The 69,749-nt window shown below is 53.5% G+C and overlaps 2 protein-coding genes and 1 non-coding gene across 7 annotated transcripts; all 3 read right to left on the bottom strand.

The window, feature by feature from the left end:
• Positions 1-9,802: 9,802 nt before the first annotated feature.
• NUAK2 (NUAK family kinase 2) lies at positions 9,803-23,417 on the bottom strand. Its single transcript, XM_062013500.1, has 7 exons — positions 23,201-23,417; positions 17,122-17,242; positions 15,070-15,221; positions 14,143-14,208; positions 12,947-13,066; positions 12,535-12,667; positions 9,803-11,845 (listed from the first exon to the last, which is right to left on the bottom strand). Exons 1-7 carry the CDS (start codon positions 23,390-23,392, stop codon positions 10,722-10,724), a joined length of 1,908 nt encoding a protein of 635 aa, XP_061869484.1. The 5' UTR covers positions 23,393-23,417; the 3' UTR covers positions 9,803-10,721.
• Positions 23,418-34,347: 10,930 nt separating this feature from the next.
• On the bottom strand, positions 34,348-48,445 carry KLHDC8A (kelch domain containing 8A). 5 transcript variants are annotated; one of them, XR_009820269.1, is made up of 9 exons: positions 47,634-47,855; positions 40,539-40,698; positions 40,160-40,226; positions 39,621-40,010; positions 37,570-37,734; positions 36,030-36,245; positions 35,619-35,720; positions 34,882-35,421; positions 34,348-34,689 (listed from the first exon to the last, which is right to left on the bottom strand). XR_009820269.1 is itself a non-coding variant. In XM_062013609.1 (8 exons), exons 4-8 carry the CDS (start codon positions 39,994-39,996, stop codon positions 35,228-35,230), a joined length of 1,053 nt encoding a protein of 350 aa, XP_061869593.1. In that variant the 5' UTR covers positions 39,997-40,010; positions 40,160-40,226; positions 40,539-40,698; positions 48,365-48,445; the 3' UTR covers positions 34,348-35,227. The 5 variants fall into 5 exon arrangements, 4 of the variants coding, with proteins under 4 accessions (XP_061869593.1, XP_061869590.1, XP_061869591.1 ...); XM_062013609.1 differs by lacking the exon at positions 47,634-47,855 and adding an exon at positions 48,365-48,445 and having other exon boundaries at positions 34,348-35,421; XM_062013606.1 differs by having other exon boundaries at positions 34,348-35,421.
• A 17,636-nt stretch (positions 48,446-66,081) lies between these two features.
• Positions 66,082-66,153, bottom strand: TRNAW-CCA (transfer RNA tryptophan (anticodon CCA)). The gene has a single exon. It is a non-coding gene; the product is annotated as a tRNA-Trp (tRNA).
• Between the last annotated feature and the right edge of the window lie 3,596 nt (positions 66,154-69,749).

The raw sequence follows: 69,749 nt of genomic DNA, 5'->3' as shown, positions 1-69,749 counted from the left end.
AGGAAGGTCAGCATGGGCAGTGTCAGAGGCCACCTGCCTGCACTGCACCAGGGATGTGGGTTTGGGAACCCTCCTGCTTTCCACACCAGACATATGTTGTGCTCTTGGCCATCACAGGCACTTTGGTGCCCCTGAAGGTTTACAGATCCCTCCCAGGGGGGAGGATCCAGCAGTGAACACCAGCAGCCCAGGGGCTGCAATCCTCCCTCTCCAGGGCTGGGAGGAGTGGGGCACCCATGCACATCATCTGCAGCCATCAGAGGCACCCTGCAGCAGCTCCTGGGGTGGGACAAGCCAATGCCTGTGGGTGCTGGCTGCTAGAAACATGCTGTCCCTCTGCTACAGGCTGTGCCAGGCTGTGGGGCAGCACAGGGGCTGCCAGCCCTGCAGCCTGAGCTCTCTGGGTGAACAAGCAGCACCTCCAGCATGTATAAACCTGGCAGCTCATGGTTCAGCTGCAGAGGCAAAGCCCCCAGGTTACCCCCTGAGCTGCAGAGAGCAGAGCCCTGGTGCATCTGGCTGCTGCTGGGCAATGCAATCATTTAATTGCACATTTAGAAAGAAATACTTGTCTGGGGTTGGGGGAAAGAGAGGCTTAGGGAAGAAAATGAAGAGGAATTTAATTAAGGGCAGTGCTGGGAATGTCTGTACCACAATAAAGATAAGGAGGATCAATTGCTTCTTCCTAGGATCAAAGCAAAGGGCTGGAGGGGGGAAGTGAGGCTGTCGGTGGCTACAAAGAGCAGGGGAGGGAGGGGAAATAAGGGAGAGAAAGGCACACAGGAGAAAGCAGGGGAAAGACAGGGAGATAAGATTAGAGAAATAGTTGATTGTGGAGCTCCCCAAAGGCTGCCCCAGACTCCAAGGTCAATGGGGAGAGGCAGAGGCTGGGGAGGGGGGGTGTTGTCTCTCTGCTGCCCACCTGGCAAAAGCCACCCAGAGGAGCAGGGGGAAGGGGCAGAACCTTCCCTCCCTTTCAGATCATCTTGTCTCAAAGGTTCAGACCTCACTGAGCACCCCATAGCTGAGACCATGGCTTGCTTGTGCTGATCCCATCACCCTCACAGGGCAGAGAAGGGCTGCTCATGTCCCATCAGCTTCCACCTTCGCTGTCCCACGTCAGGCACCAACCAGCCAAAGGCATTGGCTGAAGGCTCAGGGTCCTGTAACTGACCCCCAGACCTCCTGGAACATCTGTCCTCAGGAGCAGGGCAGGGATTGTCCCCTGTGCTGGGCCCTGGGGAGGCTGCAGCTCCAGGGCTGTGTCAGTGCTGGGCCCCTCACTCACTGCCACAGGGACACTGAGGGGCTGCAGCGTGGCCAGAGCCGGGCACAGAGCTGGGGAAGGGGCTGGAGCACAAGGGGAGGGGCTGAGGGAATGGGGGTGTTGAGCCTGGAGAAGAGGAGGCTGAGGGCAGCCAGCAGCACTCTCTGACACTCCCTGCCAGGAGGCTGCAGGGAGCTGGGGGTCGGGCTCTGCTCCCCAGCCATGAATGACAGGCCAAGAGGCAATGGGCTGCAGTTGGCCCAGGGGAGGTTGAAGTTGGAGCTGAGGCAAAACTGTTTCCCTGAGAGGGGTGTGAGGCCCTGTGCCAGGCTGCCCAGGGAGCTGGGGCAGTGCCCAGCCCTGGAGGGACCCCAAAGCCCTGGAGCTGAGGTGCTGAGGGGTCAGTGGTGCTGGGCAGGGTGAGGGCAGGGCTGGGGCTGCAGCAGCTTCAGGGGCTTCAACAACTGCAATGATTCTGTGATCAGGGGCTTCCTATATGTGCAAAGCAGCCCTAGGAGGCACAAAGCTGTTGTGGCTCCCAGGGTGATGTGGATGCCATCCCCTGGGCCCTGCAGGCTGTGGCACACCCAGGGGCTGTCTCCTTGCCAGGCTGCCAGCTCAGCCCTCCCTGCCAGAGCCGGCTCAACCGCTTCCTCCAGCTGCAGGATTGGCTTCTTGCTAAAGCAGGTGAGGCAAGAAAGGAGTTCCTTTTCTCTCTGGGGGTAGTGACTGAGGGGGTTGGGGCTCAGTGTAGCTGCAGGAAGTTCCCAGCTGGGATGCAAACCTGCTCCTGACATGGCAATGATGTCCCAAGCTATGCAAACACCATGGGCAAGGGACAGGACTCCTGGTAGGTCTTGTGGGAAGATGGGGATTGCCATGCCCGTTTTCCACCTCAAGAAGCTGGAGTCACACAGGTACTTGGGTGTCTAAAGATGCAAATGGACTGTCAGGACTGCCTTGGTTGGCTGAGCACCAGCCTCCTGAATCTGGGACCTGACAGATCCAGCTCTTTCAAGAAACCTGTCTGGGTGCTTCTTTGCATTCACAGGCAATCAGACAGGCTGGGAAAATCACCCTCCCCTGCAGCTCCCAGTCCTGCAGCTCCCTTCCCGTGTGAGACACAGGACAAGCTCCCTCCTGCCACTGGGCTGGGGGATGGAGGCTCCTGGATGATGCAGCAATGACTCTTGGCAGAGGTGTTTCAGAGCTGGGAGAGTGCTGGTGTTGGGGTGCAGCCTCACTCATGGCTTTCCCCTGGGTCAGAGGGCTGCTCCCCTGGGCACTGCAGAGATGCCATCGTGGTGACGTGGCTGTGAGAGATGTTACAAACCTCAGTGTCCCTCAGGGCCACCTGAGTCATGGTGCTGTCAGGGTTTCGCTCCACATGGGCCACCCCAGGGACCCACAGTGCCTGAGGGCTGACAGCCAGAGGCTTGTGCAACCCTGGGGTGCTCTGTGAGGGTTCCTGTGGCCAGGGAGCTGTGGCTTCACATCTCTGTGCTCTGCCTGCAAAGTGCCCAATCAGTTTGGTTGGAGAAGCTGCTGCAGTCCCAGCCCTGCCCTCACCCTGCCCAGCACCACTGACCCCTCAGCACCTCAGCTCCATGACTTTGGGGTCCCTCCAGGGCTGGGCACTGCCCCAGCTCCCTGGGCAGCCTGGCACAGGGGCTCACACCCCTCTCAGGGAAACAGTTCTGCCTCTGCTCCAGCCTCAACCTCCCCTGGGCCAACTGCAGCCCATTGCCTCTTGTCCTGTCATTCATTGCTGGGGAGCAGAGCCCGACCCCCAGCTCCCTGCAGCCTCCTGTCAGGGAGTGTCAGAGAGTGCTGCTGCCTGCCCTCAGCCTCCTCTTCTCCAGGCTCAGCACCCCCATTCCCTCAGCCCCTCCCCAGCCCCTTGTGCTCCAGCCCCTTCCCCAGCTCTGCTGCCAGGCTCTGGCCATGCTCCAGCCTCTCAGTATCTTCCTTAAGTGTTTGGGGTTTGTCTTTGACAAGTGTTTTGGGGTTTTATTGCCTCGTGGCAGCCATCCAGGTCCTCCCCAGGGGCTCAGCAGGAGGGATGCTCTGTGCTGGGTGGGATGCTCAGCCAAACCCTTGTCTAGTGAGAGCATTTGTGGGTCCCAAGATGCAACCATGGCTTCCCCATCCCATCAGCTCATGGCAGGCACGATGGGGCAGATGGTCCTGCAAATGACAGGCTGAACAGATGACTACACAGTCTCTGGGCTGCAAACTGTGCTCCAGCAGTGCTGGTAGAGCACAGAACCCTTTCCCCAAACCTCCCTGCTCTGTCCTGCTGCAGAAAGGACCCCAACCCTGCACACCTCAGGTCTGCAGGGATGTGCAGAGTCACCCTGCTCAGGGAAACCCCATGGGCTGTCTCCTCAGCCTGAGACAGCAGCACTGCAGCTTCAGGGGGCACTGGGGCTTTAAGGGTGCTTGCCAGTGCTCACTTATCTCCAGCAGGGTCTGGGATCTCCTTTTTGAAGGCTCAGGTGTGCTGCAGCCATTCCTCACGCTCCAGGGAAACAGGATCAAAGCTTCCAGGTGCCGCTTTCTCCCCTTTTTGGGCTGCTCCAGGCTGCAGCACAGTGCCATTGAAGATGGGAGGCCTTTCATGTGGGGATTTCTCTTCTTCAGATCTTCAAAGAAATCCAGGAATCAAACAGGTAATAGTGGAAGTGCCTGGAAAAGAAAATAACCCAACCCAACAAACCCCAACCAAAGCAACCAAAGCCCACTTTGAAAGCATCCCATGCAAAAGGAGCAGCTCAACTTTGTTGTGTTAATTGTTCTGGCACTCAAAAGTTATGACAAAATGTCTTGGAACTATTGTTGGCTCTCAGCCCACTGTGTGTCAGACACACACCAGCAAGTGCTCAGGCAGAAAACCTGAGGGGAGGAGGAGGAGGAAATCAAAGAAGCCATCAAGAGGAGATTTCTACAGGAGGGAAGGGCTGTGGGGTTTGGTCTGGGCCAGGGCAGCTGACAGAAGAACCTCAGAGCACCTGAATCATGGAATCACAGCATGGTGGGGGCTGGAAGGGACCTGCAGAGCTCATCCAGTGCAACCCCCCCTGCAGAAGCAGCTCCCACCTAGATCAGGTCACACAGCAATGTGTCCAGGGGAGTCTTGAAGAGCTCCAAGAAGGAGCCTCCACACCCTCCCTGGGCAGCCTGGGCCAGGGCTCGCTCACTCCAACACTGACACAGTTTGTCCTGATGTTCCAATGGAACTGTTTGTGTCGCAGCTCCATCCCATCACCCCTTGTCCTGTTGCTGCATACAACAAGTGCTGCCCCAACCTCCTGACATAGCCACCTGAAGCATCCACCCTCAAGCCCCCCAGAGCCCTGGGCATGTCAGGAACTGGTTGCTACTGAGAGCAGCCCATGGCTCAGCCCCCAGCTCCTTTCCTTACACCATTCATTGCCAGAGCCAGCTGCAGCTGCTTTCCCAACCATCATGTGCAGGTGGCTTTTGCTGCAAACGCTATCCCAGAGGCTTCCCTGGTACCCACAGCCCTGGGCAAGGCACATCTCTCCCTCTCCTTGCTGAGCCTGCTCTGCCTGTCCCGCTCCCAGCCCCAAAGCTGGGCTGTGCAGATGCAGGCTGGCAGCACAAGCCCAGGCAGGAGCGTGGCAGCGCTGAGTCAGAGCCGTGGCAGCTCCCCGGGGCTGGGGCTGGAGTGTGGGGGGGTGTTACAGGTCTGGGATGGAGTGGTGCAGTGTGGCTTGGGGTGCAAGTGACCCACTGAGCCAAAGCAATGTCCCCCCCACCCCAAAATCCCTGGAGATGCCCAGTTTTTGTGCCTGAAACTCCCCACAGCTGCTCTGTGGCAGCACCTGCAGCACCAGTCAGAGTGGTAGGGGTTGGAAGGGAGCTTTAAAGATCATCCAGGTTGGGCCACATGATCTCTAAAGGTCCCTTCCAAAGCCCATGGTGATGCACCAGTTGCCCCCAGTAAGGAGCCAGCACCCTCAGAATGACAGGAGGGGGTCCAGGCTGTTCCCCACAACCTGTGGGGATGCACCAGTTGCTCCCAGTAAGGAGCCAGCACCCCCAGAATGACAGGAGGGGGTCCAGGCTGTTCCCCAGCAGCCTGTGGGGATGCACCAGTTTCTCCCAGTAAGGAGCCAGCACCCCCAGAATGACAGGAGGGGGTCCAGGCTGTTTCCCAGCAGCCTGTGGGGATGCACCAGTTGCTCCCAGTAAGAAGCCAACACCTCAAGAATGACAAGAGGGGGTCCAGGCTGTTCCCCACAACCTGTGGGGATGCACCAGTTTCTCCCAGTAAGGAGCCAGCACCCCCAGAATGACAGGAGGGGGTCCAGGCTGTTCCCCACAACCTGTGGGGATGCACCAGTTGCTCCCAGTAAGGAGCCAGCACCCCCAGAATGACAGGAGGGGTCCAGGCTGTTCCCCAGCAGCCTGTGGGGATGCACCAGTTGCTCCCAGTAAGGAGCCAGCACCCCCAGAATGACAGGAGGGGGTCCAGGCTGTTCCCCAGCAGCCTGTGGGGATGCACCAGTTGCTCCCAGTAAGGAGCCAACACCCTCAGAATGACAGGAGGGGGTCCAGGCTGTTCCCCACAACCTGTGGGGATGCACCAGTTGCTCCCAGTAAGGAGCCAGCACCCCCAGAATGACAGGAGGGGGTCCAGGCTGTTCCCCAGCAGCCTGTGGGGATGCACCAGTTGCTCCCAGTAAGGAGCCAACACCCCCAGAATGACAGGAGGGGTCCAGGCTGTTCCCCAGCAGCCTGTGGGGATGCACCAGTTGCTCCCAGTAAGGAGCCAGCACCCCCAGAATGACAGGAGGGGTCCAGGCTGTCCCCAGAATCCAGGGTGCTTGCTGTGAGCTGCCTTCACCCCAACCCCCCTCCTTGGGCAGTGACCAGGAGCTTGCAGCAGTTGGTGTGAGTCCATGGAGCATCTCCAGACCCCTCCAGCGTGACCTCAGACGCCGGGACAGCTTCTTTTGGGGTGTTTCTGCCCGTTTCCCTCTCTCCTGAGCCACCCTGGCAGCAGCAGCAGCAGCAGCAGCAGCAGCACAGCTCTGCTCCCACACGCCGAGGCAGCCAAGAGCAGCAGCAGCTTGGCTGAAGTCACCCCCCAAAAATGCCATTTTCTCAGCAAAATGCTGCTGAGGTCATTTGCAGCCACACGGAGGGATGAGGGAGGGGGAGAGCGGCTCCCGGGAGGCTGGAGGCAAGGGGGAGGGTTGGTGCATCTTTGGGATGAAAGGGCTGAATAAAAGGGAGCCGTGAGAGGAACTGTGGCTGCCTGGAAAGGAGCTTGGGTCCCTTTCGAGGGGAGCCGGGGGGGGGATGCCAGTCGCTGTATGGGGGGAGCAGAGGCGCTGGAAATCAGGGCTGGGATGAAAGGAGCGTTGCCAAGGGCTGCTGGGGGAATGTCGGGAGTATGGACACACACACAGACACACAGAGACAGACACACAGACACACAGACACAGACAGACACACAGACACAGACACACAGACACACACAGACACACACACAGACACACACAGACACACATAGACACAGACAGACACAGACAGACACACAGACAGACACAGACACACACAGACAGACACAGACACACACAGACAGACACAGACACACACAGACACACAGACAGACACACACAGACACAGACACACACAGACAGACACACAGACAGACACACAGACACACAGACACACAGACAGACACACACAGACACAGACACACACAGACACAGACACACACAGACACACACACAGACAGACACACACACAGACAGACACAGACACACACAGACACACAGACACAGACAGACACACAGACACACAGACAGACACACAGACAGACACAGACACACACAGACACAGACACAGACACACACAGACACAGACACACACAGACACAGACACACACAGACAGACACACAGACACAGACACACAGACACAGACACACAGACACAGACACACAGACACACAGACACACAGACACACAGACAGACACACAGACAGACACACAGACAGACACAGACAGACACAGACACACACAGACACACACAGACAGACACACACACAGACACACACACAGACACACACACAGACACACAGACAGACACACAGACAGACACACAGACAGACACACAGACACAGACACACAGACACACAGACACAGACACACACACACAGACACACAGACACAGACACAGACACACAGACAGACACACAGACAGACACACAGACAGACACACAGACAGACACACAGACACAGACACATAGACACAGACACACACAGACACAGACACACACAGACACACACAGACACACACAGACACACACAGACACACAGACACACACACAGACACAGACACACACACAGACACAGACACACACACAGACAGGCACACAGACAGGCGCACACACACAGACACAGACACAGACACACAGACAGACACACAGACAGACACACAGACAGACACACAGACACAGACACACACACAGACAGGCACACAGACAGGCACACACACAGACACAGACACAGACACACAGACACAGACACACAGACACAGACACACAGACACACAGACAGACACACAGACAGACACACACAGACACACAGACAGACACACAGACAGACACACAGACACAGACACACAGACACAGACACACAGACACAGACACACACAGACACAGACACACACAGACACACACACAGACACAGACACACAGACAGACACACAGACACAGACACACAGACAGGCACACACACAGACACAGACACAGACACAGACACACAGACAGACACACAGACACAGACACACAGACAGGCACACACACAGACACAGACACAGACACAGACACACAGACAGACACACAGACACACAGACAGACACACAGACACAGACACACACACACAGACACACACACACAGACACAGCTGAGCTGAACAAAACCTCTCCCAAAGAGTGCCAAGAGGAGCTGAGAGCGGGCAGCACACAGCTGGTGCCCACACGGTGCCCACGGGAGCTGCAGAGGCTCAGCCCAGCTCTGAACTCAGCACACAAGAACATTTCCTTGCAAATCATTAATGAGACAGGGCTGGGGCACCCCAGGATGCTCCAGCAACCAACCCCACACACTCTATCCCCAAAGGAGCCTCTGGCCCTCTATGGCTGTTAAATCCTCATCCCAACCTGATGTCCAACCTTGGGATGCTCAGTGCCCTGGACCCACGGGTGCTACAGCCCCCAGGGCAGCCCCCAGCCCCCAGGGCAGCAGCACTTTGCCCTGGCCATGCTGGATGCCCTCGGAGCAGCTTTAAGCACTCGGGTGTTTCTTAATGGTGTGGGAAGCACGCAGGGAATGCACTGCAGGGGGGCAGAGCCCACAGGGCCCCCCATGGCTTTAGCTGCCTGGGCTGGGGGAGCATTCCTGGCAGGCAGTGCTGGGGCAGAGACCTGAAATGTCTCCCATGAACCCAACTGGAAAGAGGAAATCATTCCAGGGCTACAGAGAGCAATAAAAGTGGTTTGGGTGCAACAGCAGGAGAAGAGGGTAAAGGAAGGTGAGGGGGAAGTGCTGGAGAGGAGCCAGCCCCAAGGTGAGCACCAGGGCTCAGTCTCTCTTGGGTCTTCCTCCAGTGTGAGAGGAGATGGCAGCTCCTGCCACCCAGACATGATCCCCAAAAAGGCCCTGCAGAGCTCATCCAGCCCCAGCCCCTGCTCCAGCAGGTTCCCCTGGCTCAGGGCACAGGAACGTGTCCAGCTGGGGTTGGAAACCTCCTGAGCAGGAGCCTCCACACCCTCCCTGGGCAGCCTGGGCCAGGGCTCCCTCACCTCAGCACCAAAGGGGTTGGGACAGCAGGGGAGGGGGCAACGAGTCCATCACCTCCAGCAGCCCTCTGCTGAGCCTTCTTCTGCTTGTTCATGACCCTCTGGGTCAGGGGCATCACTGCACCAGTGCCATGGCAGCCCAGGAGCCAGCCCCCACACTGGGTCACACTCGGTGTATGGAAATGTGCCACACCACAAGACGTGTGTCCAGAGCCATCTCCTGCTCACCTGGAGTCCCAGCACCATGCACAGCACCATCCTGCCTGAAGCAGCACAGGAGGCACCAGCCTGGGACACAGCCCAAGGCAGCATCACCCCTTCCCTGCTCCCTGCCCTCTGCAGTCATGGAATCACACAATCATTTGGGTTGGAAAAGACATTTAGGATCATGGAGTCCCAGCTCTGCCCTCACCCAGCCCAGCACCACTAACCCCTGGCCCTCAGCACCTCAGCTCCAGGGCTCTGGGATCCCTCCAGGGCTGGGCACTCCCCCAGCTCCCTGGGCAGCCTGGCACAGGGGCTCACACCCCTCTCAGGGAAACAGTTCTGCCTCAGCTCCAACCTCACCCCCCCTGCAGCCCATTGCTTCTGGTCCTGTCACTTATTACTTGGGCACAGGGACTGACCCCCCCAGCTCACCACAAGCTCCCCTCAGGGAGCTGCAGAGTGACACAGCAATCAAGAGAAACAACTCAAATCTACCATTTGCTTTTAATTTAAAGGTTCTCTTAAGACCAGGTTGGAGGAAGGAGGGGAAGAACACACACCCACAGCCCCCTGGAGAAGGGACAGGGGCAGCCAACACATGGCAATAGTGCAACAGAGCAACAGCACAGGCCCCTCCACCCCTCCCTGGGGAAAACATCTTGGGAGGCCCTTCTGGAGCCAGCCACAGCCTGTGCTGCTCAACCCTTACATCAAGTCAGACAAAGGCAATAAATAAGTGGTGCCTCACTCAAGGCACTTCTTTTTTCTCCTCTTTTCAGTATATAAAAAAATAGATGTTGGCATGAGTGTGTTCTCAGGGGGTTTGGCCACATCCACTTGGGTTTCTCAGCATAGGAAAGGGAAGAACCAGGCTCTGGCCACTTTGGACCCTGGTGACAGCACATGCTGAGAGCTCAACCCACAGGCCAGGGGCAGCACCTTTCCCCCCTCCTCCCTCCCCCTAACCAGCACCCTGCTACATCTCCAGCTAGTTTGAGGTATATCACCTGCCCCATCCACTACCTTGTGCAGCCAAAACCAACAACAGTGCAACAGAAAACAAACCCACGTCCCCCACACCCCTTTGGGCCCTTTGCCCTGATGAGATGAGTCTGTTTGTGAGGGGAGGATGGCAGCAAGGACCTCCCCTTACCAGCCCCTCTGAGGGGGCTGAATCACTCAGGGCTTTGTCCATTCAATGTCCTGGGCTTTGGGGCATCCCCTCAGCCCTGCCCCACAGCCACCAAGGGCTTCTTGCCCACCTGCACCCACTCTGCTGCCCGAGGGGCACGGGGCTGCACAATGAATCCAGGGGACGTGGCTCAGCAGCACCAGCAGCCCCAGGGCAGGGGGTGCTCAGCCCCTTCCCCAGCACACAGCACACCCCAAGAAGCCGTGCCAGGAGGTGCCCTCAGCTCAGCTTCACCCCAATGGCAGCTGGGGGCTGGTAGCCCTGGCTGAGGCTGGCACAGGCTGCCAGGGACAGGCGGCTCTCTGCCAGGGGGCTGCGGCAGTGGGTCACAGTCCAGCGGCGCAGCCTTCGCCCTTCCTCCACCTCCTCCTCCTCTTCCAGCCTCAGGAGGCTGTCAGCAGAGACACAGCCCCTCATGCCCCCGCTGCCAGGGGGGGAAACACGGGGGGGCAGGTCCAGCTGGTCGAAGGACTCTGTGGAGAGGATGCTGTCCTCGCTGACGGCGCTGGACGGGCGGCCGCGGGGCGCCTGGGGCAGGGGCAGCTCAGCAAAAGCCCCAAAGCCCTGCCTGGGGGAGCTCCCTGGCTCAGTGCTGCTGGAGGAGTACTTGCCATTGTGCTTGAGGATGCCTTTCCTGCAGGCAGGGACACCCTGGGGGCCCTGCTCCGGGGAGGGGTTGTCAGCAAACACGCTCCCGTCGAGGTCCAAGCTCCCCTCATCCAGGACATCCCCAGACTCGCAGCACTCCAGGGACGAGTAATAGCCTGACTCCCTGGCCAAGGGCTTCTTCAGGATCCCCTTCTTGGGCACTGCCACGGGCAATGCTCCAGCAGCCACGCTGCAGGGCAGCATCCCTGAGGACAGCATGTGGGGGAGCCCTGCAGCAGACCCCTCGCCATCCTCCCCCCTGGCTTCTGCTGCCGGGGGACCGGGGCCGGGCACCTTCTGCTCACAGGAGTTTCTCTTCTTCAGGATGCCCTTGGGCCGCTTAAGGATGGATTTGGAGGGGTTGTCTGGAGCCAGGGTCACCTCCTGCAGCACGTGGGACACATCATTCTCCTTCTTGGACTTCTTGAGGGAGCGCTGCCTCTCCAGAGCCACGCTGGGCATGTGCTGCTTCAGGAAGCATCTCACCTTGGAGCTGTTCTCCAGGAGGGGCCGGGAGGAGCGGCGGAGCCACTCTGTCACCGTGCCCAGGCGGGACTCGCTCTCCCACAGCAGCTCCTGCTCCCCAACAGGCACCCTGTAGCCCCAGTTGACCCACCAGTGAGTGGCGATGTCCTCGATGGTAGCTCGGCGCTCGGGGTTCACCATCAGCATCCAGCGGATCAGCCCACAGGCATCTGGGGGAGAGGCCAGTCAGGCACTGCCAGGACGGCCAGGAGGGGGGATGCACAGGCAAAGGGGGGGTGCACAGGCAAGGGGGGGTGCACAGGCAAGGGGGGGGGATGCACAGGCAAGAGAGGGGGATGCACAGGCAAGAGAGGGGGATGATGCACAGTCAGCACAGGCAGGGTGAGGGGGATGCACAGGCAGGGTGAGGGGGATGCACAGGCAAGGGGGGGATGCACAGGCAGGAGTGGAGGGGAGATGCACAGGCAGGAGTGGAGGGGAGATGCACAGGCAAGGGGGGGATGCACAGGCAGGAGTGGAGGGGAGATGCACAGGCAGGAGGGGAGATGCACAGGCAAGGGGGGGATGCACAGGCAAGGGGGGGGATGCACAGGCAAGGGGGGGGGATGCACAGGCAAGGGGGGGGATGCACAGGCAAGGGGGGGATGCACAGGCAGAATTGGGGAGGTGGTGCAGAGTCAGCAGAGGCAGGAGTTTGGGGGAATGCACAGGCAGGGTGAGGGGGATGCACAGGCAGGAGTGGGGGATGCACAGGCAGGAGGTTGGGGATGCACAGGCAGGAGGTTGGGAGGGATGCACAGGCAGGAGGTGATTGGGATGCACAGGCAGGAGGTGATTGGGATGCACAGGCAGGAGGTGATTGGGATGCACAGGCAGGGGTGGGGGAGGATCTGCCTACCTGACAGCTTCGTGGGCTCCCGATAGTCCCCACTCGTGATCTGCTTGACCAGAGTCTTGTAGTCGTGGCCATCGAATGGCATCGTGCCATGGACCAGGATGTAGAGGAGAACACCCAGGGACCAGCTGTCCACCTGCCAGAGGGACAGATGAGCCTGGGGCAGGGAGCAGCACTGGGCTGCCCTGGCCCCTTCCCCACCTGTGTGTCAGGATCCCCCTGCCAGAGCCCAGGGCAGAACCAGCTGTGTCCCCCTGAACCCCACCATGCCCACCACGCAATGCCTGGTCACCCCAAACCACCCAGGCAGGGCTCTGCACACCCTGCTCTGCTGGGAAAACACCCAGCTCTCTCCTGAGCCCAAGTTTAAGGGCAGCAAGTCAATCCCTCAGCCAGGAGGGGAGGCAAAACCTACCTCTGGGCCCTTGTAGGGCCTCCCATTGATGATTTCAGGGGATGCATAGAGAGGGCTGCCACAGTATGTCTGCAGAAGTTTGTCCTGCTGGTAAACGTTGGAGAGGCCAAAGTCTGCAATCTAGAGAGAGATTTATAGCTGTTATCAAGCAGCAAAAGTTTCCCAGAGCAGGTGGAGCTGCACTGGCACCTGAAGCTCTCCAGCAGCTGCCACCTTGCCTGAAACCAGAGCTCCCTGGTCCTGGGTGCCCTCCAAGGCTGTTCCTGCCCTTCTCCCTGTCCCAGCAAGTCCTGCAGGTCTGTCCCTCCAGCCCCATCCCTGGGATGCAGAAAGGTGTGATTAAAGGGAGAGCTACTGGGCTCTCCTCCAGCTCATTCACAGCCCCAGGAGGCTGCTTCAGTCCCTGTCTGCTCCAGGTGGCACACAGGCATCCGTTAACCTCACCACACCACCTCTCAGTGAGCAGAAGGAACAGTCCCTGCTTGCAGGCTCCTAGTTGCTAAATTGCCCCTTACAGAGATAAGGCCCCACAGTCTGTTTGTCACTGACAGCAGCAGTTCCAGGAAAAGCCTTGCTTGGGGCCATCAGAGCCAGGCCCTGCCCCAGCCTGGCTGGCACCTCCTGCCACTTTCACTGGGACACTTCCTAATGCAGCCAGTTGTGCTCTGACCTCAGCATTCAGACTTTGCCCTCTTATCAGCAGCCAGATATAGGCTGTGGCTTTCCCAGGCAGCACTGAGGCTCTGCCTCTGCAGCCTCTCCCACTCTGCTGCCTGGCACAGAGAGCAGTGGCAGGCACTGGCACCCTCCTGACTCCACATCTCCTGGGCAAACAGCAGTGCAGGCTCATGCCAGCGGTCTCAAAGCTTGACAGATGCTTCCCAGGGCCATGGAGGGCCATGTGCCAAGGGGACCAGGGTGTTGTGACCACCTCCAGTCCATCTCCTTTGCTGGGTGACACCCAAAGCTTGGCCAGGCTCTGCCAGGCTCTCAAAGAATGGTCCCCAAATGGGAAGGGCCCTGCAGAGCTGCTCCAGCCCCAGCCCCTGCTACAGCAGGTCCCCCTGGCTCAGGGGGCACAGGAATGTGCACAGGTGGGGTTGGAAACCTCCTGAGAAGGAGCCTCCACACCCTTCCTGGGCAGCCTGGGCCAGGGCTCCCTCCCCTCAGCACCAAAGGAGTTTGTCATCTCTCACCTTGATGTTGCCATTTGCATCCAGAAGGATGTTCTCCAGCTTCAGGTCCCTGTGAACAATCCCATTCTGCAGGAGGGAAGGGAGAGGCTGGTTCAGTTGTGTGTTTGAGGAAGGGCAGGTGAGGCAGCACAGGGAGGTCACTGCTGTTCAGCAGCACACACACACAGCACCCAGCACCCAGCAGCCCTGGGTGTGGGCATGAGGACGGGCTGTCAGCCACGTCCCAGTTCCTCGTGCTATGAGCAGGGCAGCACCCAGACCAGGAGCCAGGCTGGGCTCCTGCACCCTCCTCAGCCATGTGCCAGGGAGCAGCTCCCAGTGAGGCACAGGATCTTCTTGCACAGCTAAGCAAGACCCCAGTTTGCTTTGTGCTCAGGAGGTGCCCTGCAGCCAAGGATACCCAGGACCAAGCTGTGACCAGACATGGCCTTAGAGCATCCCCCAGGGAGAACCCCAGGCCTGAGGGTCCTGCCAGGGCAGGAGCAGTTTGTTCCACAGCCCCAGAGCTTGACATCCTCTTCAGGGGACAAGACAGGTGACCCCAGGCTTGGTTTCAGCCCCCAGCATCCCGCTCTGGGCAGGTGGGATGGGAGCCAACAGCTCCCTGCTGGGGTCAGTCAACCCCAGATTGCAGCAGCAGAAAGCCAAAGGCAAAGACCTTCCAAAAGCTGCTTGGGCTCTGCACCTTTCAGCTAAAGAGCAGGATTAGCCCCTGTCCTGGGAAAGGCCAACAGCCACGAGCTCCCCTCACCTCCCAGCCCAGGCTCAGCTGGGTGCAGCCGCTTCAGCGGGGCGTTGGGCTGGGTGATCTCGACAGATCCCTTCCAACCTCCACCACTGGAGGATTCTACAATCCCCCACGGTCTACTGTGTCTGTGCCCACCCCCAGGGCTGGGCTCTGGCCCCAGGAAGGAGCTGCCAACCCACCTTGTGACAGTAGTAGACGGCAGACACGACCTGTCGGAAGAAGTGCCGCGCCTCCTGCTCCGGCAGCCGCTGCCGCTCGCTGATGTAGTCGTACAGATCCCCCTTGCTGGCATATTCCATCACTATGACAATCTTGCTGCTGCTCTCAAACACTGCAGGGAGATGGGAAAGCACAGAGAGTGAGGAGGGAGGCTTAAGCATCCCTCAGGCATCCCTGAGTCTCAGTCGATGGGCTGAGATCAATTGTGTGTGAGGTTTAAAAAGGGGCTGGAGCACGAGGGGCTGGGGAGGGGCTGAGGGAATGGGGTGCTGAGCCTGGAGAAGAGGAGGCTGAGGGGAGACAGCAGCACTCTCTGACACTCCCTGACAGGAGCTGGGGGTTGGAATGGGGGTGTTGAGCCTGGAGAAGAGGAGGTTGAGGGGAGACAGGAGCACTCTCTGACACTCCCTGACAGGAGGCTGCAGGGAGCTGGGGGTCGGGCTCTGCTCCCCAGCAATGAATGACAGGACAAGAGGCAATGGGCTGCAGTTGGCCCAGGGGAGGTTGAGGTTGGAGCTGAGGCAGAACTGTTTCCCTGAGAGGGGTGTGAGCCCCTGTGCCAGGCTGCCCAGGGAGCTGGGGCAGTGCCCAGCCCTGGAGGGACCCCAAAGGCGTGGGGCTGAGGTGCTGAGGGCTGTGGGTCAGTGCTGGGCTGGGCAGGGTGAGGGGAGGGCTGGGACTCCATGATCCTAAATGTCTTTTCCAACTGAAATGATGGTGTGATTCAGGGCTGAGGGATGTCTCACTAGCAAGTGCCTTCTCATGAGCAGGTGCTGCCCTGACTGACTAATGAGCTGCCCCCCCATTGCCTCTGCCCCATTCTGTTCCCAAGCAGAAGCTGTGGGGGTTTGTGCAGGTTCCTGCAGGTCAGGGAGGAATGGCCAGAGCTGCCACCCTCATCTCAGTGCCACCAAGGCTTCTGGCCAAGCAGCCCCTGCAGTCACAGAGCACAGGAGCAAGGGCTCTGCTGTGCCAGAAGGTGACTGAAGCACCTGGTTCTGTGCTACATCCCCAAGGGGAAAAGCAACTGAGCTACTGTGGCCTTTCTGCACATTCCCATTGCTCCCAACAAGGCTCCAGCTCCAGCCTTGGAACGTTTTCTTGCTGTTTGCAGGAAGCTACCTCAGTGGTTTTTAATTCCAAGCAGCCACAGTGAGTCAGCCCTTGCAAACAGCACCTGGGAACTGCCAATGCACTGGCTTTTGTTCTGAAAGGAGTATGCAAGGACTCTGGACACCTCACACAGGATTGCACAGGGGAGAGCAGGGGGCAGGACAGGTTTGCAGCTGAAGGACTCAGCTTTGAAGCAAAGACTGATGCAGCTGCTCTAAGTCTGATTATAGCTAGAACTTGGGGAATTCCCCCCTTGGTTGGTGTTGCCTTGACACCCTGTGAGCAAAGCCCAGCCCTGGCCATAAAGCCAAGCCCAGCAGCTCTCCCAGCACACTGTGGTTTGGTTTTCCTATGCCCCAGGGGAGGGAAGGAAGACTCCAGCACTGAGCTCCTGCCTCAGGCTGAGAGCAGAACCACAGAGATTGCCACTGCTCTAGCAGTTGCCATGGCTGGGATGAGTGTCCAGCACAACCAGAGCCACACACAGCCCTGGGCTCACAGGGGACCCTGGCCACCAGCTCACCCCTCACAGCACAGCCTCTCACCAAGCCTTCCAGCCACAAAAAGGGCCAGCTAAACTTTTGGAGCCATCTGCCTTCTCTGGGAGGGATGGGATGGGATGGGGTGGGATGGGGTGGGATGGGGTGGGGTGGGATGGGATGGGGTGGGGTGGGGTGGGGTGGGATGGGATGGGATGGGGTGGGAAGCAACTGTTTCTGGAGGAGCTGTTTCCCCTCTGTGCTGCTCTGCACACATCTGGGGAGGCAGCATCTGCTCTCCCTGTCAGCACCAAGTCACCAGCAGCAGCAAAGAGAGGAGAGCAGCCAGTGCTGAGGCCACAGCACACAGTGAGGCACCCAGGGATGCTGCTGGAGAGGGGAGGGGAGAGCAGGGCTCACCTTCATGGACAGCAATGATGTGGGGGTGGTTGAGGGAGGACATGATCTCGATCTCTCTCCGAATGTGGACAAGGTCCTGCTCATCCTTGATCTTGTCTTTCTGGATTGATTTGATAGCCACCTGCAGGTGAGCACATGCACAGAGGGTCACCTGGCTCTCAGGGCTTCCCAAAAGCTCACCTCACTTTTAGGAAGGTGTTTACAAGCCAGACATGGATGGCTCAAGCTTCTTCACCCAGGCCCTGCTGCATGTGAGAGCCCAACAGCCCCCCTGAAGCAACCCCCATAAACTGAACTTGATTCAATTAGGCTGTGATATTTTCCAAGCCCTGTTGCTGTGCACAAAGGAGAAGCTCCCCCCTAAAACCACCCCAAACACCCCTCCAAGGGAAAGCTGCTGCCTCCCCCAGGTAGCACAGCCCTGTTGCTCAGTTCCATGCCCTGGCTCACAGGAACTTTGTCCCTGGCTGCAGCAGCTGCTGGACCACAGCCAGGCAGAGGAATGTGACCTGCACACATGACTTGGAAGATAAAGACAACAACAACATCTCCTTGAGGTCATGGAATTGGGGGGGGGGGGGAGATTTAAAAGAGGGTTTGTTTTCCTCCCAAATACTGATTTGGAGGAGCTGGTTATGCAGAGGTAAGAGAAAGGCTGGTAGGAAAGAGCAGATCCCTCCAGCCAGCCAGGACACCCAGCACCCACCTTCCAGCCTTTCACTTGGGTTTTCAAGTTGCCCTCTACAAGGAAATTGAAAGAGGAGGGAGAAAGAAAAGTAAGTGCTGGAGAATAGATGCCCTCTAATCCCCTTTCAAAGGAGCTGGGGAGAGACAATGTGCTCCTAGGGTTGAATTTACAACTGAATCCAGCAGAATGCCTTTTTTTTCCCCCCTCTATGAGACAAGAATGCAGAACAGCACTAATCCCACACAGGGACCCCCACACCAGTCTCCCAGCAACGGGGACAGGGGCCATGGACACCCTCTGGCCCCAGCTGCCAGCACAGGGGATGCTGTGCAGGAATCCTCCTTGGCTGTTGGGTGTGTGGGATGGATGCTCAGCCTCGTGTCCCTCTGACTGAGGGGAGTCAGAAACCTCCCTCCTCGAGACCTGGCCCAGTAAACAGCCAAACACACCCATAGCAAGTGACCAGGCACTACCAGCAGTGAGATCTCAGCTGGCACATCAGGATCTTCATGGGAGAAGCATGTGCCAGTTCTAAGGGCATGTGGAGAGATGGTGGATGGAGTCCCTTTGGCCCCAGGACACATCTCTGCTGCCTCAGGGCCAGGCCAGGGGTTGGCTCCTGTGAGCATTGTGCCTGCACCAGGTCCCAAGGGCTGAAGGAACCAAGCAGAATGGACTCTGGCCAAGGCAAGTGCAATAATCCAGGCCCAAGTTTCTGTACAAAGCAATACTGAAATCACTTAATAACTTCTTGAAAGTCAGGTATTCCTTTCCCTGACCTCTGTGCTAGGCTGACAGGTTAAAGTTTAACAGTTCTCTGCTCCAGCCTCTGATTACCTGACCCCTGCAAGAACACAGGCAAAGCCTTTATGCAGCCAGTCAGCCTGCTCCTACCCTCCCAAATCCCTGTTGACTCATTCTATTCATCCCTCTGACTAAAGTTCCCCACATCCAGCCCCACAGCCTCAGCACTTTGGGGTGCCTGCAGCACATTTGCTTGCTGATAGAGATGCTCACATGCTTACACTGCTGAACTGGGGCTCAGGGCAAGATCCACTCTCCATAAAGAGACAAAGCAGCTCCAGGCTGCCAGGGTGGGGAGCCTGAGGAGATGCCACTGGCTGCATTCAGCAGAGCTCCTGAGGCAGTTAGTGACCTCCCAGGCAGAGCCACACTGCAGCAGGGAGCAGCTTTAGGGTACTGTCAGAGCCCTGAGGCAGCTGCCTGGGCATCAGCAGACACAACACAGGGTGAGGGTATTGCACTGTGAGGGTGCAGACACTGAAGCAGCCACTCAGGCTGGGATGATTTACCATCCTGTCAAGCCCTGCCAGGGAGCCTAATCCCTCAGCCATCCCCTCCTTCCCCAGGGGTGTTTTGTTCCAAAGCATCTCCTATCTAAGAGGGCTGACAGCAGAGAATCTTCCCTGGAGACAGAAAAGCCTGTACCTGGCCACCCTGGAGACAGGGACCAGCAGCTTCAGGGAGTCACTGCCCACACCCTGCCTGCAGCATCAGTGCCATGGGAAGAACCTCCTGCAGGAAACAGCCCCCAGAAGTGCTGCTGCAGGCACCTGGAGAACTCAAGAGTACTTTCCAAGTCCAAAAGGCTTTCCATGAAAGCTTGTTTTGGGGGCAGAACAGGAATTTTCAGCAGCTACTAAAAGATGCATTAAAGCAACAACCCCAGGCAGCACTTCAGAAGTTGTTCCAGATTGCAAGTGCAGCATTTCATGCTCCATGGAATAGGGATTCCAACCCACTATGGAACAGACTTGGGCTTCACCCCTTCCTGGAGATCAAAAGCAGCTTCTCTGCTTTGGAATACTCCAGGTGCTGCCTTCCCTTCAATACCATGCAAGCCCACAAACACTTCTGACACCACAGGCAAGTCCCATAGGAGGTCCTTCTGTCTGTTTTACTTGGCTGCAGACCAGAGCCTGGGACAAACACCAAGCTGGAATGAAAGAAGAGGCCAAATGCTGCCATGCAAACAGGTGCAGGAGGCAGCTTGCACCATCACAGCACGTGGTGCTGCAGCTTCAGCCCAAAGGATGCAGAGAAAGAGGGAAGGGAAAGGAAAAGGGGAAAAGGGGGGAAGGAAAAGGGGGAAGGGGAGAAGGGGGAAGGGGAAAGGAGGGGGAAAGGAGGGGGGAAGGAGGGGGGAAGGAGGGGGGAAGGGGAGAAGGGGGAAGGGGAGAAGGGGGAAGGGGAGAAGGGGGAAGGGGAGAAGGGGGAAGGGGAGAAGGGGGAAGGGGAAAAGGGAAAGGGGAAAAGGGAAAGGGGAAAAGGGAAAGGAAAGGGGAAGGAAGGGGAGAAGGGGAAAGGGGAAAGGAAGGGGAAAGGAAAAGGGGAAGGAAGGGGAAAGGAAAAGGGGAAGGAAGGGGAGAAGGGGAAAGGGGAAGGAAGGGGAAAGATCATCAACTCTCTCCCCACTTGGTTGATATTTCAGAGACACAATAACGTTGCAGTAAAGGGAAGGGCATTGAGCAGAGGTGCCCACCAAAAGGCACCTAAAGAATTTCTAAGCAGAAACAAGGTGGGGTTTAGTTTTTGGGTCTTTTTTTTTCCAGAGAAAGGACATTCATTGAAACCCCCCAAAAACCTTCAGCCTGGTCCCTCCTGCAGCCTGCAAACTGATAAACACACTGAGCTAAGGCTGAGGAGGTTGGTTGATATTCAGGGGAAGGGAGTAGGTGGGAGGGAAGCAAAGCAGGCAACCAAATGAGATGTTTGAATATTGAGTGCATCTGACAGAGGCAATCTGTGATCAGCCAGAGGCAAAGCCCAGGCATGGAGCAGCCTCAGCCGGTAAGGTCGGATCTGGAGGGAGCCCAGGAGGGGGAACCAGCAGAGGCAGCAGTACCTGCTCTCACACCTCCGTGTTTAGGAAGTGAAAGCCACTTAAGGAAGGAGGGGGATAACAACCCAGCTCAGGATAAGCCTAAAGATTAAACAGGTCCGGAAACGCTGAGTGCTACAAGAAAGAATTAGTGGGAAGAGGAGAGATTTGTGGTTAAGCCTCCTGTTCCTCCGTGGCAGCTGGATGAGGTGCTGTTAGCCCAGCCTTTGCCTATCTCTGGCATTTACTGAGGAGTCCTTGGCTTGCACATTTAATTTGCATTATAATAGAGCACCGCTGCCAGACAAAGCACTCCCCAGTCTAAGGAGCTTCCATAGGTATTGGGGAGTTTTCTGGCAGTTGAGAGATTCCCTGCAGGGAAAGCCATGTGTGCTGCCCATCCCAAGGGGAGGGATCCTTCTAGGTCTGTGGGTGGAAGCTGCATTTCAAGGCCCTGATTATGCAGCAAAACAGCAGCTTCCTCAGAATCAGGCAGATCTGACTTAGAATCAGAGAATCCTTTCAGCTGGGAGAGACCTTTAAGATCAGAGTCCAGCCTTTGTCCCAGCCCTACCACCCACCAGCCCATTGCCCTCAGTGCAACACCCACCCAGCTCTGAAACCCCTCCAGTGACTCCAGCAGCTCCCTGGGCAGCCCCTTCCAATGCCTGACAGCCCTGGCACCAAAGAGATTCCACCTCACATCCAGCCTCAACCTCCCCTGGGGACACTTGAGGCTGTTTCCTCTTGTTCTATTGCTTGCTACTTCATCAGGAGCTGTTGCATTACACAAGAAAGCCTCTCACGTTTACAGTTGTCTCCCCTGACGTGCCCCTGTGGCACTTGAGTGATCCAGCCTCACACCCTGCTCCTCTGCTCAGCCTCTGAGCCTTGCTGGGCCAGCCTCACTGCTCACTGCCTGACCCTCCTTGCTCACCCACAGTCTCAAGACGATGTGATGTGCAAGTGCCTGTTGAGTCCCATCCCACACTGCAGGGTGCTGGGGGCTGAGCAGGGCCAGGGAAATCACGTTCAAGTTTGTCCTTTGAAGCTTTGCAGATTCCTAAAGGTCAGAGCTGACATAACAGCAGTTTCCCACTGACCTGGGGCTGAGGGGTCCCTTTGCCTCTCCCCACACAGTCCCAGCTGGATCGCTGAGCTCGGGGCTGAGGCATCAATGGACTGAGTCACGCTCTGCATCACACCCTCGGGGCTCTGAGGGGCTTTGCTACCAACCAAGAATCGGGGCAAGAGGAAGGGAAAGGAGTCCTTCAGACTCAAGTGCAATGTTTGCTCTTCACTGGAGATCTGCAAAGCTCCTTTCACCAGGAAGCCCGACGCGGTCAAGTGGGTGAAGGGAGCAGCAAACATCCCCCCTCCCTCCCCGGGGAGGTGCGAGGCCCCTCCGGGCTGTCCTGGCTGCAGCATCTGCCCGGTTACCGGCACTGCCACAGCTCCAGGGCAGCATCTGCCCGGTTACCGGCAGTGCCACAGCTCCAGGGCAGCATCTGCCCGGTTACCGACAGTGCCACAGCTCCAGGGCTGCATCTGCTCAGTTACCCGACACTGCCACAGCTCCAGGGCTGCATCTGCCCGGTTACCGGCAGTGCCACAGCTCCAGGGCTGCATCTGCCCGGTTACCGGCAGTGCCACAGCTCCCAGGGCAGCATCTGCCCGGTCACTGTCACTGCCGCAGCTCCAGGGCAGCATCTGCCCGGTTACTGGCACTGCCACAGCTCCCAGGGCTGCATCTGCCCGGTTACCGGCACTGCCACAGCTCCAGGGCTGCATCTGCCGGGTTACCGGCACTGCCACAGCTCCAGGGCTGCATCTGCCCGGTTACCGGCACTGCCACAGCTCCAGGGCTGCATCTGCCCGGTTACCGGCACTGCCACAGCTCCAGGGCTGCATCTGCCCGGTTACCGGCACTGCCACAGCTCCCAGGGCTGCATCTGCTCGGTTACCGGCAGTGCCACAGCTCCCAGGGCTGCATCTGCCCGGTTACCTACACTGCCACAGCTCCAGGGCTGCATCTGCCGGGTTACCGACACTGCCACAGCTCCAGGGCTGCATCTGCCGGGTTACCGGCACTGCCACAGCTCCCAGGGCTGCATCTGCTCGGTTACCGGCAGTGCCACAGCTCCCAGGGCTGCATCTGCCCGGTTACCTACACTGCCACAGCTCCAGGGCTGCATCTGCCGGGTTACCGGCACTGCCACAGCTCCAGGGCTGCATCTGCCCGGTTACCGGCACTGCCACAGCTCCAGGGCTGCATCTGCCCGGTTACCGACACTGCCACAGCTCCAGGGCTGCATCTGCCCGGTTACCGGCAGTGCCACAGCTCCAGGGCTGCATCTGCCCGGTTACCGGCACTGCCACAGCTCCAGGGCTGCATCTGCCCGGTTACCGGTGAGGGCGAGCCGGTGCCTGCGGGGATGCTGCCGAGCGAGGGGAGGGGGATGCACCGGGGCCGTGTCGCTCAGAGCAGGAGGATGCTCAGGTTCCCCCCGCACCATCTCACCATGAGGATGCCCGGAGGGAATCCTTACCAGCCTCCCGGAGCGCTCCCGGGCTTTCTTCACCTTGCCGTAGGTGCCTTTCCCCAAGGTCTCCAGGAACTCGTAGCGGTGCTTGAGGTTGTGCTTGTGATGGTGCCGTTTCACCGCCTGCTTCTTCATCAGCGGCCGCGGGGATTTGATGAGCCCTTCGGCCAGCGATGCCGCCAGCGCTGCCCCTTCCATGCCCCGCTCCAGCCCCGCTCCGCCGCTCCCCGGCACGGACACAGCCGCGACACACCCGCAACGCCGCTAAATGCGGCGGCCGCTCCCCCCGCTCCCCGCGCCCATTGGCCGCACGCAGCGGCTGCTCCGCCCGCCGAGCGACACGAGGAGGAGGAGGAGGAGGAGGAGGCGGGGGGAAAGCGTGTGAGCGGCGGGGAGAGCTCACGGGCTGGAGTGGGATGGGAGGGAGGGACCCACAGGCTGGAGGAGGGTGGAGGAAGCTGCGGTAAGGCAGGGTGCAGAGCAGGAGGCACAGGGGTGGGAGGGGGGTAAAGGGGTGTCTGGCAGTCCTTGGGGACTTCTCAGAGGATGGTGGGATTGGGCAGAGATAGCTCTCACTAAAGCAGGTTGCTCCAAGCCCCATCCAACCTGCCCTTGGCCACTTCCAGGGGTGAGATGAGAGCACAGGGTCTCTGGGCAATCTGTGCCATGGCCCCAGCACACTCACAGGGAACTTTTCCCTGGTATCTAACATAAATCTACCCACTTTTAGTCTTTGAGTTTGTGCCCTGTCACTCCAGGCCCTGTAAAGTCCCTCTCTGCCTTTCTCATCAGCCCTTTTAGGTGCTGGGAAGCTACTGTAAGGTCTCCCCAGAGCACTCCCTTCTCCAGGCTCAACAGCAACTCTCTCAACTTGTCTCCACAGGAGAGAGGCTCCAGCCTTGGGATCATCCTCCTCTGCACACACACTGACAGCTTTGTGTCCTTCTTACACTGGGGCCCCAGAGCTGAATACAGTAAAGATGATGCAGGGAGAGATACACCCCCAAAGGCTGGGACACAGGACCAGGTAACTGGGAGGACCAGGAGCAAAGCACCTGGGTGTCTCACACTAGGAGAGATGCAGGGACAGAGGGAGACAGACACACACACACAGAGATGGGGTTTGCTGCAAGAAGCCACAATGCAGCCAGAACTCTTGGGGAACAGAAAAACAAAGGAGTATTGAGGGCAAAATCAGAGAGAGGAGAGGTTTGGGCAAGCACAGCCTGTCCATGCTCACCACAGGACCACACTTTGCCCTCCTGGACATGCTGGAAGGGACCAAGGTGCCCCAAAACCAGATCTGTGGGGGATTGGAGCTGTCTGTGGCTGCTCCCACGCCAAGGCTTTGTAGGGACTGTAGTTGCTGTTAACTCTGCAGCACCTTCCCCTGTGGTCTTTTTGCCCCTGTGGTAAATCTTTGTTTGGAGCTATTAAAAGAATGCAATTCTTTCCCAAAGCAGCCAAAACAAAAGCTCTTGCCCAGCTCTGGCATGTGTGAGGACACACCGTATTGATTGAAGAAAGAGATAGTTACAGCATTACTCATCCCCACACTCAGACCTGGGTTTTCCCACCACTTCCAGCAGCTCAGGGCAGCCTGGGCAGGGTGAGGCAGAGCAGGGGGTTGTGTCTGAAGGGATGATTTCATCCAGCACCAGCCCCTCTCTGCAGCCTTTGTGTCCCTGAGCACAGGAGTGACGTGGGATGGAGCTGAGCCGTGGCCAGCACCTGCTTTTGGTGATTTGTGGCCATGTCTCTGTGTCAGGATGAGACCCAGGCATTGCAGTGCCCTGGCTGGTTGGTATTGGAGGTCTGAGGTTATAAAATGACCTGCTGAGGATATTCACCCTGCAAGGTGGCTGTAACCACAGGCACTGGAGCCCAGGCTGTGGAGACAGCCACATGCCAAACTCCTGCTCCATGTGATCCATCTTGGTGCTGGATGCACAGCACATCAAATACCATTTCAATACAGTTAAGACACCACACAGGTATCTTGTCCTGCTGTTGTCCCCAGTTGTCATTGCCAGTGGCCATGTGCCACCTCCATCCTTCACAGACATCAGGGATGAACCAACTTCTTGCAGCTTCAGACTGGTCCCGTGTCCCTTCCACCCTCAAACCTCCCCCCAAGCTGAACACACCATAACCCCCAGGCAAATCTCTCTCCTCACTTTAAAAGTGGTCATCTGCAGCTTGTCTGAAGAAACCCTGCACTGAAGCAGAGCTGCAGCAATCAATTATTTACTGTAGAGTAACAGGAGCCCGGGTTTCAATCTGCAAGTGGCCATCAGGGCCCATAGGGAAGATAAACAAGGTGGAGATGAGATTAACTCAACTGCTGTAATTTCAATGTCAAAGTAAACAGATAGGATCCTGTTCAGGCACAGCCCAGAGATTGCAGCAGACTTGAAGGGAGAAGGTACAAACCTACCTTATTGCAATAAACAAAGCAATTTCACTTGGCTGAGATGAAAGCACCACTGTGTCCTGGCCACTGAGCCCACTGTGACGCTGTTCCAGCTGTGGGATCACTCCCAGTTTAGCCTGTCTGTCCAAGAGAGAACCTGAGCACAGAGATTTCACTTTAAACACATGTTTAATGCCCCTGTTCATTTATAAGGATGCTTTCCAGAGGCTTTCCTCCCCTCCCTCTCTGTTGATAGAAAGGGAAGCCTTGGGGAGCTTCTCTTTCTGTTTCTCCCAGATAAATTCTTCCCTGCAATTTTCTCTGTGCTGGCTGATGCACAGGCTTAGCTTAGCTATGCTTTTGTTCTAGACTGGTTCAGGAAGCCTATTTTAATGGAAATGTCAAGGGATACAGATCTAAGTCCACTGGAATCCACTGATAAGGATCCTGTATTGTAGCACTATTGCTATGGCTTTCTCAGCAGTGGGGAAATCCACTGAAATTCCCTCCCTCCCCCTCAGCTGCAGCTTAGAAATCCTACCTGGGGTTTGTCCCACAGGCCCCAGCTCAGCTCTGCTCCAACCAACATGAAAGTCCACAAGGAATTTGGCTCCATGTCAGGGAAACCTGCTCCAAGCTGGTCTCCTCACTGGAAGTTCTGCTGACTTTCAGGCTCCTAAACCCTGTGTTTGTTTCTTTCTTGGTTCTAAATAAACACTTCAGGGTTACCTCAGTGCTAAAAAACATCCATGTTGTGGTCAAACCCTCCAGCTCTGCCTTGGGAGTCAGTGGCAATGGGATCTGTTCACCTCTGCTTGTGGATTGGTTAAGGGATAAACTTTCCCTAGAAGACATTGAGCCCTCCAAGGAGGAAAGGAAAAGCTTCACAGGGCATTACAATGCCAAAGACAACAACAAGTTTGATGATCACCTCTCCTTAGTGGCCTCTCAAGCTGGCAGCATTCCTCACCTGCTGCTGGGTAGTGCTCAGGCAGGTGTGAAACCCATTCCTCCTCCAAAAACCACTAAGGAAGCTGCTTTTTGCTCTGATCCTCCCAATTGGGTGCCCCATCCATCAGCAGAAGAAGGGAAACACATTAACACCCATAAGAGCCTTTTGAGAAGTAATTTATGGCCTATCACATCTAATGATTCCAGCAGAGGCCACTTCTACACCCCACTGCCACCACAGCTGTGCATTGCACCAGCATCCATCCACCCCTCCATCCACACACCCACCCACTCAGGACACACATCTGCTCTAGGTAAAGCCCAGCTCATTTATCCCAGCTTGATCTCAACTCAATGTGCAGAGTTTGTGGCCAGGCTGCTGTTTGCAAGGGTCATTCTGCAAAACCCCATCAGCCTGGTGCCATTTGCACCCTGGTGCTCATGAACTCTCCTCGTGGGGAGAGCAGGAGGGAGGGTTCCTGCTGCATGGGGCTACAGAGAGAAAGGGATGTGCTGCAGGCAGGGATGGATCACAACCAGGGAAAGCAGAAATGTTGCCTCATACAGATGGGTGGAGGAAGAAAGAAAGAGAAAAATCACTCTTTGAGCAGCTCCAAGTGTAGAAACACAGGGAGAAGAGAAAGAGAGCAAAGCAGGACTGTAACAAGGAGTAACCCTGCAGGGGGAGGACAGGCTCTTGAGGTGGAATCCTGCTCACTGCAGCTGAACCAGCCACAGAAGGTCCCAAGACCTTATCTGCTGGCTGCTGCTATGGATTGAAGGGCTCTGGGTCAGGGGCATATGCTTCCTGTAATCCTTACAATAATGAGTCTAAACTGGGATGAACCCAGGAATTGGCTGCTCCAAACCATGAACTCAGCTTCTCAATCAGCATCTTATCAGGTGGTAACCTGTTCTTCCTTAGTTTATGGTATTTACCATCCAAACTGCTGCACAGAGATGTGCCATGGTCTGAATTACACTTCAAGCTAAACATTTGCTGAAGAAAAGCCAAAGGCATCAATCCCCCCCCCCCATCTACTTCAGCCACTACAACATGTGTTAACCCCCATGGCTGAAGCCCCCACTTAAAAGCAGCAAAGCCCAGACAAATGGGAGCAAAGGCTGAGCAGGGACTCAGACACAGGCTTTGCTCTGACACCAGTGAGTTTGGAGCAATCCTCTGGGCTCTGCTCTCCTCTCACATCCCCAACAGCTCCTCTGACACACAGCTGGTGGGAGCTTGGTGCACAGATCAGCAACCCCAAGGTGCCCACACCAAGGAGAGAAACTTTTCTGTATACAATTAATAAAATAGACTATCAGACATATTATTCTTCTCTTACACTGTCTCACTCAAAGTTCCTCTACTGGAGATCAAACTGATGGTGCAAAGCCACCCAGGACACCCCCCTGGGAGCTCCCAGCAGGGAGGTTGGAGCCTGTGGCAGCACATGGGGCTGCAGAAAGGCTGAGGCATCTATTAAACAACCAAACTTCTCCAAAAAAACCCCCAAACAAACCAAGCCCAGAGCTTTTCCTTTCAGAGCAGGCAGTGCCTGTGTTCCAGGGAGCGACCCCACATCCCTCAGTGCCGGTGGATGCTGAGTGCTGTCTGCTGGCAGCCGGGGCTGCCTCAGCTCCAGGGGCTGGATGGTGTCAGCACAGGGTCAGGGACCCAACTGGGACAGCATGTCCAGGGAGGGCAGTGACAGATGGCTCTCCAGGTGCCACTGCAGCTCTGGCAGCATGGAGGAGCTCTATTCCCAGCTATCCAAAGGAATTCCTCGCTGCTGCTGTACACCAGCACTGACACGAGGCTACGAGGGGCCTTCTGGGATGAATCAGAGAAGCATTTGGGTTGGCAAAGCCCCTGAAGCTGCTGCAGTCCCACCCCAGCCCAGCACTGAGCCCTGGCCCTCAGCACCTCAGCTCCACACCTTTGGGATCCCTCCAGGGCTGGGTACTCCCCCAGCTCCCTGGGCAGCCTGGCACAGGGGCTCACACCCCTCTCAGGGAAACAGTTCTGCCTCAGCTCCAACCTCAACCTCCCCTGGGCCAACTGCAGCCCATTGCCTCTTGTCCTGTCATTCATTGCTGGGGAGCAGAGACCCCCAGCTTACAAGGTGGAAGGGTTGGCTGACTGACATGGCTTTTTGGAGGGCCATGGGTTACTGGTGGGCTTGGCAGTGTGAAGTGAGGGCTTGGACTTGATGATCTTAAAGGTCTTTTCCAACTTACATGATACTATGATGGTGTGATCCTGTGACTGATGGCCAAAGGCTGGCACTGACCCCAAAAAGCATCTTCACCCAACAACCAAGAACGAGGTGAGCAGAGTGGGACTTTGCTGTGGGTGTGAACAGGCCTGGGCAAGCTCCAGGAATCATTTGCCCTCCACAACTACATCCATTAGAGGTTGTTTTAAGGAAATTTCCTATTTGGGCAAAGTCTGCTCAGGGACAAGGAGAAGCAAGAAGCAAGACACAAGGCTTTTTGAGAGAAGGGCCAGCACAGCACTGCTGTGTGGGAGCAGCCACAGGCACTGCTACTGAAAAGCCTGGCTGGCAGTAAACACGACCTCAAGTAGTGGGAGGTCAGGCAAGGACACAACCACAGGCAGCTCCAGGATTTGTTGAGCCCCATTAGGGAGCTGGAAAACTACAAGAGCTCAGCCAGGTCTCAGATGAAGGCACAGGGAGAACAGGCTGCAACTGCCGAGGTTGGTGGGCACAGAGCTCCCAGGGAAATGCAGGGTGGGGGGGTGCAGGGGCAGAAGGAGCAGCCTGAGGCTTTTTGCAGCTCTCCAGAGACAGAAGGAAGGGGCTGCCATACCTAACTGAGGAGCAGTAAGAAAGAATGCCCCAATGCACCCTTCAAAGGGCTCGGTGGAGCGAAATGTGATCCCCTTTCAATGCAAGTCTGTCTCTCTGAGAGCTAATACACATATTAAACAGAAAAGAGAGGGCAGACAATTGCCATTCCCTTCTCCAGACTGCTGCCAACAGCTCTCCAAGGCAGGTCAAATCTGCTACATGTTTTGGAAAGCAAACTAGGTTGAAACCCAGCTATTTTCTATCTTTCCTTTTGCTTTATGTCTAAGTGGTTCCCTTTGCACCATCACCCATCATTTAAATGGTTCAGTAGAAGTGCTCTGACAGCAACAAGCCTTCTGTGCCAAGGCCTAAGCACACCCCTTAGCCACACTGAATGGGCATCTAAATTGGTTTTCAGTCTTGGAGAACAGGCACCAGTAATCCTCAGCATGTGAGATGAGATGGATGGTTGAGTGAATTCCCTGTCCCTGAAGAATAAACACCAGGGTTTGTTGTCAGGTGGCTTTGGGAAACCCTCCCCAACGTGCCAGGGCAGCAGCAGCAGCCAGCCAAGGCCACTGACTCTCTGTGTGAGCAGGATCAGCCTCAGCCATGGCAGCAGCTCCTCTGGAGCAGAGCAGAATGACCTGACATGGGGCATCGAGACCTGGTGTGTGTCTGCCACCTCCTGAGCTGGGGCAGTGTCTCAATTCATGCAAGTAACTCCCTGAGAGCTCTGGAAGCAGCTCTGTGTGTCACAGTGGCTGCTGGAGATGCCAGAGGCTGACAGGACCAGCCCCTGACCTGCTCTGTTGGCTCAGGTCCCCCAGGGGCATGGCACAGCTTCAGCCTTTACCTTGGGGATGTACACACAGCCTCATGGGCTATCACACCTGCATCTGGTCCCATGGGCACATGTGCCAGCTCACACACATGTGCCAGCTCACGTGCTAGCAGTGCAGGGGGTTGCACACACCCCCTTGTACCCCTTCTACACTACACACACAACTTTCTGACCACCCCACTGCTGATCCAAGCCAGGATGCCCATGGCCCTCTTGCCCACCTGGGCACACTCCTGGCTCCTGTTCAGCTGCTGTCACCAACCCCTCCCAGCTCCTTCTCTGCTTTTTCACATCAAGCCATTTGCTGGATCCTTAAGCTATTAGCCAGGATCCCTGCACAACTCCAAGCAGCATGTTGGAGCCAGCTTGCTTTGCCACCAGCATGGGCCATCACCACCTGGGCAGGGCAGGCCCTGGCTGCAGCAGGACGCTGGCCAGGAGGTGCTGGTCCAGCCCAGGCTCAGCCCATGGATGCCACCTGCCGTTCAGAGCACTGGGAGGAGAGTGGGAACCCATCCAGCACCACTCAGCCCAAACAAGCACGGCACTGCTTAAAAACAAACAACCCCACACAGTCAAGGTGGGTCTGATTCACCTTCCTGCTCCCCAGCCTTGGCTCAGCATCCTGTCTCCATCACCTGGAGAGCTGGCACAGCCCTTTTGGTTCAAACAGCAGCAGATTATCTCCTGCAATCCCCCACTTCCCACAGCAGCAGGAGCAAGACAGAGAAGGGCAGGGTTTGAGGTGTGGTTGTGAGAACCATGAGGGAGTCTCAGTCCTCCAGCTCATGTCTGTCAGCGTGTTGGAACTGGTGAGTGTCACCATCGAGCCTAGAGAAGCAATGGGAAAGCTTGGAGGATTTCCCTTGCTCCTGGAGGGGATTTCAACCCACCTGAAAGGAGCCAAGAGGAGCCAGGGAACGGGTGCCAGTTCTCAGAGGAGGCTGAGTGGCTGTCAGGGAGGTGTCTTGTTGCTGAAATCCCACAGGATGTCCTTCCAGTCTTTCATGATCCCAGAAGCAAGTGAAATAACCTGGTGCTGCCTACCAGCTCACTGCTGATTGCTGGGCACCCATTGCCCCATGAGGGAGTTGACCTTGGTATGAGCACTCAGAGAAGTCCAGCAACACCAACAAAGCCTAAGAGTTGGGGGTCAGGAGTGGCACTGAGCCACTTTTGGGGTGCAGTGCAAGCGCTGGCATGGGATGCACACTCACCTCTGAGTCCCTGTAATCAGGTTGCTTCCTCTTCTTGCAATGATTAAAGACTATTAGTTTGAGAACACAGGCAGGTTCCCTCAGTGGGGTCAGACACTGGCAGAGCTCAGGAGGTCCTGGAAGCTCCATGAGGGACCAGGCTGAACTCCCAAAAGCCAGATCAGAGAGACTATACCAAGGTAGTAGACAGAACCCAACACAGGGGCAGATCAGACCTGCCCTCTAATCCCAGCTTTTACCACTGACCATGTAATTACAGATATGACTCTTCTCACCTTCCTGCTGCCTCATTCCCTCTGTGTGCTTCCTAAGCCATTTATCATCTGCTGGGAAAAAGCAAACAAGGTTGTTACCAGGGAAAGTGCCTCAATTCTTCAGGTCCAGAGGTCTCTCAGGGGGTGTTATCTGGAAGCACAGTGCAGTGGAGGTGTGATAGAAGTGGCTGAAGTCTCAGCAGCTGCCCTTCCTGGCAGATTTTGGGGACAAACCAGCAGACAGAGCAGGAGGTGGCTGCAGAGTGTGTTGGCATCACAGCCAGAACTCATAGATGCTTGGGAAGCCCCTTCCCCAGTCCCTGAAATCAGGATAGACATGGAAAGGGAGAGCTGCTCAAGGTTATAACTCGACCTGGAAAGGTCTAAATGACATCAAGTTTCAAGCTTTTGTAAGAAGTCAGCTCTGCACAGTATCACCGTGGGGAAAAGCATCCTCAGACAGAAGCACCCAGCACCACGGAGTGCCCTGGGGATGTAGCAGCTCTGGGGACCAAAGGGATCCCTTGTTTGGTGATGAGAGTTTGGGTTTCACCACAAAGGCACCAACCTGCACCTGCTGCCCCTCAGAGCTCCTCTTTCCCTCCCTCTCTAAATACTCAGCCCATTCCCAGCTTTGATTACTGACCGTCCCCTGACTTCGTTAAGTCCTGGAGTGGGCTTATTCCCATGCTGCTGCTTTGTCTGTCCCTCTCTTCAGCCTTTCTGGAGGGGAAAAAAAAGCAAAAGGCTCAGTCTCCAGCTGTGCTGCAGCCACACAAAGGGAGCAGATTCCTCCTCCCCTTGCTCCAGCTTAACAAAGCCAAGCACAGCAGCACCAAACCCTGAGCCTCCACCAGCAATAAACAGGGCTCAGGGCTAATGAGAAAGCCAGAGCAGAGGAGCCCCAGGCTGAGCTGTGTGGGAAAGGTGCCTTAAGGACAAAGGGAAAGGCTTCATTAACAGCTAGAGACTGTCAGCGGTGCAGAGGATGGAGATGGGCTGTGCCAGGAGACACGGGGTTTGCTCTGGAAGAGAAGGTTCTTGCTCTCCCTCCAAGCCTCCTCCAATTTGCACAGTTCAAAGGGATGTTTTATGAGCCTTCTGGGGTCAGAAAGCAGCACCCCAGGGCTGCACACGCCGAGAAGGGTGCTCTCAGCACCTTCCCTCAGCTCTCCCAGCCCCAGCAGAGCGTTCATCATCTGGGGATGCTGTTAGACAGAAACGCCTGGCCCTGCAGCCTCACACCCCCAGCAGATCTCACCCTGGAGCTCTCCCTGGCTGCACCATGGCAGGATGGACTCAGCTGGGCTCCGTGTCCCTCCCCAGGAGCCTGGCTCACAACTCAGCCCATCCTGAGCTGTGGCAGGGACTGAGCTCCTCCATGCAGTGCCGGATTTGCCTTGCGAGCCTCCAAAACACGAGGCCCAAACAAACAAGGCATCAGGGCCACCGATGGGAAGCTGACAGGGCATGGGGACAGTCACCCACGCCAGAGACAAGCAGGGGGATGTCAATGGTTTGTTCAGCACGGAGCCGCCGTTCCCCCTTCACCCGAGCTACAGGGCGCGAAGGCAGCCGGAGCTCAGGGCCGCCCTGCGACAGGAGCCACAGCGGCTCCCCAGGGAACAGCGGCAGCGGAACCGGCCCTGAAGGGACACGGACGGCAGCGGCTGGGCTCGGGAGGGGCCCATGGCACGGCCCGGAGCGCCTGGGCCGGCCGGGCCGCGGGGACACAGCCCAGGCCCGGCCCTGCCGTTGCCGCCGCCGCCGCACGGTGGCCCCGGAGCTCCGCGGGACCGGCCCCGGGACAGGCCCCACAGCCCGGGCACCGCCGCAGCCCTGCCCTGCCCTCACCCTGCCCAGCACCACTGACCCCTCAGCACCTCACCCCACGGCTCTGGGGTCCCTCCAGGGCTGGGCACTCCCCCAGCTCCCTGGGCAGCCTGGCACAGGGGCTCACACCCCTCTCAGGGAAACAGTTCTGCCTCAGCTCCAGCCTCAACCTCCCCTGGGCCAACTGCAGCCCATTGCCTCTTGTCCTGTCATTCATTGCTGGGGAGCAGAGCCCGACCCCCAGCTCCCTGCAGCCTCCTGGCAGGGAGTGTCAGAGAGTGCTGCTGGCTGCCCTCAGCCTCCTCTTCTCCAGGCTCAGCACCCCCATTCCCTCAGCCCCTCCCCAGCCCCTTGTGCTCCAGCCCCTTCCCCAGCTCTGTGCCCGGCTCTGGCCACGCTGCAGCCCCTCAGTGTCCCTGTGGCAGTGAGTGAGGGGCCCAGCACTGACACAGCCCTGGAGCTGCAGCCTCCCCAGGGCCCAGCACAGGGGACAATCCCTGCCCTGCTCCTGCTGCCACCCCACTGCTGATCCCAGCCAGGATGCCCTTTGCTTCTTGCCCCCCTGGGCACGCTGCTGGCTCCTGTTCAACCCCCCAGGCCCTTTCCCTCAGCCTGGAGCTGTGTCTGGGGTTGCTCAAGCACAGGATGAGACACCTTGGAAAGGAACAAGCCATAGGACAGCACCCCATTGACACCTTTGCCCCATCAGACCCTGGGTCCCCCACCTTTCCATCCAACCCACAGCACAGTCCTGGCTTCCCCAAGGGGTTTTCTGAAGACAGCTTTTAATGGTGCAACTGCTACAAACTAGAAATGAAACCCAGCAGTTCAGACAGCCTTCCCACAAACTGCCCAGGGAGAACAAAACCAAAGAGGAGGTGGTGGATGGGCACTTCATCAAAGCCACTGCCCAGCCCTGGGCTGAGAGCACTCAGAACCAGAATTGACTTTTAGCTCCTTTTTCCCCAGGGCTGACCAGTAGATCTCAAATCATTAAAGGAGCTAAAAATCGGGTTGGAACACTGTGGGTCGAAGCCACCTCTGCATGAAAGCCAGGAAATGCAGTATCTGTGCTAGTCCTGTGCCAAAAAGGTCTTCCTTCTAGCCAAAGCAGTCCCTTGGGCATTCATCCCTCCCAGGAGCATTGGCAGCCCCTCACTCCAGCTCCTGGCAAAGTGATGATCAGATGCTGTGGGTTTGCAGGAAAAGCCTTGCTACGAAGGCAAAAGAGTGATTCCCTGAATCTGGCTGCAGGTTAGGAGTTTCCCTTGTTGCAAGCCAAGGGGATCTGTGCATACATAGGTCCCAGAATGCTTGAAGAGGGCAACACCACAACAGTTTCCCTCAATCACCACTGACCTGGCTGGACACTCCAAACCCGTCGCCTTTGGGAGTGGGTCAGGATGGCTGCAGGGAGACACTTGCCCATGGCCTGATCTCCATCATCCTTCCTGCTGGCAGGAGACATGACACACCAACACTGTGAGCAGTTCCTTCATCTGGGTTTCCTCACCAAGCTCTGAAGATGACTGGAGGGGATCTCTGGCCAAAGTGCTCCTTCCCTCCATGGGGCTGGAACAGCAGTGCCTGGGAGGGAGAGGACCAGCAGCCCTGGCTCCAGAGCAGGGCTGGGTGTAGACACCAGCCTTAGGGCTGCCCAGTACCACCAGCACTGCTGCTGGAAGCAGCAAGGGGCAGCAGCCAGTCAGGGCTCAGAGAGGCAAAGGGCCTCCACAGCATTGCTGAGCCCCTGGGCCACCCCACCGACGGCCAGCAGACAGTTCCGCACCACGATGCTGGAGCAGGCGCAGCGCGGGGTGGGCATGGGGGGCAAGCTCTCCCACTTGTTCTTCTCGGGGTGGAAGGCCTCTGCAGACTCCAGGATGGTTGGTTGGTTTCCTGGAAGCATAAATTGAAGCACTGGGTCACCTGGGAAGCACCAGCAAGCATCCCTCATCTGCTCTGGACCCCGTACCCTTACAAGGTCTTTTTTCTCTGCTTCCTCAGGCCAGCTAGGGCTGGGATGTCTCCCCTCTGTAGTGATAACACATGACTCATGGACTTTTGAAGCATTACCAGCATCCCCAGTGCCTCACCTAGTCCTCCAGCCACAACAACTCTGCCTTTCAGGTAGCCAGCCACAAAGTCTGCTCGTCTTTTCTTCAGGTAGAAGGAACGTTCCATCTTCATCCAGCCACCTGGGAGAGACAGGACACAGTGGGCATCACAGGAGCATCTTCTGGGAAATCATCTGCCTCACTGACTCCCTACTTGCTTGTGGCTGTGCAGTTTTGCTGCTGCACCTTGGGGTGATAAAACCCTGTGATACAGGGGCCAGCTTCCTCACCACCAAGTCAGGAGAGAGCTGTTGAACCCACTGCCTTGACTGCTTAATCCTGACTGCAGGCCTTCCTCTAGGTTGGGCTCAAGGCATCAGCAGTCCCAAGGCTCAGTCAGTGAGAGTTCTGTGCTCTTATGTGAAAGGATACTGCTGGCAAAGCCCTCACCTTGCTCCATGTCAAACATGTCCACGGTCCTCATGAACTTGGGCTGCCGGTAGAGCCGGCCCTGCCGGAGCCCCCCGAGGCTGAAGAGTTTGTCTTCTGTGGGCACAAAGCTGGAGAAAGCTCTTTTGTTGGGGATGTTGGGAAACTTGGTCCATGATCTGGTCTCTGTGTCAAAGACCTCGAAGGCATTGATAGCATACTTGGATTGCCTTCCACCTGGAACAGGAGAGGGAAAGAAAAGGGTCGAGCTTGGTTCATAGCACCAAGGCAACGGTCAGCAGGAGCTAGAGGAGCCTCTCAGGCAGGCTGAGAGTGAGCTGCCAGTCAATATGATGTGCTCAGGTGTCAAGGCATCTGCTTGAGGGCCTGCTGAGCCAGGTAACTTCTCATCCTTGTGCTCCCTCTCCTTTAACTGTAGGTTCATGGCATGAAATCCCTTGACTGTTTGGAGCCTCACACCCTCCGTGGCTGCAGCAGCGGGTTGCTGGCCCAGGAAAGTGTTTAGTATGCACCAGTTTAATCAAGACAAATTCAGGGCAGAGCAGGGATCAATGTTCAGGGAGACTTTGCAATTCAGATGAGTTGAGTGCCAATGTGATCCAGCACAGCCTGGCCTTGCTGCTGAGCTCCTGACAGAGCAGGGCAGCCCAAGCAGCTGCTGCTGCCACCACCAAAGGGGTGGATTTTCTCTTCCCTCCCATCAGATGCAGATGACTACATCTCTCCCCAGCTCAGATGCTCAGCATGCCTTTGAAGGCAGAGCCTGTGCTCACTACTGGGCCCACAAACTGCCAGCAGCAAGCAAACTGCAAAATAGATCAAAGAGTCTTTTCTGGTAACCCTTAAATAAAGCCAGGGCTGGCTGGTGGTTTGAGCAATCAGGTCTCCTGCATTCTGATCCTGATGTGCTGTCTGGCCATGAGTTAACAGCAACATTTTTCTGCCTTAGTTTCCCTTTCTGTGAGGCAAAAGTAATGAAAATTGTCCCCTGCTAAAGGCTTGGCCCAGCACTTCCCAGCCCCAGCAGCTCTTCCCTCTGCCAAAGCTTTGTGAGGCTGCATGGAAGAGAGACTTCCAGAGCTCATCCAGCCCAACCCCGAGAGACTTCCAGAGCTCATCCAGCCCAACCCCCTGATAAAGAAAATGATGCTGAAGTAAAATGCACAGAAGTGGTTTTACTCACTAGTTGAGTCCAAGGGCTTTTAGCACAGTGACAGGACTGCAAATTGAGCAGGGAGAGCCCAGCTGTGCCCTTGGCTGCCAGCAGCCATGGATGGGACTGGAGGAGGTTGCTCCTGTGAGATCTGTGGGCTCCTGGGGTGTTTAAGGGTGCAGGGGCTCTCAGGGGTGCTTGCTATAGAGCTGTGAATCCAAACCCAGCCTCATTCAGCTGCAAGCTTGGTATTTCTAAATGCATAAGACAGCAGGCAGGGATGGAGAGGAGCCTTCCCCAAAGCCTCTTCCCAGGAGGCTTCTCAGCACTCAGATCAAAGGAGCTGCTGCCCAAAGAGGAGGAGGAGGAGGCAGGATTGCTTCTTACCCAGCACATAGATCTTGGTGCCTCTCAGGAAGGATGTGGCAGCGTACCTGGGTGTGGGCATGGCTGCCAGGGACACCCAGATGTCCTTCAGCATGTCATAGTGCTGCAGGTAGTTGTGTGGTCGCAGGTCAGATCCCATCCCACCAGCTGCATAGACTCTGTAATCTGCAGAGACATCCCACAAAATGATTACAGGAAAAGATCAGAAACAGCCCCCTGCAAAAGAATAAAGCACATGCCATCACGTGATGTGGCCCAGAGCTGCTCACTCCTACTGAAGGGGGCTGTGGTGAGCTGGGGGTCGGGCTCTGCTCCCCAGCAATGAATGACAGGACAAGAGGCAATGGGCTGCAGTTGGCCCAGGGGAGGTTGAGGCTGGAGCTGAGGCAGAACTGTTTCCCTGAGAGGGGTGTGAGCCCCTGTGCCAGGCTGCCCAGGGAGCTGGGGGAGTGCCCAGCCCTGGAGGGACCCCAAAGCCCTGGAGCTGAGGTGCTGAGGGCTGTGGGTCAGTGCTGGGCTGGGCAGGGTGAGGGCAGGGCTGGGGCTGCAGCAGCTTCAAGGGCTTTGCCAACCCAAATGATTCTGTGGTTCTACTGAAGTCCCTGTGTCTGCCCCATGTCCCATCCCCGGGGCAGAGGGGAACACACCAACCTCTTGGTCCTCATGGCAAGGCTGATGCTCTTCCCTCAGCCCCTCTCTCTCATTCTGGAGCTGCAGCTCCTTGGCTCAGCTCCTGCTTTGCCCCACTGAGGTGTGGCCCAGGATGCAATCTGAGACCACAAGGCTCTGAGCCAAGGCACTGATGTACATACTCCTCACCAGGTCCATATCAGCTCTATCCATCTCTAACAGCACATCTAGCCCTCCAAAACAAAATCCTGCCCAGCATCCACATTATCTCCTCCAACAAGCACCTCACTCCACCGAGAAGAAGCAGGAGAGCAGCAACAGCTGCCTACAAGGCAGCTGAAAAAGCAGAGACCAGTGTGCATGCTGCAAGGATTTGGGCAGCTATTTCTGTTCCTGACCTCTGGCACCCACTGACCCTGCTGTATGGGTCAGATGAGCTTACACACAGAGAGAAAATCATCTCCAAGATGGTAAATATTATTTTAAAGGATTCCTTGATGGTAGTTTTTAAAGCCACTTAAGCAAACAAACCAGACAGCTTTCAAAGAAGCTGCCTGGAGATTAGATTCCTAATCCCAGGAACTGGCTGACCTCAGGCACATTGCTCAGGAGTACAGCTCCCAGCCCCAGGCTCTTCAAAGCATGGCAGAGCATGATAAAAGAGATCAATGCTCCACACCTCTGTTTGGAAAAGAAAAAACAATGAGCTGGGCTGATAAGGCAGAACCTCCCAGGGATTTAACAAGCCTCACTGAAGCCAGTGGCTAAGCCCACACAAGGGAGGTGCACAGAAACCCCCCCACAGGGCCAGCCACTTCCCCTCCTCATACAACAATGAGAGCCCACAACTATGAAGCTGATTCTCTCCTGGCTGCTTCTGGCTTTGGGTCAGAGATGTCTCTTCATACCAAATGTGGCTCCAAGACCTTCACCTCTGGCTCTGCAGCTCAGCTCCTCCCAGCCTGCCTGCACTCAGCCAGCAGCACCATTCCTTTTCTCCAGCATCTGCAGCACACAAGGACCAGCATTTACTAGAAAACCCTGGAGAAGTTTGCTTTGAGAACCTGGAGCTTGGACCTGTCTGAAACACCCCTGGGCACCAGCATAGCCACAGCCTTCATGGCTCAGAGCTACAGAGCAGACCTCAGGTTAATCTGCTTTTGCCCACCTATAGAAATGTTGTCTGCTTGCCCCTGATGGCAAAGCTGCCCACCAGCTTCCACCAAGGTTGAGCAGACCCTGCAGCAGGAGGCTGGGACAAACACATGGGGTTCAACTCCTAGAAGCACAGACAAAGTTTTGGAGAAGACATAACAGTGTGCCACAGCACAGAAAGCTTTTGTGCCTGATGCACTGAGTCGTGCCAGCCCTCCCCATCCACAGCACCCTCCCTGCCCTGGGAAGGATTGAACCCTCCTTGCCTTTTGCTGTCACTGAGATGCCCATGGCTGCTTCTCTCAGCGAGTTCCTCTTCTTCCACTTGCCCTCATCTATGTTGTACATCTCCACTATCTTCAGCGGCAGCTGATTCACTCCGACCCCTCCTATCACCATGATCCTCTTGCCCAAGTTGGCCACGGCCACTCCTGCCCTGGCAGTGGGCATGGGGGGCAGTGAGGTCCATTGGTCAGCCTCAGGGGAGTAGACCTCGAAGCAATCCATGGGGACACCGTTGTCATCACAGCCCCCGATGGCAAACACCTGCCCTCCAGCTTCCACCAAGGTCGAGTAGACCCTGCGGCTCGGGAGCGGGGCGAGGGTCTTCCACTGGAAGTCTTTGCTATTGGCCACCTCCATGGTGGCTGCTTAAGCTGCAAAACAGAGCAGTGCCAGGGATAGACAACAGAGAAATACAAAGTGCAAACAGCATCCTACCCCTGGCACTGGAGCATCCCCTCCCCACAGCCACCAGGTCCCTCTGCCATCCCCACCCCAGACACGGAGCAGCAGCCACTCGTACCTTTCATTGTGTCTCCATTAATCCTGCAGCTCCAAATCTGTCTCAGAAGCTCAGGCAGAGATCGATCCTAAAAATAAAACAAAACAAAAGAGGGGAAAAAAAAAACCCAGGAGCCCAGAAAGGCAGGAGAGGCTGGAGTCAGTTTGTTATCCTGTTTCCTGAGCATCCCCGCCCCCAGGCGACATTCAAACTGAGGAGGCTGCAAGCTGTCTGCTCACTTCCCCGCCTGTTTTCCTGCCTGCTGGGGAACTTTTCCTTGTGGCCTCCTTCTCAGACCTGATTGCTCCTCCTGACCCCTGTGTACACCCTCCTGCAGACCCCCCCGGGAGGATTGTGTGCCTGTAGCCCTCGGCTGGGGAAGGCAAACGCCAGCACTCACCTCTGCAGCCCTGAGCCATTGGCTGTGGGCACAGCACGGAGCTGGAAGGATGCAGAGAGCAGCCCAGGGAGGGGAGGCACAAGCTTTTGCTGGAAATCCACTGTCTTTTTCTCCTCTCTTCTCTTGGAATGGCTGTTAAGCATGCAGATGAGATTAATTCCTGCAGGAGGACAAAGAGAGGGCACACGGTAAGGAACAAAGGCAGCTGCTCTTCCACTCACCCAGCGTGCAATAAGGTGTGTTTTGGACTCAGTATCTCCGTTTGCATTGTGTAACTGGGGCTGCTTCACAATAGCCCTTAAAACAAAGAGAGATTTCTCTGTGCCCTTGCAGTCTCAGCAGCCTCTCCCAGCACATGCTGCCTGCACCAACATCTGCAGACAGGACTGTAGGGTGGAGTGGGCACTTGCCAAAAAACCTCAAAGGCAGCACATTCCTGGCTGAGCAGTGCTCAGGGCTGGGCCAGGGTTGGCCCCTCTTCTCCTGAGCCTTTTCCCCATGGATGCTGAGGTCCCTGGGATGAGCTTCCCTGGCAGCACAGCAGAGCTGCTCAGCTCTGCCTTTCTACAGTTTGCAAAAGCCCTGGAGCAGAGGTTCACTCCTGGACACACTTCCCTGCCTCCTGGCTGGCTCTCAGCTCCAGGCCAGTGCCTTGGTGGGATGCAAAGGACCAACTTGCTCTCTCCTACCCAAGATACCTAAGCACAAATAAAGCAACCAACTGTTGGGAAGCAGAGCAAACAAGTGAGCCCTGCAATCCCTGGCCCAGGAACAGCTCATGTCCACCTCATACCCCCCTACCTTTACTGCCCAGGTCTGACCACAGCCCTGCAGCTCCCCAAGCCCTCTGACAGCCAGAGCAGAGAGAGCCTGTAGCTTAGCAACAGCCACCTACAGCTGTCTTCCATCACCCAGCACTTTGGATGAGCTGTCTGGGAATCCTGATGCTTTCAAGGGACCCTGGCACAGAGCAATGAGGTGGATCCCTCTGGAAGGGGAGAAGCCCTGGGATGCACAGGGCTGCACACAGGGCAGAGACACAGGGGCTGTTACTCCTGTACCCCAGCCTCATCCTATGTGTAGCACACTGGGAATGACACATCATTTCTTCTACAAATTCATGCCTATTGTGTTCATCAGGGAGGGAGGCAGATGGAGGTGGCCCTCAGACCACAGCCAGGCCATTTGCTGTTGTCTCAGACAGGTACAACAGCATCCACACAAACACCTCCTCTCTGCCTCAGGGCTGAGCACACAGGCTCCATCTGAAGGGGAAATCCCTTTCCAGAGTCACATTAGTTCCTACATCTCCCCTGAAAACATGAGTTAGGGGAGAGAGATGGAAAAGCAGCAGTGAAAGAGGTCACAGACAACTGGGCTGGGATCCCACCCACCTGAGCTGGCATGAAACCAAATCAATCCAAGCAGAGGTGTTTAACTTCTTCTCCCAGACAAATTCCAGTAGTCAGCTAAACATCATTAATCACATAAAGAGTGGGGCTGATAAAGCTAGAAACACCCCTTAGGCTGTAACCCTGCAGCAGCAGGACCCAGCAGGAGCACATGCACACAGCCCTGGCACCATGGGGGCTGCAGCACAAAGGAACACAAAGCAACAACAGAAAAGCAGCAGCAAGTCAAGACTCACTTTGCATCTTCCCAGCAGCTGAGGAGAGAGGGGCAAACAACAGACTCCATCACCAGCTGCTGCCCTCCCCTCCCCTTCCATCCCTTGTCACCTGAGGGGCATCACAGCCTGCAGCTGCCTCAGCTGGGGGGTTTTGCCTTGGCAGTTTGAGCAGCTCTGGATTATTGCTCCCATGAATAATTTGTTTTCTTTCCAGGTGGGTTTTTGTGTGTTAACATGGACAAATTCAGCATGGGCCAGCAAATCAGGAAAGCAGAGCCAGCTCCTACATGCAGGAGCATGACATGTGTATCCTGACCTCCAAGAAGTCATTTTCCTGCCTTGTGCCTCAATTCCTATAGCAATAAAGTACAGTCCTGGGATGAGGCACAAGCAGCATCACTCAGATGTCTGACAGAAGCAGAACCTCGTGGCTGGTGCCACATCTCCTCTGCTGTCATTAAGGCTTTACAGAACTTGAGCATAATTGTCTCAAATGACTTACAAATTCCTTTTCAGCATCCTAGGACACAGAGCATGACCCAAAGCCCTCAGAGGAGGCTGAGTACTTCTGTGGAGTGCTGGGTAGGTCCTTCATGAGAACAGGCAGAGCAAGGACCTGCAGCTTCAGCCCAGCTGTGGTCCCAGCCAGCAGGAGCCAGCACATCCAGCCAGCCACCACCCCCAGCAGCAGTAATGCAGAGCTCTGCCTGAATCCAGCTGCCTTACCCTTACAAATCATTTGGTCTTCTTCTCTTTTATGCTCTTTAAGGAAAACCAAGGTCAGGCTGAAGCCCTGGACCCACAACCTTTTGCCTCAGTCTCTCCAGCATCACCTGAATCTCACTAGAACACGATGCAGCACCACAGGAGCCAGGAGCTGCCAAAAACATGCTGAACAAACATCCCCCAGTGTTGCAGCCATCTTCTCCTCCCAGGCAGAGGGAATTATCACTTAATTACACCAAACAAATTGGAAGCATTCATGTTTTTTTTCTTAAACAGCTACATTAAAGACAAAATGAATGGTAATTGCTCTTCTGTCAGAGCCCACCCCAGGGCCCAGCTCTCAGCCTTACAGGACAGAAGCCTCTGTGCTTTAAAAGCTCAGGGAGCAGCACAGCATCCACACACAACCCCCTCCAGGGTCTGTGCAAAGTGGCTATGGGGCATGGCTGGGCAGGGAGAACCCCCCAGCACCCACTGAGAAGGGGTCACATTGGGGCTGAGCTCCCTGTGCTGTAACACCCAAATGCTCTCTCCAAGGACAGGCTGCTCCTCACCCTGCAGGTTACACCAGGCTCATTTTAGAGAGCTCTTGGCTTGGTGACATTTATTACCTGCAATGAGTTGTGATGTATAAGAGAGAGATGCTGGCAGGTATTCAAGTGACACAGATCTTGGTGCTGCTGAGTGCAGCTGCTTTCCTACCCTCCCCTTCCTCCCCTTTTTTCCTCCCCTTCCTACCTCCCCTCTCTCTGGGATTTAGAAGTTTTGCTGTTCTGGGTTTGACATTCTCTCAGCTGCAAAGACCCAGCAGACAGCTCAGTTACAGCTGCAATCATCACCCTCCAGCCACCTGGGTGTCCTCTGGGATGATGCACTACCTTAAACACTGCATTACAATGCCACTGCACTAAGCCCAGAGTGAAAAGGGATCCCATTTACACCTCTCCAAATGGAAGAAAATGCAAAAAGGCCCCAGAAGATGAAAAGCCACAGAGATGCTCCCAAATCTTCTATTTTTAATGCTCACACTGAGGTTATCCATCCTGAGACATCACTGTGCACACCTGCAGCCACATACATCTGCACACACACTCCCTCCAGGGCTAGAAAGAGACCTCTAATCCTCATTGAGCTCCAGGCAGAGACAACTCACTACACACTGATGCTGGGTTCTGCAGCCCCAGCAGAGCATCACAGAGCATCACCTGCTCAAACCCTCACTTCAGGAACAGCATTCATTTGGGGGACACCACAGAGATCCAGGAAAGAACCATGACATCCCATCACAAGTTCACTTGAGCTGCACCCAGCTCACCCTCAGCTTTGCTGAATCCATCACTGGATCTGGGAAGGGGTCAGACACAGGACATCCATCTCAGCCCCATCAGGAACTGTGCTCCTGGAACATCACTGCTCTCCACATCATCTGCCAACTGCCAAACATTTAGGGCCATGGGTTAGTGGTGGGCTTGGCAGTGTGAGCTTAGTGGTTGGACTCAATGAGCTTAAAGGCCTTTCCTAACTGAAACAATTCTGTTCCTCTAGGATTTTAAGTGCCCACGTGTTCCTTGATGTCACCAGGAGCACTTTAAAACAGAGACACAGCCAGCCACCAGCCTGACAGAGAAGCACATTAGAGAAACTACTGCCTTCAGAGAAAAAGCTCTTGTACTCACCTAAATGTCACACCAGATAAGCACAGGACAGCCCTGCTGTGTGGCAGCCAACAGGAGAGATGGGCTGCAAAGCTGAGCTGAAAGCAGCCTGACATCCAACTGGCATCACCAGCCAGAGTGGTACCAAGTCCCACTGCTCTGGGAATGGGTGGCACAGGAGAGGCAGGCACAGGGGCAACAAACATGCTGGAAATAGCACAGAAATCACAGCTCCTGCTCCTCAGCACCAGGCAGGAGTGAGCAGCTTCATTTCAGCTCTGTCTTGGCTGTCTGCACTCCATTAAATAAAGAGCACAGCGAGATGACACAGCACAGACTGAATGAAGACAGTTGAAAGGAGATGATTCAGTGCAGGGAAACCTTTTCTGTCCCAAATCATGGTACAAGGCCAGAAAGGGGGGACACCAAGGGAAGATCTCCAGGAATTTCACCTGCTGCCAAGGAGAGGTGTTGTCAGGCACAGCTCAGCTCTCCCCTGCCTGCCCCTGAACCTTTCCCAGTGCAACACTTCCCTGTGCTGCTCCAGGCACAGGATCCAGCACACAATTTGAAGCAGAAAGTAGCTCCTGGGAAGTCTCAGTCCTCTGAAGCTCAACTCTTCTGCTCCACACTGTTCTCCTGCTCCAAGGGGTAGAGAGATGGAGGTGAGATGTGTCAGGGATGGGATGCTTGAGATGCTGCACACATGGCCCAACATGCCTGGCACAGACAGGCTTCTCCTGGGACCTTTGTACCTGCTCTCCCCAGGGCTGGGTGCTCAGCTCAATATCACAGCAACATCCCCTGTGAGCTGGAAACAGGGGTTTTGGCAAAACAAAAGCCAGCAAGTGATGAGAAAGGAGGGGAAAACACACTAATAGGCTTCTTTGTGCTATTTTCACCTGTGCTGGATGTAGTGAAGTTTCAGCTGTGGGAACAGCACCAAAAGCTCCCTGTTAATCACTCTAATTGAAGTGAGCTGCTTTTCCTCCTAGAAGCACTTAAATGTCATGCTGTAACCACTCCTTGCACTGTCAAACATTAGCACAGCACAAAGAGGCCCTGTCCCTGCTCAGGGACCAACCTTTGCTGTAAAGAAAGACATAAAAATAGCTGCAACCTTATCACAGCAAAGACACAGACAACAAGAAACAACATGCAGGAGGCTCTAAGTCCACATTTCCCCTGGGCAGCACCCAGATTAGAGCCAAAGATCCCTCCTACCCCAGGGAGAAAGCTCACTTCCCTGCCACCCAGCAAAGAATAGAGCCCAGCACCCAAGAATCCCTTTGTACAACAGTCCAGAGAGTTCAGCATCTCCACAGACAGTGCTGTCAGCAAGCCCTCACAGCTTATTTTGGGTTCATAGTGGGATCAGGGTCTTTGGAAGAGTCTGGCACCTCTGTGACATTGCCAGCATGGGAGAAGCCTGAGCTCTTGTCCCAAACTCTCTCACTCAGAACAAGATATCAACAGCCTTTCTATAAGCTTTGACTATTCCACAGTCCTAGGCCACAAGGGCACTGAATGCCAAGTCTTGGTTTCAGGTAACACTGATTTTGAGCAGAAAAGAAAGCTTTTGAAAAGCCTTTGAAAACTGGGGACTCTGCTGCCTTTACTTCTCTCTTGCTCAAACCCTGGCAGCTGAAGCTTTAAACAGAACATGCATGAAATTTTCTGTCTGGTATTTCTGACCTCTCTTCACACTGAATCAAGTTTCCTTGCCATAGTAACAGCTACCCAGAAAAATAACAACCACCAAAAAAACCTCCAAGCTACTAGTTCCCCACCTTCCTCTGCAAGCTGCCCAGTTGGTGTGAGAGACTGTTTAGTTGTAAGGAAAGAGGAATAAAACCATTACAATGGTAAGAGAATGAATTGGACCAAGCAAAGGAAAAGCAGCAGCACTCACAAGCAGCTGGTTTCATTCCTTGTCTTCATGAGTATCTCTCTTTGCAGGCATAAGGAGGTGCAGTTTGAATGTGAAGACAGCAAGGTGTGACTGATCTGACCCTGCCACATCTTCACCCCTTCCCCCATTCCCAGTCCCTGGAGATCATTTCCAGCCTCATCATGCCAAATGCTGAGATTGCTGATAGGAGGAAAGCAGAGAGGCCATGGAAGGAAACCTTCCCCAGGTAGCATCAGAAGGATGCTCAGAGCTTCAGCAGGCTATGGGACAGGGAGCAAAGACATCTCATTGCTTGGCACTCACCAGCACAGAGGAAGAGCCCAGACCCTTCTTTTTGCCTGGGTGGGCTGAAGAATCAGCAGAACAAGATGAGATTTATTCCTATTACAGTTTGTCTCAAGAGTTATAACTTCATCAAGAGAAAAACAAACCCACCTGTGAGGCTGATGGGGACCCTTCCCTGCTCCAACTCCCAGCAGCACCCTGCACCCCCTCCCTTTGACCCAAAGACTGTCTCTGCTCCCTGCACCAACAGCTTCTCTTTTACATGGGTCAAACAGAGGTCTTTTCCAAGCCCTGCAGTCTCCCTGGCTATGTTTGTAAAGCTCCTGTTACTCTGTATTTAGGCTGCATCCCTCCGGAGGGAATGTAAAGAGCTGGGGCCAGAGCTCAGCTGGGGGTATAGCTCAGTGCACACCCCCATGGCTGCTGAGTGCCTGAGCTGCCAGGGCCTGGTCTGGGAGGCTGAAAAGATGGGATCTGGGGACTTCTGGGAGGGGAAGAAAGAAAAACAGAGAGAAGGAAAACAACAACAAGGAGGAGGAGAAAAGCTCATCTTCTGTAACCCACTTTTCTAGGGAAAACACAAACTGAAAGCTCTGTTTCTGGTTGCTCATTCAAAACCTGATAGTGGGAGAAAGCTTTCATCCTCTGAAGCATCTTCCCCCCCAAATAACCCACTGACCTCCATCAGGAGAACTCCTTCCCTCCCTCCCTCCAGGAGCTCGGGCTAAGCGCGGATGTACTCACAGCTCCGGGGCAGCCGCGCCGGGTCCGGCTGGAAATCCTCCTCAACTTCACCTCCCGAATCCACAGCCCCTGCAGAGCATCCCCCTCCTCCTCCCCAGGTCTCTCCTGCCCTCTCTCCTCATCCCTCTCCCCTCCTTCCCCACCTTCACCCCGCGGCGCTGGGCAGCGGGATGCGAGCGGCGCCGGGAGCAGCCGAGGCTTCGAGATGCGTGGGAGGGGGGGAGAAAAAACCCCCCTCAAATCAACATCAATCCAGCAGCCCTAATCTTCACCCTCCTGGAGATGTAGGACAATTAAGAGGCAGAGTGTTTCCCCATCTGGTCTCTCCCTCGGTGCCAGCAGCCGGGGCTGTGCGGGTGTGTGTGTACACACTGCGTTACCAGACCCATACTTAAGCCTTTTATGGCTCCCCACGCTCGCACAAGATGTTCTGTAACAGCAGCTCTCCCCCCTCCCTGCCTTCCTGGGCTGCAAAAACAAAACTCCTAGCAAAGGGAAACAGATGGACAAAAATAGGGGAGTAGGAAGTGAAAAGCAGGAGCTGCCTTGGAGAGAAAAGAGACCCAAAGGTGCTGCCTTTGGAGTTGCAGTGGGAGCGGCTGTGGGAAGGGCAGAGGGTCTGGCCCAGGCTGGGGCTCATGGATCCTGTGCTGCCCCACTGGCCACAGCTCTGAGAGAGGAGCCCAGCACCAGTGTGATGGCCACACACCCCAAGGGCACACAAGGGGCAGTTCTGGCAGCAGCAACCCCAGAGCTTCTGCTCTCTGCAAGTCTGGCTCCAGGCATCGCTTTGCCCTGAGACTGCAAAGGGCAGTGGCCTTTGGGCTCCTCTTTCCCAGCCTTGCTGGCCATCCCAAGCTTTCTCTTCCCTCACCTGCTTCTCTTCTTCTACAAGTGCCACAGAATAACTTCACAGAAAAGTCCTTTATAAGCAACAGCCAAGAGAAAGATCCTTCACTGCACCTTCCATCCAGCTTCAAAGCTCCTCCCCAGAGATGCATCAGCAGTTCAGCCCAGCAGATGTTTTTAATCCTTCAGGAACCTCCTGAGCTCTCCCAGTCCTTGACACCTCCAGGGATTTCTGCTCACAGTCTTCCTCACTGGCACAGAGCTGGTACCTGCACAGCAGCATCAGGTGCTGGAGCCTTTGAATGTGCAGCTTCCAGAGTCATGTCTTCATGCCACTGGGACTTATTTCTCCAGTGGTTGCTTCCCTGCAGCCCAGGCCAGTAGCAGTCTCCAGAGGTGGTCAGAGGTTTCCAGTTGAGCCCTGGCTTGTATAACCCCTTGGTGTTGACCTCAAGTTCAGCCCTGGAAGGATCCAGATTCTTGCTGACAGCTTTTGTTGGTTGAGACAGGAAACTCTTTCAAAGCATCTCTAGCCATAAAATAAGAAAAATGAGGAAATCAACGAGAAGTTGAGTCAAATGACTCTACAGAAAGCAAATCCTCATCCCCTACCAGCTATTTTAATCTCCTGTTAGCTTTCCAGTGGGAGGATTCAATTTGCATTTAAATAAAAACCTCAAGCAAGGGGCCTATCTAACACCAGGATGTTCATTACAAAGGCATTCACCTCTTAAGAATCATTTAAAGACCCCATCATACTGGATTTTAACAGGGGGGGCTATTAGGACTTGGGCATTATTGGACAGGTAGGATTTGGATGTTATTGTTATTTACCAGACTCTTTGCAGCTGAGTCTGGGTAGCTCTGAAGGAAGGTTTGCAGCAAGGTTGCAAATTCCCTGCTTCCAACCTAGGAGGTAAAATAAGAAACATCACCAAAGGTCTCCTGGGTGACTGAGGAGCTGATTGCAGAAAGCTCAGCTGCATGGGGTAGGAGGACACAGGGCAGGCTGGGGAAATGAGCTGGTGCTCAAGCCATGGGGTTGGCAGCTCCTCTCCCTCCCCTTGTTAAACCAGAAGGCTCCTGTGCTGGGCACCAGCTCAAAGCTGCCTGGCCATGGGTGACCCTTTGAGGCTGATGGTGGAAAAGGGGCTGTGACAGTTTGCAGCTGCTCCTACAATTGTCTCCCACAGTGGTTTCTGTTTTCAAGCCAATTTGGAGCTGCTGCTCTGTGAGCTCCACACAGGACCTTGGCTCAGGACACTGGGTTTGGCCCCCAGTGACATTCTGGCTGAGTGGCTTCGATTTTTTTTGCCCTTTGTGGTGTTTTCCATTTGGTTCATTGGTTTTGGGGTGTTTTTTTTACCTTGCTGTTTGATCTTGAGCCCTTCATCTTGTCATTTTCCTCCTTGGTTTCTGTCTGCTTGATTCCTCTCCTGTTCTTTGTCTGTTTTGGGCTCTGTGCTGTGTACACAGCACCTGGTGAGTGGGGCTCTGGGGCAGCTGAGGCCTCTGGCTGGGAAAAGAAACCTGATGGATTGGGATGAAAAAGAGAATGGAGACAGTGTGACACAGCCCAGCACCCTGGTAGAGCTCTGCCAGGAAGTCTTGATAATCCCCATTCCCATAGTTCTACATAACTGATGCTAATCACTGTTATTGAAACAAATGCTCTTTCATCCTCAGGAACATTTAATTCACCCAATTAAAACCAAAACAAAGTAACCCCTTGATGACCTTTCACTTGCCAGTATCATTTCCTTAGCTCAATGCAATCAGCCTTACCTTCCCAAGACAAACAGCCAACAGCATGTCAACACCTGCAGAAGACCAGAGAAAGGAGAGATGAAGGCTGTGCTGCCAGTCAGTGAGATGTGGATTGGCCTGAGAGCTGGGCAGGGAGGAACCTGCTGAGGGTCACCAAGGGCAGAGTCCTGCAGCTGGGGAGGAACAACCCCCTGGCCCAGCACAGGCTGGGGGTGACCTGCTGGAGAGCAGCTCCAGGAGAGAGACCTGGCAGTGCTGGCTGAGAATAAACTGCCCATGAGCAGCAACGTGGCCTCGTGGGCAAGGCCAATGGCAGCCTGGGGGCAGCAAGAGAGTGTGGGCACAGGGCCAGGGAGGTTCTGCTCCCCCTCTGCTCTGCCATAGCTGCTGAGGCCTCATCTGGAGTCCTGGGGCCAGTTCTGGGCTCCCCAGCTGCAGAGGGACAGGGAACTGCTGGAGAGAGGCCAGTGCAGGGCCACCAAGATGCTGAGGGGATGGAGCATCTTCCTTGTGAGGAAAGGCTGTGGGACCTGGGGCTGTTCAGCCTGGAGAAGAGAAGGCTGAAGGGGAGTCTCAGCAACACTTACAAATGCCTAATTGGTGGGTGTCAGGATGAGGCCACACTTGTTTCTGTAGTATCCAGTGCCAGGACAAGGGCTGATGGGCATCAGCTGGAACACAAACAGTGCCCCTGGCACAGGAGGAGCAAGTCCTTTGGTGCTGAGGTGAGGGAGCCCTGGCCCAGGCTGCCCAGGGAGGGTGTGGAGGCTCCTGCTCAGGAGGTTTCCAACCCCACTTGGACACGTTCCTGTGCCCCCTGAGCCAGGGGAAGCTGCTTGAGCAGGGGCTGGGTAAGCTCTGCAGGGCCTTTCCCATCCTCACCATGCTGGGATTGTGTGAGGATAAGTTGGAATTGGATAAGAGCACAGAGACAGGTACAGCAGCTTGGCCATAAAGCCCCAGGTGTCCAGTCCCTGACTTGTCTGGTGGATGAGTCAGACTCAACAGGCTCGAAAATAACTGTCTCCCAAGGATGGAGCTTACACAAGCACTGCAGAGACCTGAGCTCATGTACAAAGGTGCTTTTTGAACAGTGAAAAACTGCAATCACTACTCCCCAGTGACCAGTGAATCCTTCCCAAGGCACAAGGATTGCACTGGGAAGGAGGGAGGGATGTACTCTGCTCTCCACCACCAGCCTGGGAATCATCACCACAGCCATATAGCCAAGGGCACGAGGAAAGGGGAGTTTACTCTCTTTGTAACAGCATCTTTCCCTTAGCTTCCCATGTAAGGAGACTCCTTGGGATACTTTGTTAGATTAGGAAGGTCCAGGGACACTCTAGATTGGTGCCTCAGAAAGGAGAGCCTTTCCATGCTGCTTGGAAATGATGCAAGAGGTAGCACTGCTCAAGGCAAAACCATATACAATAGTCCTGAAAAACTGTAGCAGTCTCCTGCAACTCAACATCTGTTTCCATGGGAACAGCAGGAGAGTCACAGGAATTCCTGCAAATTACACAAATAAGCTTAACAGTAACATCTTCTGTTCCTAGTTCTTACCTTTATCCCTTCAAGTTGGGCCAACTCAACCCAAAGAGCACTCCTGACCAGCCCATTTCCACAAAGTGTTTGGGAAAGGCTGGTGGAACTGCAATTAGCAGGCCAGGAGGTAAGAAAACAGGGGGGGGAAGCAGCAAAAAGCACCCCCCAGATGCCAAGTAAGGCTTTTCTTTTAGGAGAGATCAAAGATCTTGTAGATAAAGGGAAAAGAACCCCATTCAAGAGGACTAAGATGTGCCCATGCATATGTCAGTGCCAGCAGTGACTGGAGAACACAGGAGACCAAGCTGTGGGGAGCAATGCAGGGGGACTAGAGACAGCATTCAGTCCCCTCCTATCATTTCTTCCAGAGATTTGGCAACCTGACAGTTAATTAAGTAGTTAATTAATTAATTCTCCCTCCTGCAGGGCCCTGGAGCTGGTTACAGTGCAGATAGTCACCTTAATAAGTGCAGACAGAAGCCAAGAGGCTTCAGGATCTCTCAATCAGAATATTTAACCCAGGGGGAGAAGTCCACCAGCTGTGTCTGCCCATTTGACAAACACAGAGAGACATCATTTCAGGAGACAGGCACTTTGAAAAGACAGTTGCTGGGGGAAACAAAAAGCACCCTACAAAACCCCCCTCCCTGGACACACAGGAACGTTCAGAATGAGCTCCAGCGTGCAGAATGTCAGCAGCAGCATGAAAGAGCTTCAAGCTAATGAATTGGGCTGGGGATGCATCTGCTTTTGAAGGCTCTTTATAAAAACAAAACATAAGTCTGTGTTTATATACAACTGGATTAAGGAAAAACCCCAGCTGTTTGTTCCCAGGAAAAGGGTTTCTGGGAGATAGAGAAGGGCTGGGAACTGCTGCTCTCCACGCCAGAGTCATAAAGCCCTGAGAGAAGGCAGTGGTTTGTTGGTATCACAGGCTGGATTTTCTTCTGTATGCACTGAAATCTGGTAGAACAGAAAGCACATCTAGCTTCCTGAGTCAATGTGGAATCAGTGCAGGGCACAAATGTGCCTTGGGTTTGCCACAAACCACATCCAGCTCTGAGAGCTGAATGTCTGAGCAAGAAAAGGATTCAAAGGGCTGTGTTTTGTTCTCCACTCTTCAAAGGAAAGTGAGGGTTAATCACTCATGGAGCAGGCAGTGATAAGAGACAAGGGCAGACTGTGTAAAGAATGGGTCTGAAAGGGGATGTGGGGTATAAAAGAAATAATATTGTAATAGGTTTTGCTGAATTCACTTCTAATCTGCCCCAAACTTTTTCACTTCAGCTGCAGAGAACATCATTTTTCTTCCCACTGGATGTTGAATGTTGAAGCATTTTGTGCCTTCAAAAGGAATAAGATGGGGAAAAAAAGAAAGAGAGCAGTGTGAAAATGAAATGCTTTCAGCAGTCAAAATGCCTTGGTCCAGAGGCTGCCACAATGGAACACTTCCATTCCTCACCACTGTTCCTCTTTGCTTTGCTGATCCCCAGAGCCACGTTCATGGGCAAACGTGGTTCTGTATCAATGTACTTTTGAGCAGTTCTTCCTGGATGAAGTTCTATCCTTGGCTCTGTCACATGAGGCTTTTGTGACAAGTCACCAATCCCTGTGTCCATCCACACTGAGTTCATTTCCAGCCTGTCTGCACTCTTGAGAAGGCACCACTGCTCAGTGCCTCCCTTCTCTCTTCCTCTGCTCCTTATAGACTGACTACAAAACTCCCCCTGCACCTGCAGGATCCTAAGTGTGGCTGTGTATAGCTAAAGGCCCAGGAAAGCTGAGGGATGCTACAAGACCCTGAGCTGCTCAGATCACTGCAGCAGCTGAGAAAAAACATAGAGTGGTAGGGGTTGGAAGGGACTTTCAGAGATCATCTAGTCCAACCATCCCCAGGAACAGCAAAGGTGATGGAGAAGGAAGATGAGATTCTCATCCATCTAGCTAAGTCTTATCTTGGCAGCTCCCACTCTCCAGCCACCTCCCAGCCCCAGCTGCTGCCCATCCTGGGGTGTCTCTGAGAATATCAAGATGTTTTAAAGGAAAGTTGATTATAATTGACCTCAGTGCTACAGCACTTCTGCTATTCCCTATTTAGCATCCCTTTTGCTGTCATTACTCTCCCAGAGCTGTTTCTGCCAAGCACAGATCCTTGCTGACAGGTCTCTTAGTGGAGAAGGCTGCAGCACATAAAATTAGAGACATGGGGGAGACAGGTCCTGATAGCAACCTGCCAGGCAGCCATGGGGAAGGTGTGAGGTGCCCCAAGGTGCTGGGCAGGGGTGAGCTGTTGAGCTGGAGGAGGTGGGTGGTAATGGGATGTCAGCTCCTCAGTAATCCTAACCACACTTCCAAGGGAACTTATCAAAGCAGGGTAAGAAGGGCTGGGGGCAAAGACTGAGAAGTGAGACAGTTCAAGCAAGAAGAGGGGAAAACTGCACAACAGCAAGCAGAATATTTTATCTGCTGCCATCTGAGAGAGGTGCCAAGCTCTGTTCTCCTTTAGAGCCACAGACACTGCATGTGGAGGGTGCAGATCCCCAGCAGTGTTGTGCTCCTTCAGTGCCACTCTACTGAAGTTTTCCTTTCCTGGGAATGTTGCTACCACAGGGATGATTTGGTTTTTGCTGAGCAGGGCTGCACAGCATCAAGGTCACTTCTGCTTCTCTCCCCTTACCAGTGAGTGGACTGGGGGGAGTGTGGGGAGGCCAGTGTGTGCACAAGAAGCTGGGAGGCAGCATGGCCAGGAGAGCTGAGCACTATACAACTAGCTAAAGGGCTATTTTATACCACAGGACATTGTGCCCAGTATAGAAACTGGAGGGGAAGAAGGGGCAGATCAGATTCTAAGAGACCTTTAGAATCATGAGGTCCAACCATAAACCTGACACTGCCAAGTCCCACTAAACCCCATGTCCTTCAGCACGAGCACACACACGTCCAAGCATGTCCAACAGCAGGGGATTAATGGTTTTGTTATCCATTGCCAGGAGGATTGCAAAAATCCTCATCCCTGCAGCTGATACTTTGCCATCCTCAACTGAAGGGAGGGACTGGAATAATTCACTACATTCAAGACAGAAAACCAAAAAGAAAATGCATGTTGGGTACCTCACAGAGCCCCCCAGGTGAGATACCTGAGGCTAAGGAGGAGGAATTCCACCTCTGTTCATACATGTGCACATGAGAGGAATGAACTAGCTTTGTTTCCTCCTAAGAACAAGGCTCTGAAGTTAAGAGGAATGACAGGACTATACAGCTTTTCACCACCCACCCTAAATAACCAGGTCAAAGCTCCCACACATAAGCTGGACTAGTCAAGACAAGGTTTTGCAGAGGATGGCCAAAAAGGCTAGACAGAGCAGGTCATGTAGGCAGCAAAGAGCTGTAGAACTGACAGGGTCTATCAGTCCCTTAACAGGGAAGTGATGGCATTTACATAGCAATTTGAAGCAGCTAGAGACTATTTTCCTATGAATGCAACATCAAGTAAAAACACAGCACATTCCAGCTTTCATCACACTTGCTAAACTGGAAAATGAGCTTCACAAATCAGGAAACACTAGAGAAGAGCTAAAACCACACCTTGGTGGCAAGCCAGCTACCTTAACTCCACTCAGACTGTTACAGGGATCAAACTCCCCTTTTTTCATCTGGTATTTATCCTACTCAGAGAGGTAACTGCTTACCTCATGTTAAAGCCATGGCCAAGGTCTGAGGTAAAGATTACAAAGTGCACACAACATCTTAAAGACGAAGCAAAGTGGTTTAAAAGTCAAGGAACCCCTTCAGCATGTCTCACCCCTAGGTTACTGCATTGACTTACACAGGGAGGATCTCCTTCTCAAAGTGTCAGGTTTAAGGGTATGAAGTTTTCTTGCTTGGCAAAACTGGCACAGATGACAGGAAGGAAAAAAAACCCAATAGTTTTAGAATCAAATCCCCTCAGCAGTTTCAGGGTGCTGCAGTGCTTTTCTTCAAATCACCTGCCAGGCTCAAAGATCTGCATTTCTCCTGGGAGAAGATGCTAAAAGGCCTCAGCTTTACCTTAAGTCATGTAAAGTGGAATGATTTCTAACACTGCAGACAAAATTAGGTCCTCCTGAGATGAAGAGTGGCAGGACAACAATGGGAGATCCTCACTTTCACCCTTCCCTCCTTCTCAGTAACATTTATAGAGCAGAAGGGGTAAAACCATATTTGCAGAGTGGTTAAGACATGGTAACACCCTCTTTGATGCCTCATGGCTTGCTTTATGCTGGAGCCATTACCTCTCTTGCCAGATTGGCAAGCAGTCTGTTCCCTCAATTTATACCTGGTGTTTCTCAAACATAATCAGAGTGCAGAGAAGCTCCAAGTTCTCAATGATGCAGTGACCCCAGCCACAGGCAGCCTAGGCACAAAAACCAGCCATGCAGAGCTCCAGATGCCTCCAAGTGAATAAACTCTCTAGTTTGGGGCACAACACATGTGAACTTGGCTTCAGCAAAGGAGGAACAGCACAGCAAGTCTCAATTCCAAGTGCCAGAGTGTGCTGTATACAGTGAACACCTGGCAAAGACAACTCACAGGCTGCTTTCACCCTCCTACTAGTCCTCTGATTCATTACCTGAAGAGCTTGCTTACAAGTATCAGTTTTGTAGTCACCAAACACAGCTTGGGTCATCAGGACAGTGCTTTTATTTTATCCCCAGGGTGAGGTTTCTGAGCAGACCATTTGTTTTAGCCTTCAGGAACTCCACACATGAAGATCACATACACAAAGATGACCAATACCATGATCCTCACAGGTGTGGGTATCAAACTTTGAGTGGTCTCTTCCTGTGCCATTTCTGCTCCTTCCTTCCCTTTTCCTTCCCTTTCTTTCCCATTTTCCAGCATCAATATCTCTTTTTCCTCTTCAACTGCCTCCATACTCTTCTGAGCTGCTAACTGCCTCCTCTTCTTTGGCTTTTTCCTGTTGGATCTATGAGGGTAAAAGTTGTTTCAGGGAACATGAGTTCTCATTGCCACCCTTACAGAGCCAACATCTGCTACCTTTTAGACCTAGAAACCTGCCATTGAGAATGGAATGCTGCAGTTAGGACAGGATACCAAAAAGCAACAGAAGAAAAAACACAAACCAGAGAGCAAAGCTTGTGCAACTGGCACAGAGGGATGACCCAGGGCTGCTCAGATCTCATACTGGACACAGTTCTCTAGGGAAAGGTGTCTGGGACACAGCATGTAAAGAATTAGCAAGAATGGCATTCTGGAACATGCCTGTTATTTGCTGCTGTAGAACTGATGGCAAAGTAACACTCAAAGCACACTTTTAGCCTCTAGCTGAAGCAAGATCTACAGGTCAGGACCCCTTTTGATTCATGTATTCCTAGGCAAGAAAAAAACCCCCACTTTGATGATTTTCTACCAGCAGCAGGAGACAATCTTCTCAGGGTTCTCTCTTCTTTCCATACAAAACTCTGAAGAATGGGAGTGTGCTTTTCACAAAGCTGTAGAAAGGAGCTCAAACCTGAAAGAGACTCCAAGGAGTCTGCAGAGACTACTATGCTTCCAGGATTTAAGCAGTAAACTCTTCAAAAGGCCACTCACATTTATAACTTACCTGAAGTTCAACCATTAAGTGAAGTTTGTCTCTCCTCCCCACCTCCCCAGTTGTTAATATCTCACTGTAATGCACTCTTGAAACGGGTTTATTGAAACACTGTCCTGTCAGCCAGACAATGCCTTTGTAGGAAAGCAGGTTTTCTGAGCATCAAAGAGCTCTTACAGCTGCACACAACTGCACAAGCATTGCTTCTGCTGAGATGCAGAGAAGGGCAGAAGGTGCTGACTGTCCTGGCAGAGTCAGTAGTGCAGTGTAGCTTCTCTGGTGTTATAATCCCATGGCAGTGGGCTCACAGGAATCCCAGGTGAAACTCTAATGTTGCACTTAAGGCTCTCTGCAGCTTCAGAAAGTCTTATTTAGTTCCAAATACTTGTCTACTGAAGCTTTCTTTTCTAAGCAAGAATCTCCACAAACTCTGTGCTTGCAAAGGTGTTAAACTGCAGACAACCATGAGGGAACTCCTCCGAAAATGGGGAAAGGAGCCAAAGGAAAGGTGGCTGATGACAAGAGGAAAAGACAAGTTAAATGCACAGTACCTGATTCTTCCAGGAGGCAAGGAATCTGAAAGGCATGTTTCACTTTGGTCATCTTCATCAGTTCCATTGCTAGATGTTCTACTCATCTGATGAAGAAAGAAAACGTGGAGAGATTCAATAAGCTTAACACATAAGCTCTTCATTTCTAGCAAGCAAAGCTACCAAAGAAGCTGCATCCTACACCAGCAAGGCCACCTTAATTTCAAGGGGAAGGATGCTTCATCCTTTGAGGTCCTGGTGTTATCAGAACAAGATTAATGAGAAATAGTAAGTGCTTGTCAAGGATTACAGGAATCCAATAGGGATGGTGCCCAGAGGTAAGAAACATCATGTTACTCCTTGATAAGTTATTCAAGTGAATGGAAGCTGCCTTGAAATAATCTCATTTAAAGTGGATTGTTCTTTCTGCAGATAGCAAAACAAACCCAAAACAACCTTTGGGAAGTACTTAAAAAATCACCAAGACATCAGGTTAAAACAAAGTCTGGTCATCTGCAGTCTGGCATGGATGGCTCTGCACCAGGGCACTGCTGCCCACCATTTCCTCACCCTGATGGAAGAGAAACACTGCTTTAACCTGATTTATTATACAAGTCAGTGATTAATGCACAACAAACAGTATTTTGCCTCTGGACACATCATCTGATCACAGCAGCTCAAACTCATTTGCATGGGAGGAAAACAGTGCTATGATCAACAGCCTTGTTACATCAAATGCTCCAAGGCCTCACTCAGGACCATTGTGCTGAGTGTCATCAAGAGATGGAACCTAGTGCCAAAGAGACTGATAGTTGTGATGCCTTGTAAAGATTTAGCCAGTATCATGCAATAGGGTTCATTTCTAGGGCCAAAGCCTAAATCTTGTACTTTTCACCAGTTTACTTACATTTAACATTGGTTAAAAGAGTGGAATCCCCTGTTTGAAGATGATCCCCAGCTGAATTTGAAGTGCTGAGTGGAATTTATCCTGCAACTACATCAAAAAAGCTCTCCTAAATATCCTCTTCAAAAGGGAGCCCCATCTTTAAGATAACCATCTTCCTGGTTGCAGCTATGCTGAGAAGGAAGCAGAATGCCTGCAGGGGGACATCTGGCCACCCTGCCAGAATTCCTCTGGTATGAGCAAGTTCCTTTGCAGGCTCCTTACACTGTGAAGTGCATCTCAGATAAGATAAAAGATTTCTAAGCTTAAGACTAAGAGACCAAGGAATGCACTTAGGTCCTGCTGCATTAGTCAGTGGAATGAGATTCCTTGACTCATCACATCATTTGGATGGGGCACTAGTCTGAGGGTTCTATCTTGGAAGTGTTTTGTTCCCAGAGGAAGTGCAGAGGTGACTGTTGTAATTTAACAGTGCTGTAATGCCTGCAAACAGCCCTGAGACTGCCCTGGGCACTGCTGCCAGCTGATCTCTCTCTGCTCCCTAAGTGTGGGCTATTGGCAATTCATCCTCCAGCCATAGTTATTTGACCTTCTCTGGAGACATTCCAAACACAGCTGGATGAGTCCCTGTGTGCCCTGCTCTAGGTGCTGCTGCTCTGGCAGGGGGGTTGCACTGGATGAGCTTTGCAGGTCCCTTCCAGCCCTTCAGATTCTGTGATTCATTAATACAGGCTGTGGGCACATCACTAAAGCCTCACATCATGAGGTACCACCAATTCCTGAATGCCATACAACACAGACCAGGTTCTTCTTATTCTTGTTTCCACCTGTGACAAGCCTACACATACATAACAATGCAAAGCTGATTTAAACATAAGAAACTAAGAGCCTGCAACAACTGACATTCCATGAGGAGTCAAGCAACCCTCACTAGTCATCTGAGGTGTGCTCTAGTCTTCATTAGCATTCCTTCACCCAATTATTGCATATGTAAAAACTAACATGCAAGAGGAATGGCCCAGCATAAAGTGGCACCAATTTCCATTTCTGTTAGCCACTGGTTTCACAATTATTCTTCTGAACACATGTAGTAACACACCAAAAGCTACCAGATCATCCAACCAGAGGGACTACAAGTAAGTAGTTCAATGTTCTGTCTCCACAAATTAACCTGGCTTCAACCAGGCTTAACCAGTTGAAGTGCAGCCCTTGCTAGAAAGCCAGAAGTAGGAGGCAGCAAACAGATGGAAGTTCACTTCAAGATTTAGGGATTGCTAAGTGCAGAGAGATAACAAAATTAATGTGTAACAAGCACAGATATTTCCCTCTGCAATTATCTCAGCAAGGATGCAATCTGTATCAGCAAACAGGAGCTTCACACAACACTCAGGCATTTCCAGGTGTGAGGGCTGACAAGAGAAAGCAGCAAAGTGGCCTGAGGAAACATCAATGACTTTCACCATAGTATTAAAGGTCAATATCTTTTCCAAGGGCACCATAAGAAAGTACTTCAGTGAAGCAGCTACAGAAGAACTGAGAGTTTAACAAACACTCACTCCTCTTACAAAAGCAAGCTCAGGAAAGTGGAAGGCAGGCCATAGCAGGATGCTTTAATTACCTGATTGGAGGTAATTGCTGCATTTGTCATGAGCTAATACAAAGCACATCAGTTGCTATCAACTTGCAATTTCCTTCATTTAGCTGTAGATACATAAAATATTCATGTAGTAGAAGATTACTTACTTCAACATAGCCAGAGGCACAGGCTGCTGTCACTTTGAAGTCTTCTGTTTCAAAGGTTACCCTGGTACTTCCTGAAGGAGGAGAAAGGTAGGGGGGAACCACCTTAAAATACAAGTGAATTAGCCTGAAATATCTATAACCAGGTTGCATAACTTGGTACTTTAAAAAAGCTACAGTTCAGGCCATCTTTACAAACCACATGGCTTAATTATCCTCTTGGGCATCCACTGGAGCACACTTTGATTACAGATGTGGTTTGTGTGCGTGCTGAGATGGTTTCCCATCAACCAGGCAGCATCCAGGCAGGCACCTACATAACAGAGCTCCAGAAACAGAGGGACTGCAAGCAAAGCCAGCAGCAAGCTGCAGAGAGAGATGGGTATCCAAACATATTTAAGCCTCTAAGCTAAAGAAATGGCTAAGAGCCCATTCATCTGTTGGGGATCACATACCAAACCCAAGTGACCAGTCACTTCTCCAGCCCCACAGCTCAACACAGGGGAACCAGTAAATAATCTTTTCCTTGAAATCACTTTCAATCACTACACAAAGAAGCTGTGTTTGAAGCAGCTCTGCTTTTGTTATGACAGCTGCTACACTGTCAGATTAGGCCAATGCACAGCTGTTGGCTTGGTGGGGTTTTTTTTCCCCCCCAAACATGTCCAAACTGCTCAGGATTTTGGAACTTCTTGGTTTTTTTTTTAAGCAGCAACAGAAATCACCTCACCAAGCTAATTGCTTCAACAAAGCTGCAGATTCTTTACAGTCTGTAGAATAAAGGGGAAGTCTGGCTTCATCTTTGAAGAGAACTTCAAAGGACATTACAATAAAGAAAAGGTGGGGGGCAAACCAGCTTTCAGTACTAAGGAACTCCCCAAAAGGCTTTTTAAGACTGAAACACAGAATCTTCTACTTGAGTACAAAGACTAAAAACCCCTTTCAGTTCACAGGCCCCAGAGTATTGTAAGACCTCTGAAACGGTCCCTCAGCTTCATTCTCTGTACTCTGTATGTGTTCATCCAGAGTGCTTCTGCAGCAGGATTTGGTTTTTCTTCCATCCAACTCCCTTCCTTTAGTTTATGCTTCCAGTGCTGAAGGCATTGCACTCACATCAGTCTAAAAGAAGCAAATACACACAGATTAAGTACAGTCAAGGGAATGGCACTGAACTGAAAGGTACATCTCCTACATTTCACACCTCAAAACAAAGGGAAAAAAGGCACATGAACTCCACAAAGCCAAGCCCAGCTTTGTTGGGGCTGTATGAATACAAGAGGTTATTTCCAGCAATGCTCCTGCAGCACATTTCCATGTATATCACACAGACCAGATCAATCATTTCTAGCACACGGATCTTGGGCAGGATTGCATGCAACAGCTGCTCCTGCACACATCGGTCTCTGGTGACCTGATTTTGATTATAACATTTGCCATTTGGATTGGAGGGAAGAGGGAGGGGGGAGGAAATAAACTCCAGAGATCAGAGACGTTTTTGTTGTAAGGAGCAAACTTGCCCAAAGGCACACACCTCATTTGCTTCCCCTTAAAAGGGGAGAAGCTTCAGATCTGCTCTTTAGTGCCTTTTCTAGGTTGTTTTGTGGAACAGTAATGTTTTCTCACTCTAGTAAGTCAAGCAATTGGGATGAGAGAAAATGAAAGAGCCTCAGTAACATTCACAGTGTCTTTGTTTCTGTTTCTTTGTGGCTACTGAGTGACAGATCAGCACCTTTAGTCCTAAGGCACTAAATCCAGTCCTAGGGATAGGCAAACATCACCAGCAAATACTCAGATGAAAGGTGGCTTAGAAAGATGATGTTTTATATAAACAGAGCCCCTTCAGCATCAGCACCCTCTTCATCAGAGCCTCACCAAATATTGCCATCTTTCCCATTTCATTTCTTAACTAAGGAAAACCAGAAGGAAGGCTGAGGAGCAGCCCCAGCAGTGAGGCCACATCACAGCACCAAAGCTGATCCCCCACCCACACCCAGCACCAGTTCAGGGGCTTCTACTTATAACAAAATAGGGGAGGAAAGAAGAAAGATGGGCACTGCCCCCCACAGAGCACGATGGGGACAGACCACAGCAGTTTCAGGAGATGATGTCACTGCCCATATTTACCTTCACATTTAATTTCTCTGGTGAGACTAAAGATAGATTAAAATCACATCACACAGTACATTTGACTTGCACCAGTTCTGCCCCACTGGTGTTATTCTTTCACAAACTATTGAGGCCTTATCAGCCTTCATCACATCATCAACCTCTAGAAAATCCACTTCAGCTCCATTGAGTCTGCCCTGACTAGTGGGGACAAGTCCATCCCCACCACTGCAGCTCCACTTCAACAGCCCACAGACCTCAGCTGTGCCCATATCAGGGGACTTTTATCCAAAAGCAAAGGTTCCAGTACTTCAGAGGAAACCATCTACCTCCTATCATCAGCTGGAGCTCTAATTGCTACTTAAAGCAGGGAGAAAGGGTGTCCTTTCTCTTCCCCCACTCTTTGGTGTTAACAACTACTGGGTGATGTCACAGCTTCCCAGAGCAACTGGTAGGAAAAGTCAATCAGAAAGCAATTCCACTTAAGTGGAGAAAATCCCAGAAGAGCATTGGCTGGAAGTGTCATCAGCATCACAGGAGCTTAAACAGGAAAGTTACATCTCACAGTGCAAAGCTTGTCTGAGAAAAAGCTAACCCTTATCCTGTAGGGGAACTGAACTGGAAAGAGACAGCCAGAACTTCAGGGATAAACTAAAGATGTATCAATAGGCACAAGCAACAGAAACACTATTTTTTTTCTTGCTGTTTGGGAGGTTTTTTGAGTGGTACAAAGAGATACCAGACTGCAGATGAGGGGAGGTAAGCCTCTATGGCAGCACAAGGAATCTGGACCCTCTGCCTTTCTGGGCTGCAGCAGGGACATGGGGAAACACAGGAGAGCATCAAAAATAAAGAAACTAGCAGGATTCATTAAGGTGGCAACATAAAGGGAGGTGAGAATAGACAGTAGGAACAAGATGACTGTAAACACATTCTTTCAGACTGATTACAGGATAAAGAGGAAGAGACCCTGTGTTTGAAACCTTCAAGGGATAAGAGTGATTCCTGAAGATCACAAGAGAGGGAAGACATGCACCATCATCCTCTCAGACACTGTTAGAAATCACAGCAATGCTGTCTACCTGCTCAATTTCAAACAAGACAGGAAACAGAGCATGGAAAGCTCTGCTATTCCCCCAGCTGTGGAGTGCCCAGGCTCACTGGAGCCAGCTCATGTCAGAGCAGGTTTAATTGAGGAAATCCTTGGAGGAGGTACTTTCTGCAGGATTTATTACAGGCCCTATTACCCTGAAACAGACAGATGGAATTTCCAAACAGGAAGAAAGAAACACATTTACCCAGCACCTGGCCTTAGAAAGTACATTCACAGAGCAACCTTTTCATTGCACTCTCACTTTTAGCTATTGAGTAGACACTCAACTTGCATTTCCCATTGTATTAAGTCATCCCATTCAGTCAGCACTGAGTGCTTCAGTGGAGATCTCAGCCAAAGGCACAGCAGCTCCAGAACCTTCCTTGTTTCACAAACATGAGGCAGGCATTTCAGCATCACATTTGGTATTTAGATCAAGCCAGATGTTAATCATGAAGCCACCAAGGAGCCCTTCCTCAGGAAACTCAATAGACAATTGTCTTCCTCTGAAAAAAGCACTTGTTCCAAGTTAAAACCCCACATCTTACAGCAACCTGCAGAGGTTTTTAGCAACAAACAAAAGGCTTAACTAGTAAATAGTGTAACAGAACACTGAGGAGCAAGGAAGACAAACACTCAAGTTCCACCAGTTATCCTTTTAATGGGTTCCAGTCACTTGCTTTAAGCCCATCCATCCCTTCCCGCAGCACAGTTACAACCCCAAACCAATTACACAGGTTTTAATTAGTAGCCAAGGAGCAAACACATGCAGTCTATTTACTCAAGCTTCCAGAGTGAGGTTTTAAACACACCCTGCCATCACCTCATGACAGGCTTTGGCATTGCATGTTTCAGGGAGCACATCATTGTGGATATATACTTGCAGGCAGGAGGTTACTTTTGTTGCCTAACCACTTTTCCTTAATTAAAATTGTATCAGTGAAGGCAATAAATATTCAATTCCTCTTTCTTTTACAGTCTGGAGCTATTTTTCAGCATCAAGGTAATCTTTGTGGCAACTGAAGCTCAAAGGATCACTCCTATGTGCTATTATAAAGCAATGAAGTTCAAAAGAAAAGCTAGTCAAGACAAAAGCCTTGTAATGGAAAGAGCTCCAGGAACTGAGGTGTACACAGCCCATCATCTGCTGAATAAGTTAAAGCACTTAATGATCACTTAGAAGCTTTATCCATCCTGCAGATTTAGTCTTTGCCTTTATTGTTCCTTCCACATGTAAAATAGTTTCAAATAACCAAGCACATGCCTGAGTCAAAGATGGAGCTAGTTCTAGTGCTGCAAAGGCAGGGAAGAACTTATGTACAGGGCACTGTGTGTTCTGCTTCCTTCTAATTCAGCTGCTGCTAGGGTTTCTTAGCAAAAAGAAAGGCACCACTTACTTCACATAGCATCACAGGAGCCAGGCATCATCATCCAGGCTCTGCTCCAGTTCCTGGTGGTTCAGTTTTGCTTATTCTCCCAAAGCCTGCTGCCAAAGTTCCTATTGAGCCTGTACAACCCAAGGGCCTGAAGACAAAAACATTCCTAAACCATTACTGACATCTGTGAGAGGATCCCAGCTGATGCCATCTCTCCAGATCACTGCTCACCCACACACACAGCACTCCAGCATCCCCAGCACCAAACACCACTCACATCCCCCAAGGACTTTGGGGTCACATCTGTGTGTGATCAGAAGAAAAGATTGGGTGTGCTCCAAAGGCAGCAAAGCAGTTGAATTCTATCAGCTCTGGAAAATGATGGCATCTCAAATTGTTCTCCTGCCCTGTCCTTGAGTGGTGCCTGTGGGTCATCACGCTCAAACACTTCTGTCATCCAGGGCTTCTTATGCCCCACATAGCTGCACTTGGGTCCTTTTACTGCTTCCCCCAGTCACCAGAGCTGTTTTACATTGCTGAACTCTTGGCTGTGTTCTGTGAAGAGCTCAAGCTTCTAACATCACCCAAAGCAGGCACAGGGCTGGGACTCTGCCTCAATGCCACCAGATTTGACCTCTCAGTGACACTGTCCTGCAGCTCAGGCTGGGGATGGAAGGATCCCACCACCACAGTGGCTCAGGACCTTCCAGAGGCTGCTCTGCCAGCACTCTGATCCTCTCCCAGCCAGCTGGAGCATCCACTTGGTGTAAGCATTTGGTTGTTTCTGGGTGAGGACCTGCCAGCTCCCTCCACTGGAACCCTTGAGGGGTTCAAAGACTCTGGGGCACCTCACAACCACTCAGAGCAAGAATTGAGCCCTGAGGGGTCACGGGCTCTGTGCAGCCCACAGCCACCTGGAGCAAAAAGAGCCCAGAGCACAACTCAGAGCTGAAAACGAGCAGCTGGGGCTCTGCTCTAACCCCCCACCGGCTCCCTTCGCCCCAACCCTGTGGCTCCAGCACCCCACATCCCCTCATCCCGGCGCCCCCCGAGGAGAACCCCACAAAAGTGAACCCCGAAGGGACCCGTGACCCCGACGTGATTCGAACACGCAGCCTTCTGATCTGGAGTCAGACGCGCTACCGTTGCGCCACGAGGTCTCTGTGCGAGCGGCTCCGGGCTGCCTGCAAGAGCCTGCGCACCGCTACGCGCATGCGCGCCCGGCCGGGCCCGCTCCGCGGACACTCCGCTGGGCCGGGGCTCTGCGCGGACCCCCGAGGGGGGTCACGGTCACGGCCGCCGCCACCGCGGCCTCGCCGCCGCGCTCTCCCCGTCCCGGCGCCGGCGCGGCCGCAGCCCCTCAGCCCGCGCCGCCTCACGGCCTTCAAACGGCCCGCGTCCGCCGGCCACGCCCCCCGCGGGCCGTACCACCGCCTGGGGAGGGGACGCCGCCGCGCCGCCTGGCAGGGCGCACCTGTGCAATCCCGTGTGGGGGGGACACCCCACCCCCCTACCCAGTACAGCTATGGTCTGTCCCACCGGCCGCACCTCCGCATTTAAAGAGCCCAGCCCCGTTACATGCGCTGAGTTGTGCCGGGGGCCGTTCTCAGCTGCAGCGCAGCCCGGGGCCGGCAGCGCTGAGGCGGTGGCTGTGGTGCAATAGGCTTTTGCCACCTGTCTCAGTGTGCATCTGGTGCCGTTTGCACGGTTTTGGCTGCCCTGATGAGTGTCATCATTTGTTTACATCCGTGGCCAGCTCAGGACTCAGGGGCTGATCCCAACAGCTGCTTTAGTCGGAGTTACTCGACCTGCCACTGCTGGGTTTTACTGCAGCTTCTGCTTTGTGTCTGCTCTGTGTGCCTGTAAGTGGGAAGTGTGTCTGGTGGGTGGAGCCAGGCTGTGCTCAGGGATGGCCAGTGACAGGACAAGGGGCAACGGGCACAAGCTGCAACAGAAGAGGTTCCAGAGACACACCAGGAGGAATTTGTTCCCTGCTGAGGTGAGGGAGCACTGGCAGGGGCTGCCCAGAGGGGCTGTGGAGGCTCCTTCTCTGGAGACATCCCAACCCCAGCTGGATGAGTCCCTGTGTGCCCTGCTCTGGGTGGTGCTGCCCTGACAGGGGGGTTGCACTGGATGAGCTTTGAAGGTCCCTTCCAATCCTTAAGATCCTGTGATCTGCCCCAGTTTCCCACCACAGCCCCACCAAACACACCTCCCCTTCAGCTCCCACCCCAACAGCACACCCCAAATCACACCCATCTCTCAGAGGGCTTATTGTAAAGCCAGTTTATTACCAGTAGCTCTGTAGCTGCTTCCCTACATTGCTCATACAGTCAGGCCAGGAAAGTGCTTGTTCCAAGTGCAGACAGAGACATACAAATGACCCATGACAGCTCACTGCTTCCCAGAGCAGGGCAGTGACAGTCCCCAATAGTAACCAGCAGGAGACAGATCAATAGGTGAGTCTCTCAGTGCAAACCACAGTCATGATATGCATCTATAATTTACAGTACAATCTTGTAAACTAGATAGGTTACAGCAGAAGCCATCAGGCTTCATGTATTTACAGCTCCAGGATATCTGGCAAGCATTAAAAGGAAACAGTCTCCATCATCTCCACTCAGCAGTGCTTTGCTGCTCCCTTCCCACGGTGCTCCTGAGGCCATGGTGCTGGCTGGGATGCTCCTGTGCTCCCAGGAGTAGCCCTGAGGAGGGTAAGGAGCAGCTGGGGAAATGCCCCCGTGGGCCAGATGCTGCTGCAGGGCTTCCAGAGAGGGAAACATCCCAGGAGATGATGGATGTTTTAAGAAAACCTTCCAGGACAAGGATACTTTGCCCCAGCTCCCTTCCCTCCTGCTGAATTACCCAGCCAGTGTTGCTGATAATTCCTCACACAAATGTGGGGTTTTTCCATCCTACTTCAAAAGCCTTTGGCTCTGAGTCTTACTGATGTCCCAGGAATGAAAGGCATTGTGCTAGGGCTGATTTATCCTTTAAGTATCACCAGGCTCTCACCCTCACCTGCTCACATTTCCAAACACTGGTCATTTGTAGTAGGATTTCTTTTCAAGAACCAGCTCAGGAAAGGAGAAAAGCTTGTCCTAGCCCAAACCCTGCCCCCCCTGATCTCCAAACAGCTATAAAATCCATACTCTAAAAATTAATATAAATGGGTTTTTTTCATAGGAAATCCACAGGAAGGGCTCTGCTCTGGTTGTAGGGACATGCTCTTATTTACAAATGCCACATCTCTGTTCCAAAGCTTACAGTACTGTATAGGAGAGGGTGTCTGCCTTGCTGGAGATGCTCATTTACCATCCACCAGCACACAAGGCTGACCTGCTCTGCTGTCTCTCCAAAGTAGAGGGAAAAGTCATTTACTGGCATCATGAAAACAGCCTAAAAATAGCTGGTTTCTATGGCTACTGGGGCTGGGAGACTCCTGAGGAACATGTCTGGGTAGGTCCCTTCGTGATGAAATCCAGACAGTGGGATAAAAGAAGAGGACAATAAAAAGAGGGTTTAATGCTTTGATCCTCCTTGTTCAACGGGAGGGAGAGAGGCTGCAAGGACAGCTCTGTGCTGCTCCCTCTGCTTGGTCAATGCATTCTTCTGCAGGGATCAATACAGGTTTATTAGGCAAATTGATTGGATCAAGCAAAATCCCAAAGCAAACAGTCAGATTTAAGCAGGGCTTTGTCAAGTCAGGGCTTCCTCAGCTTGTGCCTGCTGTAAGCCTGTCTTTGCCTGCTTGTGCTTGTTGTTGACTTGCTTTTGCATAGGCATAGGGGTTGAGACACATTTAGGGGAAATCTGAGAGCTGGCCTCCAGTCCAAGCTCCTTTCTATACAATTCATATTGTTGTAGACAGCTCAGTAAACAGACTGTCTCTCTGGATTTATGCTGCCATAAAACAAAGGTCAAATTTGCCCTGTATCTTTACACTCCTCATAAACTCCAGAGCACTGATTAATCCCCACTGGCTTCAACCCACGAGTTCATTTACTTCATTTACTTCATTTACACCACACATTAGTGGGGGGACTGTGCAAAAAAATGAAGTTACATTCAAGAAATAACTCTTGGTGTGACCTACTCTAGGTGTCCCTGCTCTGGCAGTGGGGTTGGACTGGATGAGCTTTCAAGGTCCCTTCCAACCCTCCAGGTTCTGGGATTCTGTGTGTCACCAACAAGGCTTTTTTTGGCCCAAAGAGAAACCTGAAGGACAGCTCACCAAGGACAGCACTGGGGCTGCAAAGCCTGAGTTTGGGAAGCTGTGCTGATGTGCAAAAATAGGAACAGAACAAGGTCAGTGCTTTCCCAAAACAACGTGAGCTTTCCCGTGCCCACCTGGAGCTGCCTGAAACTGCCTGAGCTTTGTCCTCAGAGGGACGTGCTGAAGGATGCTTTGGGGTAGTGGTTGTTTTCTGAATCAGGGGAAGACAGAGGCAGTGGGAGGTGAGGAGGCACAGGCTGGGAGGACTGAGCTGACCATGACCTGCAGAATTTATCAGGCTGCCTGAGATACTTGTCTGTGCAAACCCCCAGCAGCGAGTCAGCACATGGAGCAGCTGGAGGGAACTGGAGCAGCTCCCTGTCTATGCAAGGGAGAATGGGCTGCTTTGACCAGGTGATTTCTGACATTAAAAAACCCCCAACAAACAAACCCAAAGAGCTTTTTTGTTCTCTTGGTTACCACCTGAGATGCAGGAATTGCACAGCCTGTAGCAAACACAGCATTCATCTTAAATCCAAC

This window comes from Colius striatus, chromosome 22 (assembly GCF_028858725.1).
Source record: "Colius striatus isolate bColStr4 chromosome 22, bColStr4.1.hap1, whole genome shotgun sequence".
In the NCBI taxonomy this organism is placed as follows: domain Eukaryota; kingdom Metazoa; phylum Chordata; class Aves; order Coliiformes; family Coliidae; genus Colius; species Colius striatus.
The sequence above is the reverse complement of the archived record's forward strand: the minus strand, read 5'-3'. Positions and strand labels throughout refer to the sequence as shown.

Coding starts and splice junctions, on each gene's coding strand:
- NUAK2 (XM_062013500.1), bottom strand. CDS start 23,392: ATGGAAGGGGCAGCGCTGGCGGCATCGCTGGCCGAAGGGCTCATCAAA. Junction 17,243..23,200: donor GGGAGCGCTCCGGGAGGCTG/GTAAGGATTCCC, acceptor GCTCACCTGCAG/GTGGCTATCAAATCAATCCA. Junction 14,209..15,069: donor CCGTCTACTACTGTCACAAG/GTGGGTTGGCAG, acceptor TCCCTCCTGCAG/AATGGGATTGTTCACAGGGA.
- KLHDC8A (XM_062013609.1), bottom strand. CDS start 39,996: ATGGAGGTGGCCAATAGCAAAGACTTCCAGTGGAAGACCCTCGCCCCG. Junction 36,246..37,569: donor CACCAAGATCTATGTGCTGG/GTAAGAAGCAAT, acceptor CTCCTGTTCCAG/GTGGAAGGCAATCCAAGTAT. Junction 35,721..36,029: donor CATGTTTGACATGGAGCAAG/GTGAGGGCTTTG, acceptor TGTCTCTCCCAG/GTGGCTGGATGAAGATGGAA.